This window comes from Haliotis cracherodii, unplaced genomic scaffold (genome assembly GCF_022045235.1).
Source record: "Haliotis cracherodii isolate W230 unplaced genomic scaffold, xgHalCrac1.p SCAF_11, whole genome shotgun sequence".
NCBI lineage: Eukaryota > Metazoa > Mollusca > Gastropoda > Lepetellida > Haliotidae > Haliotis > Haliotis cracherodii.
Window position 1 is genome coordinate 24,828,417 of NW_027266266.1, and position 70,114 is coordinate 24,898,530.

Sequence of the window (70,114 nt, forward strand, 5' to 3'; positions counted from 1 at the left end):
CAATTACTTGGTAATGTGCCCATTTCTGTGATTTAACCAGAGGTTTATGTAGATTTGTGGGAATTGAATGATAATCGACGAGGTAGGCTGACCAATCAGATTGCGGAACACACTGACTATTAGTTTACAGCTCACCTTAACTTTCACAGACACGATATGAAGGTGGAGCGTAAACAGTTCTGGAGAGTGTGTCTAGTAAAGACCACAACGACCGTTTCATTTATTTATCTGTATTCCAAAGATTTTTAACATCATACCTTATACAGAAGCCTATTGGCCGCTAACTTTTAATGCTCCGCGTCGTCGCTATTGTCTTGTCTGATATGCATACAATCTATACAACTCAGCAGCGATAAAAACTAACAGTTTTAGTCCACTAGTACTTATAAAGGTAACATATAGCAAAGCCCTTTAAAAGGGCAAAATTTCTACTGGTTCACTGTAACAATTTGGTCCCAGTGTGGCAAGGGCTATCCAACTAGTGCCAACGTTGCTCAGTGTGAACTCATTGTGAACCGCCCAACAAGCACTCTCCTACCCAGAGTAGTACCCACAGGCCAGCACTATGTGACGATTCTCACATCTTACACAGTCTATTCAAGATATTGCGAATGCTTTTCATCCGTTTTATTTTTGACAGGTTTTCCCATTTACAGAAACAAATGTCATAGAATGGTTAACTTTCATTAGGAAAATATCCTAAAACGTGAAAATCTACTTGCATAGTTTGCTCTTGTTTACATTGGTTGTATGGCTCCACGTGCTGTCATCGAAGCCCTACGGAGAGCTAGTGATACGGTCACTTTGATGTATAAATATATACTGTCATGCAACTCACTGTCGCAGATGTAGTAGCATGTCTATTTAATCATGCATAACAATATATAAAGCGCCCACAAATACTTTCATTAGTACGTTCTATTCTGTTTCTGAAAAAAGCGCGTTTGTTTGTTCACGTAATATGCAAATTAGCCTGTGGCACCGTTTGATGATTTGTAATATCAATATAGATGTCATTTACCTGCACGATCCATTTGGTCTCCAACATTCGAACGGAAGTCCAAATATAAAAAAACCCGACTACTCCCGTGTTGTACCGATTTGCCCTGACATATAACAAAGATTTCACAAATATATGTATTAAACATTTTTACATAAAATATTACAAAAATATTTTTTTACAACTTTTAGATAATCTATCTATTAGATGGTGGATTAATATCAGTGCATGCTTGAAGTTATGTAATTTGAAATACTTTATTACTACTGGCGCTTAACTGTGGCATGCTTGCCTTAGAGGTGACTATGCTTGGCGTAAAAGGCGACTAACGGGATCGGGTTGTCAGGCTCGCTGACTTGGTTGATGCATGTCATTGGTCCCAATTGCGTGGATCGATGCTCATGCTCCCAATCACTGGATTGTCTGTCCGTCACATAGCTGGAATTTTTGCTGAGTGCGGCGTAAAACACAAACCAGCCAACCAACTTAACTGTGGAGTGTGCCCAACAAGCTGCAACGTCACGTGATAATATGACAGTCTCGCGAGAGTTATGACGTCGCCATGACGACACTTCTTTACTGATATCGCCATTGTTGTGATAATCATATTGCTGTCATATTACTACTATTTTTCTGCTTTTTGCCTCGTATTGTGCTCTCCTTCGTCTGTGTACACTATGAGCGCCTACGCCCAAGGTATGTCATTACTTCTGAATGAGTAAGTTTGACTTTTTTCCTTCTTTTATGACTTATTTACTCAATTGAGTCTGAAGTAGGCCTAGATCTAGCCGATGGAAAAAAGAAGAAACTTTCAGAACATACTGCCATCAAAGATGATCACTTGTCCAGTGTTAAAATCCTTTTCACGTTAATTGAGGCCGATGTTTTCAACACTTTGAATCTGTTAATAAACACATTTGTGTTTTATTATTTTATCTAGCGATATCTGCTCGACTTCAGGCTCATGTAGTCGTTCTCGACCTGGGTACCATCGATTTTATGGGGCCCGATTAGGGGATACCAAAAGAGATACGCTGGATACAAAAATATATTAACAATACATTCTTGGTACAATCCGATAGTTCAAATTGTGCACATACCGATGGTACCCAGGTCGAGAACAGTCTCACCAGTGTCCCTAACGCCACTGTCAGAGCTGATGGTGTGAGGCTGAAAACGTTTTTGGAGGCGAATGTACCATCGGTCCTTGATTACCCTCACATCACATAGTTTTGGATTCACTGATTCTTTCTTGTTTGTAATGTGATTTAAACATCCCACAAGAGGAATTTGTCATTTCTTAAACTCTTAGTGATTCGTTTTCTTGTCCAAAATGTAGGTTATTTGCCTCTTTGTCTTATTAACAGTTTCTTTACTAGGCCCTTTTCAGTAGACTACTGCAGTTTACCTTCCATTTGCACTGATGAGGTTTTCTGTAAATGTTAGCCAGCAGGCATAGGTCAGCTATTAGTAGCCCTATACATATTGTTTACATGTCATTAATAAGTGAGGTAGTGTTGGTTTCCAAGGCTGTTTCTCCAAATCGGATGTTGGTTTCTACTATGGTTTATAGAGCTGTTCAATACGTAGACACAACAATCAAATACCAATGATGATACAATTCATTAATAGCCCAATATCAGCATACTGAGTTGAATTGTGATTGAAATGTGTACTCTCTGAGGAATAAGAAATAATTTTTCTACCTATTTAGCTTTAACTTCTAGACTGACTACACTGTTCCCTATACACATACTCTTAAATACAAGAACTTTGCTGTACAAAAACACTTCATGTACTTGTGTTCGCTTGTTATATATATATATATATATATATAAACAAACACTTTCAGTTAAGATAATAACATTTCTATCACTGCTTTGTGAACACACACAGCCTTAGACTAGTCCTACAGTCCTTGCCACACTTCCCAATAGGTATCTTAATGACAGTAGAAATTTGCCCTTTTAAGGGTTTTGCTATATGTATTCATTATGAATACTGTAGTGGACTAAAACTGTTAGTTTCTATTGATGACGTGCCAGTACTTTTAGTTCAGTCTACACCAATACACATTATATTTCTGATTTTAGCAATACCTGTTGCAAGCAATCACTTTATATACCTATGTATTCACATGTCATATATCTTTAACAATATTTTTGCAACTCTACATGTCCCATAGCAGTTTACCTAATAATATAGTGATGTATATATCTGCCAAAAATTTGTGTATTTTATGTTGTTCCACCACCTCATCATTGACAGAGTAGCTTGTATCTTCCACAATCTTTGTATCCTGTGTGTGTTAAGACTTCATCCAGTGATGTAATCATCGTCCTTCACTTTTTAGAGTGTAATATTATTTGACTATGATGACAATGGATCAACAGAATAACTGTAAACATTCTAAAACTCGTTTGTGTACTGTACAGTTGATCCTGTCTTGTTTATCCATACTTAAGACTCCCATTTCTTCTTACTTGACAGCTGTTGACCTCGTGATCAGGTTCCCCTTGAACTTTGACATCTAGGCCCCTCCTCGCCAAGTAGGTGTCTTAGGAATTAGGAATAACTAATTTACAAGTTGTTCTAAAACTGAAATTGTGTCTTGTATTTGATTAGTGTATGGGCTTAACCATATAATCTAAATCAACACATCAACACATATCCTATTGAATTGCAATCTAATATATATGTGCAATAATAACCACTCATCTTTCATGAGTATTCCTCAATATGTCCATTTCCAACATATACCCTCCCCTTTCTCTACTTCCATCTTCTGTCACTCTCTACATGTCCTCTCCCTCCCTGTCAGCGTCGTCCTGGGAGGTACATGACCATCCTTGACCCGCTGTCTGAGCTGCCCACCCCTCCCACCTCCCTCCCTGCCCCTCTCTCTACCCCCGTCCTCCGTGATGCCCCTCACTTCGTCGAAATCAACCTCGATGATGACGACACCCCGACCCAGTCCCCAGTTCAAGTCTTCCTGTCACGTGTGTCTGGACTCTTGAGGAGAGTGTTCCGTGTCAAGATGGACGCTTAGAGTGGCATCTTGCTATCCCTTGGATGATATGTCATATAATAATTCATTACTTTGAATCATAAACACAAGATTAATTGTGCTTTTGGCTTTTTTGGACCTTTCGGACGGTTTTTTTTACTTTTCGGTCCTTTTTATTTCTTTTCGGACCTTTCGGACATTTTGTGTGCTTTGGTGTGTTTATTCTTTTCAGAAATACACGCTATTTGTCTTATACGTTTAAAAACGTATGTTTAAACATTTTGGCTCTTTCGGTTTTAATGCTTTAAGTCTTACAGTATACTTAAATCGATTACCGATCAGTATTAATTATTAAAGATTGCATTAATTTTCCAGCTTCTTTGTTTTGTCTTTTGTTACAAAGCATGCGACTTTTGTTTCTTTAATCAGACATGCTTGAAAAACATTAAAGCAATTAGTGGTATGTCGAACATATTTGATTACAGAGCAAGGTCAACATTCACAATACTATCATCTTCTACCCTATAACACAGACTTACAATACTTGTAATACAGATCAGATAGTACATACAGTCTCAGGAGTCAGTACTAATCTCCGCTGAGGTAGTCATATGATCCAAATTCAATCCCAGATTATGTCAGTCCTAGTACTGCTGAATAATGGATTGGATTAAAAGCGTACAGCAGAGACAATCATGACATAGAGACCATCCCTATGGAGCCAACCTCCTTTTCAAGTGTTATGGCAGAGGTAGTAAGTTGGGTTTAACGCTGCTTTGAATAGTAGTTAAGTCATATCCCTGCTGTCAGCTTCATGTAAGGCGCAAGTCCAAAGTGACGCAGGTTACAGACGTTTGTTGAACCCCACTACCAACGGTATGGTGCTGACAGAGCACGGGTACAAAACAAAGGAGAAACCAAGATTCGAAGATGATGATGAAACCCGATCTATCCCATTTACATACCCCGCCCCTCCTCCACAGCAAGTCTCTACGATCAAGTCAGTTCAGTATATCATCTTAAAATCCCGGAGGTCTGTTCAGAGTACACCAGACAAGCATTATAAAATTTTACTATGGCAATAATCAGACTTTAGAAAACTGCCAGTGTCTGTTCACACGCTGACTACTCAAAATTGTATCACAGTTAAGGTTATTCAAAATGTTCCGTGTGTTGACAGGTTGACGATCTGAAGGTTGCCTCTCCACTCGCTAGTGATGTATCACTGAGCAGCCTTCGTCTCCATCTGTATCGCGCCTGTTATAAACGCGTATCAGTGAAACGTAATAAAATTCTTCTGTGAATGTTAACCTGTTCAGTGGTTCTTTTTTAAAGCTCTGTTAAAAATGCTTTGGTGTAATTATGATTCGAGTGAGTGAGTGAATTGGGTCTAACGATGCGTTTGTCAGCTTAGTGTGGAATGCAGGTCTTGGGCGCTTATAGTATCAGTTAAACCCACGTGCTCGGGTATGGTACTGACAAACCAAGAAACGTACTCTTGGCGAATCTGGGATCGAACACGGCAAATGTGCCCAACATCTGGACGTGTTGTATCCTTGGTGAGTGTTTTGTAACTAATTACCAGTGGAAAGAAGGTACCTAGCATTCCTCCCTACTCCTTAGTGATACCTTATACATGATGGTTGGTTGGTTTGTTGTTTTGCGCCGCAATATTCCAGCTATATGACGGCGGTCTGTAAATAATCGAGTCTGAACCAGTGATTGATACCATGAGCCTCGATCCACGCAATTGGGATCGATGACATGCTTCAACGAAGTCAGCGAGACTGACCACCCGATCCCAAGCATAGTCGCCTTTTACGACAATAATGGGTTGCTGAAGACCTATTCTACCCTGGATCTTCACGGGTCTTAAACATGATAGAGCAGTTGTGATGGTTATAAAGTATCTTTCTTTAACCAGTGTTTATTTTTAGGGGTATTTGTTCAGAATATGTCCCACGTTGTTTTAAAACCCGAGGACGTTATTATTTTAAAGGGCACACATTTTCTTTTTCAACCCCATTGTCATTCTCAAATACAGCTATGTTTTAAACAACATTCAAAATAGCCGTCCAATCAAATTACAGTCATGAATGAGGCTATTTATTACACTTAAATGGAGATAAAAGAAAATAGTGATGCTGAGTATAGAAATCTGGCGTTAAACAGCTATTCGTTTTGTACTACACTCTTGAGTAGGTCATTCATAAAAGGGAGAGAAGACATTTGTGCCATGTACCCACTATTTATCACCAATATTCTACGAGACGAATAAAGACAAGCTACATCTGTTAACACCATCTTACAGTCTCCCCAAGGAAAGTAACTCTCATCGGTACGTCTTCTTCGGTAAAAGTCAACGGAATTATCTCCCCTAGACCTTTCCCTAAATTGCTTACCGAAACTGTTGAAATACAACTGTAAAAAAGAGTCAGAATAACTTTACATCAGTTGTAACGAAACTTCTCGCCACATCACCCCCTGTTCTTCGAAAGTGAGTACCACTCGATGAAAACACATTTTAAACTGAAACATGTTTTTACAAAAACAAAACAATGTTTTTAGCGAAGAAAAGATGAGTCAATGTACTATGATTCAAATTTTATACTGTAATAATATCGTGTTGTAATTAACACCGTGCACAGCGCCGTTGCAACGCATTCTGTGTCTCCATTATGTGTGGTGAAATCGAAACTAAGGTATTTGTTTGTTTTTCTTCCAAATAAAGGCTGTTAACATTAATTAAATTACCTTGCACGTATTTGAACCAAAACTGTAACCATGGTAATAGAACAACACCCATGACACGTGTGTTTACATGAAACAGTTACGGATTACCGTTTAATATAGCTGGAACCCGAGAAATGGGATGTAATAGTACAACAAATACATTCCCGTGAATATTCATATAATGGGAACACAAGGATGAAGTTCCTAAACTAAATGGAACTGTGAGACTCAGTAACAAGCATAGCCTTATACTGGTATACCTTGTCAGTTTGTGATATTCATGTTCAGAATTTCAACTTGACCATACAGGGTGTTAATACCTTTAGTACTTCAGCATAAGAGCATATACCAATTTAAAACTCCGTCACTTGCAAGGATGAACATTATCTGTCTGTCGTTACACTGACAATCAACTTCAGCCCAAAATCAACATGATAATGATCAACTAACATTGAATTGAACATTGAACAAAACAGTTATCTAGTGGTTATCAAATCTGAAAATACCACAATGCATGTAGTAAACATGATAATACAATCTGCAGAACAATAATAAACTCAGCGCCTCTGACTCTTTGTATCTGTCGGTATCTTTCAGTGAGTCTCTTCAACTAGTTTTGACACGTTGGGTGACATCATTGAAACAGACCCAACATGTTGGATTCACGACCCTAACCATCTCACAGTATAGTACCACATTTTGTTACAGTACTTTTTCCTGAGAATCCTCACAATGGTGTGGGTACTGAGTGAGTGAGTATGGTTTTACTCACTCATTAGCAATATTGCAGTAATATCACGGCGGGGGACACCAGAAATGGGCTTCACACATTCACACATTGTACATTGTACCCATGTCGGAATTCGAACCCGGGTCTTCAGCGTGACGAGCGAACCTTTTAACCACTAGGCTACCCGACCGCCCCTGGTTACCCTGAGACAAGTCTGGCACAGTGTCTTGATCTTCAGTTTCAGCAGACTTGTCACTGGTAGAGGGGACTTGATCAGCCACCTCATCCCCATCAAGTACAGATGGCTCAATGTTGTCAGTATTTGCAGGAGGTGTAGGGTCGTCAGGCTCCACTCTCCCAGATAGCCATGTTTAAGTCTGTTGATATGCACCTTGTTGTGGACTCACCTAACACATCACAACAGATAGTTATAGATAGTTCTAACTCATGAGGTTCCACTTTCTCAGATATCCAAGTTCAAGTCTGTTGATGGACCCTGTTGTGAAAGAGATGGCCATCAAACTTTCTACTTAGATTAACATATACTTCTCCACAGATTCTCCACAATGTAGCAGGGACCTGCCCAAGGCCTCAGAAGCTTTCGCGTCTGACCTGTTACCAGCACAGAACGACATGAGCAGCTATATAGCTGTACCTCCAACTGAAAATATCGATTTGTGCTAAGTCATCTTTGATTTCTCTGTCACATCAACTTTTCGATCCATGCATGACACTTCCATGGCTTCAAGGAGTGGAACAATATGTGTAGCAGCACTTTTAGGAATTTCATCGTTTGCGAGGTCAAATTCTGAACTATCTAGGAAGTGAGGTGAGGTGAAAAGGGTTTAACGTTGCGTCAAATATTATTGCACCTACATAGCGACGTAAATGCACTTGTTTGTGTGTGTGCGCGCGCGCGCGTTTGTGTGTGTTCGATTGTACAGGACCAGACTAATGCCGATTTTAAAGGGCTTGCCCACTAAGATACCATGCCGCAGTTTTATCATGATTACCCCACTCAGACAGACTATACTGACTCCGAGCCTGCCAGTCCTTATCTTAGCCCCTTAATGCCGAGCGCCAGACATGGTAACAACAATTACTATATTTTAACGTATTTGGTATGACGTAGCCAGGGATCGAACCCCGGACCTTCCGCTCTCAGACGCCTTTCCACTATACCACGGAGACGGTCTCCTGTAAGTATCTAAGCATGTCGAAGTGTTGCAAGAACACTGAATACATGGGATGTATTTCTCCCAGTCAGTGTAACCTCGTCAACATATTTCCACACTGAAGCTGTAAGTGTAGACATCATACGTTCACACTGGCCATTACATGATGGGTGATAGTGTGTAGTCTGGGCTGCCTTGATTTTAGAATGTGGCATGTCTCTTTTACGATATTACCCAAGCAAATCAATCACTCAGCATCCCCACAAGAAGACAAACTGTTCCATTAAACATGATGAATGATGAACACTCCCTATTGACAGGCTTCCGTCTTTTACCTGCGAATATGGCCCAGTGCGGTGTTAAACAACACAAAAACTAACTATCAATATCCATTACCAACTATATATAGTAGGATAAGTGAGTGGGTGAGTATGGTTTAAAGCCGCTTTTAGCAATATTCCAGCAATATCACGTCAGGGGGACACCAGAATTGTGGCGGATCGAACCCGGGTCTTCAGTTTAACGAGCGAACGCTTTAACCACTAGGCTACACCACCGCCCCAGGATAACTGAGCTAAAATTCATGAATGAATGACAGCCAACTTCATCTCGAGTTTGGGACCGACCATTAAATATTTTGTTTTCAGACCAGGGTGCCGTTGTTCAATGCGATCTCAGCCTCTTACATGGCGGCTGAGTGTTATTACCGTTCTGAAAAGTGTATCCAATGAAGTCCAAAAGGACCGTTTCGACTATTTGTTTTGCTGTGTTCCAACTTTTAAACATTCAAACATCATAACTTAAACCTTTTTCAAGCTGTCACGTCACGTGATACTACGACAGTCTCGCAAGATTTATGACGTCGCCATGACGACACTTCACTACTGATATCGCCATTGTTGTGATCATCATATTTCTATCATCTTGCTAATATTTTGCTGCTGTTTGCCTCGTGTTTTGCTCATCTTCGTCTGACAATACCATGAACTCCTACGCCCAAGGTATGCCTTTACTTCTGAATGAGTTAATTTGGCTTTTTTTCCCCTTTCTTTTATGACTTATTTACTTAATTGGATCTGAAGTAAGCCTAGATCTAGCTGATGGAAAAAGAAGAAAGTTCCAGAAAAAAATGCCATCAAAGATGATCACTTGTCCAGTGTTCAGATCTTTTCCGCGTTAATTGAGGCCAATTTTTCAGCCCTTTGGATCTAAACACATTCGGGTTTTTTTTAAATTTTATCTAGCGATATCTACTCGACTTCAGGCTAATGGAGGCGTTCTCGACACGGATACCATCGATTTTATGGGGACTGATGAGGGGATACCAAAAGAGATACGCTGGATCCAAAACATTTAACAATATATTCAGGGTACATTTCGATAGATCTAATTGTACCCCAGGCACATGTCGATGGTACCCAGGTCGAGAACATTCTCATCACTTAGGCCACTGTCAGAGCTGATGGTGTGAGGCTAAAAACGTTTTAGGAGGCGAATGTTCCATTGGTCCTTGATTACCCTCACATCACATTTAAGTTTGGGATTCACTGATTCTTACTTGTTTTTGTGTAATTAAATATGGGAAATCAGCGGTAGAAACTAACAGTTTCAGTCCACTAGTCCTTATAATGAAAACATATAGCAAAATTCCTAAAAATGGCAAATTTCTACTAGTCCTTATGATACCTTTACTATTGGGCAGTTGGCAAGGACAACAGGACTAGTGCCAATTTCTAACGCTGGAAATCACACAAGAAGAATTTGTCATTTCTTAAACTCTTAGTGATTCGTTTTCCTGTCCAAAATGTAGGTTATTTGCCTCTTTGTCTTATTAGCAGTGTCTTTACTAGGCCATTTTCAGTAGTCTACTGCAGTTTACCTTCAATTTGCACAAATGAGGTTTTCTGTAAGTGTTAGCCAGCAGGCATAGGTCAGCTATTAGTAGCCCTATATACATATAGTTTATACGTCATTAATAAGTGAGGTAGTGTTGGTTTCCAAGGCTGTTTCTAATAAACGGATATTGGTTTCTTCTATGGTTTATAGAGCTGTTCAACACATAGATACAACAAACAAATACCAATGAGTATACAATTCATTGATAGCCTAATATCAGCATACTGAGTTGAATTGTGATTGAAATAAGAATAAGAATAAGAAATCATTTTTCTACCTTTTAACTCCTAGACTGACTACACTGTTACCTATACACGTACTCTTAAATACAAGAACTTTGGTGTACAAAAACACTTCATGTACATGTGTTCGCTTGTTTTATATATCTAAACAAACACTTTGAGTTAAGATAATTTCATTTACATCACTGCTTTATGAACACACACAGCCTTAGACAAGTCCTATAGTCCTTGCCCCACTGCCCAATAGGTAAGGACAGTAGAAATTTGCCCTTTTTAAGGGTTTTGCTATGTGTATTCAGTATAATGACTATTATAGTGGACTAAAACTATCGCTGACATGGCCAGTACTTTTAGTTCAGTCTACACCAATACACCAATACACATTATATTTCTGATATAACCCTAAAAAATGCCATATTTCTACTAGTCCTTATGATACCTTAAGTATTGTGCAGTTTGGCAAGGACTATAGGACTAGTGCCAATGTCTAACGCTGACATATATCTTTAACAATGTTTTTGCAACTCTACATGTCCCATAGCAGTTTACCTAATAATATAGTGATGTATATATCTGCCAAAAATTTGTGTATTTTATGTTGTTCCACCACCTCATCATTGACAGAGTAGCTTGTATCTTCCACAATCTGTGTATCCTGTGAGTGTTAAGACTTCATCCAGTGATGTAATCATCGTCCTTCACTTTTTAGAGTGTAATATTATTTGACTATGATGACAATGGATCAACAGAAAAACTGTAAACATTCTAAAACTCGTTTGTGTACTGTACAGTTGATCCTGTCTTGTTTATCCCTATTTAAGACTCCCATTCCTTCTTACTTGACAGCTGTTGACCTCGTGATCAGGTTCCCCTTGAACTTTGACATCTGGGCCCCTCCTCGCCAAGTGGGTGTCTTAGGAATTATTAATTTACTAGTTGTTCTAAAACTGAAACTATGTCTTGTATTTGATGAGTGTATGGACTTTTCTATATGATCTTTAACTAACACACATACTATTGACTTGCAAACTAATGTACATGTGGAGTAATAAACACACATCTTTATCACTAACGTTCTCCTGACATTATGCATCATGAGTATCCCTTAAATTCAATCCATTTCCATCATCTACCTTCACCTTTCTCTACTTTCTACTTAAATCTTCTGTCACTCTCCACATGTCCTTCTCTCCCTCCCTGTCAGCATCGTCCTGGGAGATACATGACCATCCTTGACCCCTTGTCTGAGCTGCCCACCCTTCCCACCTCTCTCCCTGCCCCTCTCTCTACCCCCGTCCTCAGTGATGCCCCTCACTTCGTCGATATCAACCTCCATGATGACGACACCCCGACCCAGTCCCCAGTTCGAGTCTTCCTGTCACGTGTGTCTGGATTCTTGAGGAGAGTGTTCCGTGTCAAGATGGACGCTTAGAGTGACATCTTGCTACCTCTTGGACCATGTGTCATATAATGATTAATTACATTCAATCATAAATACCAGATATATTGTGCTTTTGGCAATTTTGGACCTTTCGGACGTTTTTCTACTTTTCGTACCTTTCAAACACTTTGTGCTTTTGGTTGTTTTTTTCCCCCAGAAATGTACGCTATTTGTATTATACGTTTAAAGACGTATATTTTGATTTACACATTTTGGCACTTTCGGACAAGGTTTTAACTTCTATTTTATTTGATTAAATCGATTACCAATCAATATCAACTATTAAAGATTGTCTTTAGTTTTTAGCTCTTTTGTTTTGTCTTTTGTTAAATAACACACGATCTTGAAAATCAATCAAGCCACGCGTGGTATGTGCAGAAACCTGAATCGGTGCAAAGTCATGGTTAAAACGACTGGTTAAAATTACTGTGGCGTCTGTGCCATGTACCCGAACTAGGGCGCTATTTATCTTCAATATTGCACGGGGAGAATCAAGACAACTACATTGTTCGACACCATCGTTTATTCTCCCCAAGGGAAGCAACTCTCATCGGTACAACATCTTCGGTAAAGGCCAACGGGATTATCTCCCTTAAAAATACAACTATAACCGTCAGATACGGAACAAAGTTACAGCAATTGACCTCTCCGTCGAATTTTATTGACAGCTGACTTGACCAATCAGCGAGTCGCTCTGACAGTCTGCGCACGCATACTTTGACTGTAGTCACTTCCTTAGACAAACAAGCTTGTCTAAGTTGGGCCGGCGCGCTTTACGCAATCGTTCTATCGGCCAACATATCCAGAAAAAATGGTAAAGAGGTGCAGTCACGGTCTGTGCAATAGTGATGACAGGTATCCTGAACGACTTGAAGGCGGTGTCAAGTTCATACCGTTTCCAAAACCGAAGACTGACTACGAGAAGTGCCTACGGTGGATAAAACTTTGTGGGCGACCGCATAATCAGCTCAATCCGTCAAACATCAACTGCAATAGATATGTTTGCACAAAGGTACATTTCCCGTACATTTAATCAATTTTATAGTTGGATACGTCATTTTGTTTGGCAGCGATCAGTTTTCCTATTACCATTGGCCAAGTAGTGAATATAAATTAGCTGGGTTGGTAATCGTCGAACAGATGTATAAAGATCTATGTATATAAAGATTTCACAAACTTATTGAAAACTTTTGAATTCATTGTGTTTATATACATTATACATCGGTTTATCCACATAATAGAGGTTTTTATGTTAAATTTGATTTTCAGCACTTCGTCAACAATTTTCCATGTGAGCAACATCCAGACCCATTACCTGCCAATCACTTTGACAAGGCTGGACTGACTAGGAAGCCCCCTACAAAAAGAAAGCCCACTGATGATGGAACTCAGAGGTTTGTGTACACTGTAAGAAGCCATTGATTGGTTTTTTACAATTTGTTTATCAATTTACATGATCAAATACTTTGTAAAATTTCTACAGTTGATTCAGTTGTTCCATCTTGTTCACATAAGTTCGTAAATAAGATTTTCTGATCTTGTAATGAATACTGCCCAGGGGAAATGTATGTTGTTAATTTGGATGAAATAAAAATAAATGAGTTCTGCATGGAACAAACAATAAATAGGGTAGGTAGGTATGGCTTTTGTTCTTTAAATTGTTTGTTCATTTAATAAAAGTTTGATAACGAGATTGGCTAATGTGAAAATTCAGTGTTAGCCAAAAAGTTGGAGAGATTAGAAGGTAATACAGGTTGAGATAGCACATGAGGAAATTTATTAGATGTGTTGAGTGTCTCATTAACACCCAGTATGATGTGAAATTGTTTGATAAGGTAATGTATGCATCCAGTCAGCACCTATATGGGTCACACTTTATCCTCTTTTGCTATTAAACATTGTTATATGACACTCATGCACATTATACTGTATGAACTCAAATAACAGACACACAAATATTTGATATTGGTTTAATTTTATCTTCTCAAACAACAATCAATAGTAACTTTGTAAAAGTTTATAGTTTCAAATATTATTGCAGATTGGAGCCAACAGAAAAGATAGCTAAATCTGACAACCCATCTTTACCTTCTGCCACTGCTGTTCATACAAGTTCAAACGTGACAACAGATTGTCAGACTGACTCATGCTGTAAGTGTACACACATTCTGAGAACTTGGCAAACACAGTACTGGTTTAACATGCTGAAAGTAAAAAGCACTCAATTCATCCAACATTTGTTGCATAAACACAGGAAGAGGAAAAATTCTTTGTATGAACAGGTCTTTTTTTGTGAAAACAACAAAGTCACAAAAGGCAGCACCTGAAATCATGAGTTGTCCTTGAACTTGATAAAAATATTCATGATTATGGGGAGCTTTCTTGATTGAAATTATCCCATCTGTATTTTGCAAGCAGAACTTTGGCAATAAACAGCAGGCATCACTGATGGACATGTCTCGGGCTGAGTATGGACATTTTACTTCTATGATGCCTGTAATACCATCTTCACACACCTTCCCATCTGGTGTAGCTCCTAGAAATGGAAACTTTCTGTTCACTACAAGACCACAATCATGAACATGATTACCTGACTGCTTAATGTATTTTTCAATAGCTTGTCTTTCATTACTTTTGCCATAGCTGGTTGCAGCAGATGTGAAAGCCTTTTCATTTATGATATTGTTGATGAACTTTTCTGTGATGGTTTTTCTTTTGAGTATGATCCCAAATGTGGATGCTGTCAGCCTGTGTTTCCTGGCTTGAAACCACATCTGACTGTTGGTCTGGTCCCTTGTTAGTTGCTCTAACTGTTCACATTGCTCCTGTTTCATATCCTCGATGTGGTACTCTGCTCCAAGGGTCACTGTGGCGGCCTGGGGAAAAGCTAGATTGCCACATCTAGTGCCAACAGATTTTATTGGCTCAGTCTCAAAAAACTTTGCCTGAAATAAAAAGCAAACTGACATGAGATCAAATTAACAATGTTTATTTGTCATTACATTATAACATCAATTTGTATTTGGCAGAATTGATTTCCTTTTACTTTTAAATGTTTCAGGGATCGACCCAATGGATATGATAGCACTTATTGCAGAGAATGAGAGCCTGAAGAGAGATCTGTCAACATGCAGTTTGGAGCTTATAGATGTCATGAGAAAGCTGAAAGATACTGAAGAGGAATGTGAACATCTAAAAAAGCAAAAAACATTTACTTTTTCGATTGATGTTATATTGGAAGATGCTAAGCTTATTAAGTACTACACAGGCTTTAACAAAGAAACCTTCATTGCCATATATAGGTATTTAGTTCCAGATCCTCAATCATGTCCTCTTAGGTATCTTGGGAAAGGAAAATTGTCCAAAATTAGGAAACTTTCCCTTGAAAATCAGTTGTTTTTGACGCTTTGCAAACTGAGGAATAATTTTCACTTGCAGGATTTGGCTTTTAGATTTGCAATTACTCAGCAAGTTGCAGGGGTTATCTTCAATTCCTGGATAAATTACATGTTTCTCAGGTTTGGTGAGGTAAGCATCTGGCCCCACAGAGATGTCTTGTATGAAAGGATGCCAGAGGACTATAGGAAAGATTTTCCAAGTACATTTCCTATTGTTGACTGCACAGAAATTAGAATTCAAAAACCATCTTCACTAAATACCCAAACTCAAACGTACAGCAATTACAAGTCCACTAACACATTGAAGGCATTAGTGGCTGTAGATCCGAGAGGCTCAGTTATTTTTATTTCTATGCTGTTCTCAGGGGCAATGTCAGACAAAGAAATATTTAAGCAGTCAGGTTTTCAGTCAACACTGATTGATCTTATTGAGATTGGTTATCTGGAGGAGGGAGATGGAATTATGGCAGATAAGGGGTTTGATATTGAAGCAGAAGTAGAGAAAACAGGGCTTCGACTGAATATACCACCATTTGCTAAGTCTGGTGTACAGATGAGCCAAAAAGATGTCACCTTCACTCAGAAGATTGCTGGGCACAGAGTACATGTCGAAAGAGCTATACGCAGAATCAAAAGTTTCAAGATTCTCAGTGGCCGCATTCAGCTATCAATGTTGTCTTCAATTGATCAAATTTGGTATGTTTGCTCTTTTCTGACAAATTTCATGCCTCCTTGTATCAGAAAGAAGTAAATTGAGACACAGTACATGTAGTTGTTTTTGCAACACTGCAAAATTCTTTTTAGACCTATCATGTTATCAGGCTAAATTTGTGTTTGTACTGCATACCAAGGTTCTGCTGTCACATGTTTGTTAGCATTGTTTGAGCTTGGGCCAAAGGTCAGATTCACAGGTAGCAATGTAAAATTACATCATTTACATAATAATAACAGTACCATATTAAATTCAAACATAATCATGATAATACTTTTGTCAAAACTGAACCACTTGAACTATAATTTTATGTGACCTGTCACCTATTCAATTACATGAAGTGATTTTAATCCAAACTTCCTTTCGCCCAAACACATGAAGTAATCTTAATTCCAGCTTTTCTTTGCTAGATAGGATATTGTCCCTGATTTGACCTGAGCTTATAAACATGTAGCTTTAGCCCTATTTACCATGTCTTACTGTTACTATAGTGTTAAAACATGACAGTGTACAATGGGACCTTGATAATGGTCACACCATGTGAAAAACATCCTCCAGTAATAATGATATAGAGTAAAATTACTGTACAAAATTCTGAATTGCTGTATAAGGAGTTTCACTATAATAGCATCCTCAATATCTATGGTGGCTACCCCTTAACAAACATGTTAAGGTTGGATATATCCAGTCATTTCCCATTGAGTTACAACATGCTTGGCAGGTAAAGGCTGTGGTCAAATTCTAACAAACACTAAAACCATTGCTAAACTTACATGCGTTGACAAGCCACTGCCAACAGGGACTGGTCCCACATGAGCGTGCACAGTTTTAGAGGGGTTGCAGACGAGGTATCCAATGGGAAGGTGTTTTAGGCCTTGAAGATGTTCAACATCTGCTTCCTCGACCCGTACATTTCTGTAAAATGTAATTGTCTATCTCACTTTCTTAATCCAGAGAACTTATTGTGAAAACGTGAAAGCTCACTTCCTTGTTGAAGTTTATCCTGTTGATGAATTCAAATGTGTCTTGTTGAAATGTAATACATTTAAGAGTGATAAACATGATAATTATGGCATCTATTTCCATTGAACATGATGATTATCATTTAGTTTATATCAATGTATATTTAGTTATGTTAATGTTTATGATACATGTGATACCAGTGAACTTTATGTATACATTTGTTTGCTTTGAGTGAAATAAGGAAAGCATAATTCATGAAATAAATCAGTATAAATCAAGTACCTGCATTCTGTCAATGTATTAGTAACTGGTTTCTTTTTCCTGTCTGGTTTGGGGTTGACAAAAACTAAATGTGGTACATCGCCTGCTTCAACTTTGGTACACCGAGGTTTGCTCCACTGTTCTGGAAGTGATGTACTGGACAGCTTTGATGGAACCTCAGTGAAACCCATCAACTGCCATTGCTGCAGTGCTATGATGAATCCAATGACATGGGAACATGATCCACTAGCTCTGAAAAATTTAGTGAAATTCAAAATTGATGCTAAATCAAATTGCAAGTTTTTATAATCCATACAAATAAAACATTAAAAAGTTCGTTGCATATTTGACAAATATATCAGATGTTAATATTGATCTTTTTTTAACAGGTGATAAGGTGTTTTTGGTATGGAGTCCAGTACTGTAAATTAACACACAATAACTTTTCTTTCGTCAGGAGATTTGAGTGAAATGTCTTTACATAAATTTATTATCATGATCATTACCTCTGGATGTAACTATTATCCTGTTAGCCTCAGTATATTGAACGAATGTATCACGAAATTAGGGAACATGATACGTTTGTATCAACAATAAATATTACGGGATAATGCATCTTGTCAACAGTAATGAGACAAACCTGGTTGTCAACGGTCAACTTACCCTGCTTGACATGAACAATAGGCATAGGAAATTTCTTCAGGCTTGATGTCAACATGAACAGCATGGGGCGGCTCGTTTTTCTTCATACTGCGATAGCACTTGGCACTACTGACGATGGTGTCATTCTCTCCGTAAGTCATGCTTACTGAATGGAAGTACCCCTCACTAAAAAACTTAAACCCTTGCTGTTTACTTTTCATTGAAAATGACACCTGTTTCATAAAAGAAGTCGACAAATCAACCTGTAAATCCGCCAACGAAGCTCTCCGAGTTTGACAAGAGGCAGCCATGTTGTTTATAAGTTTGTCTAAGGAAGTGGCGGAAAGGTCGTGACCTCTTTGAAGGCGTGGCTTAAGGTGCCATACGGAGAGGTCAATTGTAACCAAACTACTCGCCACATCAACCTTATCTTTTCAAAGTGAGACCACTTGAACAAAACACATTTTGAAACATTTTTATATGAACGGGACGGACAGCACCTATTCCTATTCCTGGCGGGGAACAAAAACAACGAAACAAATGGTCTTATTATTTAAATCTTACACTGTAATAATACCGTTTTATAAACACAAAACACTAAAACACTATGGCAATACATTGTGTGGCTCCAGAATATGTAGTGAAATGAAACTAACAGATGCAAGACTGTTTTCTTCAAAATAAATGCTACGAACATTCATCATAAATACCTTGCACACATTTGAAGCTAAATTATAACCACCGTAATAAAACAACACCCGTGACACATGTGCTTACCTGACGTTAATGTTTTGTTGCTACCAGAGAAATATGATGCATTATCTTTAAAGTACAACAGATACATTCCCCTGAATATCCTTAAAATGGACACACAAGGATGAAGTTCCTCAACAAAATGGAACTGTTACATTTAGAAACAAGTACTAGTACTTATACTGGTAAACCTACAGTCAGTTTATGACATTCATACAATTGTATCAACCTGCAAGTTGAACTTGAAACAAGAGAACTGACACGCGACAACAAAATTGTTACTTAAATCTGAAAATACCAAAATACAAGTAGTAACCATGATAATACAATCTACAGAACAATTAATAAAATCAGAGTCTTGGATTGAATATGTCCATATCTTTGAGTGAGTGTCTTCACCCATTTGTTGTTTGTTTATTTGTTGTTTAACGCAACACTCTGCAATATTCCAACTATATACGACGGCGGTTTGTAAATAATGGAGTCTGGACCTGACAATCCAGTGATGGATATCATGAGCATCAACCAAGTCAACGAGCCAGACAACCGACAACAAGCATATTCATCTTACGTCAAGCATAGGTTGCTGAAGACCTATTCTCACCGTGATATTTACGAGTTTCAACTAGTTTTTGACACAATTGGATGAGGAAGAGACTATATGGATGTCAACTACTTCATTATGAGGATCACAACGTTTCGGAGTATATGCTTTCTCCTTCATCAGGTGTAGCAGCAGTTGAACCAGTTTACGGTACACCATCATATCATCGGTAATCAAGGTCAACTGGATTATCTCCCCTTAATTATTAACATAAATAATGAAATACGACTATAACCATCAGAACAAAGTTGCGTCAATTATGACTAGGGCTGGGGCGAGATCAAATTTACTACCCGGGTACCCACCCCCCTGTTACCCGGCCCTACCCCGGTATCTGCTGTAGGTCTCAAGAGATTGGTCCAAATGTCCGATTGGGAATAGTTTGACCGTATTTAGATACTCGTATAAAAGGAACTTGTCATGCACACACTGAAGTTGACGGAAGTTTTATCTTTATTCAAACACATAAAGTCAGAAGGAATGCGTGGCTAGTCAGAAGGAAATGTGAACATTTGTGACTAGTAGTGTTACCATTGTGTTCTAGATAATTTTGCCATTAAACAATATATCACGTGACTAACCAAGGGTCCGGGTAGTCCTGTGAGTACCCGGTTCCTACACAGTACCCACCCGACCTGAGTACGCGAGTTACCCGTCCCAGCCCTAACTATGTCTAAACTTCTCCTCGCCCCATTACCCAAACAGTAACAGGCTCCTTACTTCTTTGGTGTAGACACAAAATGCACTATACCTTCTTCGTGTGCATAATTAATATCCAGAAAGTTGAATAGTCTTGCAATTTGTGCCAGCAAAGTAGTAAAACTGAAAAAAAACATACATTACTGAATAGCAAAAGGCACAGGTTCAGTATTTGTTTGGTGAGTATACAAAGTTTTATCTTAATGTCACCATTTATCAATGTTTATGATTAATGTTCTGGAAAAGAACTCTACCATGAACAAAGTCATGAATAGAAAATGGCACTTTCCTGCTCTGTTTGCCGGGGCTGACTACTGTTGTGCTAACAATTACTTTGGAAGGTGCCCATTGCTGTTATTTAACCAGTTCACTTTTCCTTCACTTCCAAAGCCTCTATGTGAAGGTCGATAGTTTACAGTTCTGAAGAGTGTGTCCAGTCAAGTCCACAACGACCGTTTCAATTATTTATTTTCCTGTATTCCAAAGATTGTTAACATCATATCTTATACAGAAGCCTATTGCCTGCTGGATTTTGATGCTCTGCGTCGTCGCTATTGTCTTGTCTGATATGCATACAATCTATACAACTCAGCAGCGAGAGAAACTAACAGTTTTAGTCAACTAGTCCTTATAATGGTAACATATAGCAAAGCCCTTTAAAAGTGCAAATTTCTACTTGTAATAATGATACTTTAACAACTGGGTCCCAGTCTGGCAAGGACTAACCTACTAGAGCCAATGTCTAACGCTGCTCAGTGTGAACTCACTCGTTTTTAACCACCCAACAACTGAAAACATTACTGGGATCCTGACTTGCGTAGAGCATAAAGAAAACCAGTCAAGCTGTCACGTCACGTGATACTATGACCGTCTCGCGAGATTGATGACGTCGCCATGACGACACTTCACTACTGATATCGCCATTGCTGTGATCATCATACTGCTATCATCTTGCTACTATTTTGCTGCCATTTGCCTCGTATTTCGCTCATCTTCGTCTGCTTACGACATGAGCTCCTATGCCCAAGGTATGTCATTACTTCTACATTAGTAAGTTTGGCTTTTTTTTCTTTCTTTAATGACTTATTTACTTACTTGACTCTGAAGTAGGCCTAGATCTAGCCGATGGAAAAGAAGAAACTTCCAGAACAAACTGCCATGAAAGATGATCACTTGTCCAGTGTTCAAATCTTTTCCACGTTAATTGAGGCCAATTTTTCTGCCTTTTCCACAAACACATTCGTGTTTTAGTATATAAGTGAAGTTTCTGTAAATGTTTTCCAGCAGGCATGGTCAAATATTAGTAGCCATATATGAATATAGGTTACCTGTCATTAATAGTTGAGGTAGTGTTGGTTGCCAGGCTGTTTCTGCTAATAGGATGTTGGACTTCTACAATTGTTTATAGAACTGTTCAATACGTAAACACAAACGTATTGTAAATTATTTGTAGCCTTGAACTTCAGTCCTCTCCCAACTGCCCAATAGTTAAGGCATTATAAAAGAAAGAAATTTGCCATTTTTAAAGTTTTGTTATATGTTATCATTATAAGGACTAGTGAATAGGGCTGGGACGAGTCCAAATTTATTACCCGGGTACCCATCCCCCTATTACTCGATTGTCGGTACAGATTGTCCGATTGGGAATAGTTTGCCCTGCCAAAATGTATTTAGATACACATTAAAAACGATCTGGTCAACACCGAAGTTGACTGACGTTTTATCTTTATTCAAACATATGAAAGTCCCCAGAAGGAATGCGTGCATAGTCCGAAAGAAATGCGAACATTAGTGACTTGTAGTGTAACCATAGAGTTCTAACCACTGAGCTTTTTATCATTAAACAATATATGACGTGACTAACCACGGGTCTGGGTAGTCCTGTGGGTACCCGGGTCCAACTCAGCACCCACCCGACCCGAGTTACCGTCCCAGCCCTACTAGTGGACTACAATGTTTCTACCTGCCTTAGATATAGTTTACATGCCATTAATCAGTGAGTTGGTGTTTGGTTTCCAATGATGTTTCCAATCCAGTTTATTGTCGGTCTCTACAATGGTTTATTGAATTGTTCAACAGGTATTCACAACAATCAAATACCAATGATCATACAGTTCAGTAGTAGCTCAATATCAACATACTGTGTAAAATTGTGACTGAAATGTGTACTCTCCGAAGAATAAGAAATCACTTTTCTAAACTTTAACTCCAACACTGACAACATCATCGGTAATGTTCAATTACTATTTGATACAAGGACTTTCCACTGGTCTGTATCCTGTAACATTGGGGATAAAGCACATTGTCTTGCAGTTGCAGTGACTCACTGACAATGGTGTACAAAAAATAGGACATGTACTTATGTTCGTTCGTGCCATAATCTAAAAAACACTTGACAGTTGAAGAAAGGAAATATAATCCAGGTCACTGCTTTTTTAACACATACCTTTTCTCCAGTCTACACCAATACAAATATATTTCTACTTTTAGCCCAACCTGTAGTAAGTAGTTCATTCATATGTTTATGTTATCACATATCGTAAATATTCTCTTACATCTCTAAATGTCCCAAAGCTGTTTACCTAATAATACAATGATTGTGTATTGTGTACCAAAGGTTTGTGTATTTTTATGTTATTCTATCTAATAATTGGCAGTGTAACTTGTATTTACCACAATCTGTATATCCTAGCTGTTTTGCAAAAAAATACTAAGTAATCATCACCTTCACATTTTAGTGTGTAATACATTTACTCCAATGACTATGGATCAACAGAATAACTGTAAACATTTTTTTTAAATTTGTTCATATACTGTTCAATTGATTCTGTCTTTAAGACTCTCATTCCTTCTTACTTGACAGCTGTTGACCTCGTGATCAGGTTCCCCTTGAACTTTGACATCTGGGCCCCTCCTCGCCAAGTGGGTGTCTTAGGAATCAGTTGTTGTAAAATTGAAATTGGTTCTTGTATTTCTGACTATTTCATGAGTGTATGGACTATATAATCTATATGTAAATAGTATCTATATAATCTTCAACTAAGACACATAATATTGACTTGCAAACTAATGTAAATGTGGAGTAATAACCACACATCTTTGTCACTAACGTTCTCCTGACATTATGCATGAGTATCCCTTAAATTCAATCAATTTCCAGCATCTACCCTCATCTTTCTCTACTTGCTACTTTAATCTTCTGTCACTCTCTACATGTCCTTCTCTCCCTCCCTGTCAGCATCGTCCTGGGAGATACATGACCATCCTTGACCCCCTGTCAGAGCTGCCCACCCCTCCCACCTCTCTCCCTGCCCCTCTCTCTACCCCTGTCCTCAGTGATGTCCCTCACTTCGTCGAAATCAACCTCGATGATGACGACACCCCGACCCAGTCCCCAGTTCGAGTCTTCCTGTCACGTGTGTCTGGATTCTTGAAGAGAGTGTTCCGTGTCAAGATGGACGCTTAGAGTGACATCTTGCTACCTCTTGGACGATTTGTCAAATAATAATTAATTATATTGAATCATAAATACAAGATGTTTTGTGCTTTTGGCAATTTTGGACACTTTGGAACATTTTTTTTTACTTTTCGTACCTTTCGGACATTTTGTGCTTTTGGCTTTTTTCAAGTACACATTCAGGCCCTTTCGAGTGTTCCGTGTCAAGATGGACGCTTGGAGTGACATCTTACTAATTCTTGGACGCTGTGTCATATAATAATTAATTACATTCAATCATAAATACAAGATATTTTGTGCTTTTGGCAGTTTTTCTACTTTTTGGACCTTTCGGACACTTTTCACGCTTTTGGTTGTTTTTTTCCCCAGAAATATACGCTATTTGTATTATACATTTAAAGACGTAAAGTTTGATTTACACATTTAGGCACTTTCGGACAAGGTATTAACGTCTATTTTATTTGATTAAATCGTTACAAATCAATATTAACTATTAAAGATTGTCTTTGGCTTTTAGCCCCTTTGCTTTGTCTTTTGTTAAATAGCACACGATCTTGAAAATCAATCAAGCAACGCGTGGTATGTGCAGAAACTGCATATAACGTTTATAGCATCATATATTGTTCGTGTGGACTCATCACAACAGATAGTGACAGATTCTGACTCGATTCTTTGCATCTCTCTCAACATATTTGCTACAGCATATAACATAGACTTACAATACTAAGAGTGCCAGGTGCCCTGTTGGTACGCGGGATTCGGGGTCTATTTACAGGGTATTCAGCAGTGTGGTACGCGGGACGCAAATAAAATCGTTTTTGATACGCAGATTCAAAATCTCTAAAATAAAAGGTGTAGGTTACAAAATCCTTTACATATCATATTTTTTTTCTGCGATTGAAGTTTAATTGCACCCTTTTCTCAATGCTTTTGAGTGTTGCAGTAAGTAGTATTCGGGATTCAGAGGTGAGCAATTGCACCCTCAATACTTGTACCACTTAGATCAATTTGTGCATACAGTCCCTGGAGTCTGTACTGAACTCCGCTAACGAAGTCACATGACTCAAATTAGATCCCAGATTAGTTCTGTCCTACTACTGCTGAACACTGGATTTGATTAAAATGGTACATAAATGACAATCATACTTTAGAGACCGTAGTGAGTAAGTTTGGTTTGACGCAGGTTACGGGCGGATACCACTAGCTCGGGTAGAGTGCTGACAGAGCAGGGGTCAATACTAAGGAGAATCCAAGATTCGAACCCACGATCATTTGGTCCTGGTACAGTGACCGACGCAACTGCACAGATACCAAACATCCCTTGGCCACCCTGCCCCTTTGCATATTCGAAATAATGCTAGAGTAGCTGGTCCTATGTCCTAGAGTTCCTTGATGTCCTATGTAGCTGTACTAAAGAGGAGGCGCATTCATCGACTATTGGCACGAGTTTATAGAAATCTTCCGGCCATATCACGACGATGGACATCAAGTCACTAGCTTCAAATGTAGTCTGTCTTTGAATATACGAAAGTGTGTGAATGAGTGAATGTTCTTCAGTAATATTTCAGCTATATCAAAGAAGTCTGTAAAGTAATCGAGTCTGGACCAGGGAAACCAGTGGTTGACTGCATTAGCAACGACCCACACGGTCGAAGCACGGTCGAGTGGGGAGATTATTCCTCCCAGCAATCTCCAAATGGGGTTAGTAACTCAGGTTCCCCGTTTTATTTCTACACGATTCCATTTCAATCGCCACTGAATTGGCAGCCAAAGTTGAGACCAGTTGTTATGTTACGATATGCAAATTCGTGTAAAACGTCATAACATGTTAGGTGTATCAATATTGGATCAGACACGTGCCCTGTGTCAAACGCTGCGTTAAATAGATAATATTGATAATGTCGCTGATTCATTTCCAGTGTGCTCAGAGAGATCGGATGACCTCGAGTTGATATACAACAGGTGAAACACCGATTACAGATAAAGAATTTCGTCAAAAAATACTGTGTCAAATGTTGTTGGCTCATTATTGTATCACAGTAAACTTTGTTCATATATTTTTGCCGTCTGTTCACAGGAAGATCCGAAGCCAACCCCTCCACTCGCTAGTGGTGTATCACTGAGAAGCCTTCGTCCCCATCTGATGTGTATCGCGCCTGTTATAAACACGTATCAGTGAAACGTTTAATAAAATTCTGCTGTGAATGTTAATCTGTTGTGTGCTTCTTTGTAGCTATGTTCAAATTCTTATGGTGTTATTATCACTTGAGTGAGTGGGTGAATTGGGTCTTAAGCTGCGTTTGCAAAGTGTGGAATGCAGGTCTTGAGCGCAAACAGTTTAAGTGAAACCCACGGGATTCGAACCCATGGTCATAGGATTCTTACACGCCAAAGGCGACGAACATTTGGACGTGTTGTATCCTTGGTGAATGTAAGTAAATACCAGTGGAAAGAAGGTACCTAACATTCTTTAACCAGTGATAATATAGGATTATTTTGTCAGAACATCCATCACAGCAAGTGTTCTAAAACCCGAGGACATTATTTGTTTTCAGGACACAGAATGTCAGAAAAATAATAAAAACAGTCCTTTCATATTGGAATACACTCTTCGATAAGTTAATCAGACTCGTCATTCATATAAGAGACAACTTAAATCAGTGGAAAGTCAAGGTGAAACAAATTGGTTAAAGTTGCTGTGGCGTCTGTGCCATGTACCCGTATAAGGGCGCTATTTATCTCTAATATTGCACGAGGAGAATCAAGACAACTACATTGTTCGACACCATCGATTATTCTCCCCAAGGGAAGTAACTCTCATCGGTACACCATCTTCGGTAAAGGCCAACGGGATTATCTCCCTTAAAAATACAACTATAACCGTCATATACGGAACAAAGTTACAGCAATTGTAACCAAACTACTCGCCACATCAACCTTATCTTTTCAAAGTGAGACCACTCGAACAAAACACATTTTGAAACATTTTTATATGAACGGGACGGACAGCATCTATTCCTATTCGTGGCAGGGAATAAAATCAACTAAACAAATTATCATTTTATTTAAATTTTACACTGTAATAATACCGTGTTATAAACACAAAACACTAAAACATTATGGCAATACATTGTGTGGCTCCAGAATATGTAGTGAAATGAAAACTAACAGAAGCAAGACTGTTTTCTTCAAAATAAATGCTACGAACATTCATCATAAATACCTTGCACACATTTGATGCTAAATAATAACCACCGTAATAAAACAACACCCGTGGCACATGTGCTTACCTGACGTTAATGTTTTGTTGCTACCAGAGAAATATGATGCATTATCATTAAAGTACAACAAATACATTCCCGTGAATATCCTTAAAATGGACACACAAGGATGAAGTTCCTCAACAAAATGGAACTGTTACATTTAGAAACAAGTACTAGTACTTATACTGGTAAACCTACAGTCCGTTTCTGACATTCATACAATTGTATCAACCTGCAAGTTGAACTTGAAACAAGAGAACTGACACGCGACAACAAAATTGTTACTTAAATCTGAAAATACCATAATACATGTAGTAACCATGATAATACAGTCTACAGAACAATTAATAAAATCAGAGTCTTGGATTGAATATGTCCATATCTTTGAGTGAGTGTCTTCACCCATTTGTTGTTTGTTTATTTGTTGTTTAACGCAACACTCTGCAATATTCCAACTATATACGACGGCGGTTTGTAAATAATCGAGTCTGGACCAGACAATCCAGTGATGGATATCATGAGCATCAACCAAGTCAACGAGCCTGACAACCGACAACAAGCATATTCATCTTACGTCAAGCATAGGTTGCTGAAGACCTATTCTCACCGGGATATTTACGAGTTTCAACTAGTTTTTGACACAATTGGGTGAGGAAGAGAATATATGGATTTCAACTACTTTATTATGAGGATCACAACGTTTCGGAGTATATACTTTCTCCTTCATCAGGTGTAGCAGCAGTTGAACCAGTTTATGGTACACCATCATAACATCGGTAATCAAGGTCAACTGGATTATCTCCCCTTAATTATTAACATAAATAATGAAATACGACTATAACCATCAGAACAAAGTTGCATCAATTATGACTAGGGCTGGGGCGAGATCAAATTTACTACCCGGGTACCCACCCCCCTGTTACCCGGCCCTACCCCGGTATCTGCTGTAGGTCTCAAGAGATTGGTCCAAATGTCCGATTGGGAATAGTTTGACCGTATTTAGATACTCGTATAAAAGGAACTTGTCATGCACACACTGAAGTTGATGGAAGTTTTATCTTTATTCAAACACATAAAGTCAGAAGGAATGCGTGGCTAGTCAGAAAGAAATGTGAACATTTGTGACTAGTAGTGTTACCATGGTGTTCTAGATAATTTTGCCATTAAACAATATATCACGTGACTAACCAAGGGTCCGGGTAGTCCTGTGAGTACCTGGTTCCTATACAGTACCCACCCGACCTGAGTACGCGAGTTACCCGTCCCAGCCCTAACTATGACTTAACTTCTCCTCGCCCCGTTACCCAAACAGTAACAGGCTCCTTACTTCTTTGGTGTAGACACAAAATGCACTATACCTTCTTCGTGTGCATAATTAATGTCCAGAAAGTTGAATAGTCTTGCAATTTGTGCCACCAAAGTAGTAAAACTGAAAAAAAACATACATTACTGAATAGCAAAAGGCACAGGTTCAGTATTTGTTTGGTGAGTATACAAAGTTTTATCTTAATGTCACCATTTATCAATGGTTTATGATTAATGTTCTGGAAAAGAACTCTACCATGAACAAAGTCATGAATAGAAAATGGCACTTTCCTGCTCTGTTTGCCGGGGCTGACTACTGTTGTGCTAACAATTACTTGGGAAGGAGTCCATTGCTGTTATTTAACCAGTTCACATCTCCTTCACTTTCAAAGCCTATACATGAAGGTCGAGAGTTATCAGTTCTGAAGAGTGTGTCCAGTCAAGTGCACAACGTCCGTTTCAATTATTTATTTTCCTGTATTCCAAAGATTTGTAACATCATATCTTATACAGGAGCCTATTGGCTGCTGGATTTTGATGCTCTGCGTCGTCGCTATTGTCTTGTCTGATATGCATACAATCTATACAACTCAGCAGCGAGAGAAAATAACAGTTTTAGTCAACTAGTCCTTATAATGGTAACATATAGCAAAGACCTTTAAAAGGACAAATTTCTACTTGTAATAATGATACTTTAACAACTGGGTCCCAGTCTTGCAAGGACTAACCTACTGTCTAACCCAATGTCTAACGTTGCTCAGTGTGAACTCACTCGTTTTGAACCACCCAACAACTGAAAACTGGGATCCTGACCTGCGTAGAGCAAAAAGAAAACCAGTCAAGCTGTCACGTCACGTGATACTATGACCGTCTCGCGAGATTTATGACGTCGCCATGACGACACTTCACTACTGATATCGCCATTGCTGTGATCATCATACTGCTATCATCTTGCTGCTATTTGGCTGCCATTTGCCTCGTATTTCGCTCATCTTCGTCTGCTTACGACATGAGCTCCTACGCCCAAGGTATGTCATTACTTCTACATTAGTAAGTTTGGCTTTTTTTCTTTCTTTAATGACTTATTTACTTAATTGACTCTGAAGCAGGCCTAGATCTAGCCGATGGAAAAGAAGAAACTTCCAGAACATACTGCCATGAAAGATGATCACTTGTCCAGTGTTCAGATCTTTTCCACGTTAATTGAGGCCAATTTTTCTGCCTTTTCAACAAACACATTCGTGTTTTAGTATATAAGTGAGGTTTCTGTAAATGTTTTCCAGCAGGCATGGTCAAATATTAGTAGCCATATATGAATATAGGTTACCTGTCATTAATAGTTGAGGTAGTGTTGGTTGCCAGGCCGTTTCTGCAAATAGGATGTTGGACTTCTACAATTGTTTATAGAACTGTTCAATACGTAAACACAAACCTATTGTAAACTATTTGTAGCCTTGAACTTCAGTCCTCTCCCAACTGCCCAATAGTTAAGGCACCATTAAAGAAAGAAATTTGCCATTTTTAAAGTTTTGTTATATGTTATCATTATAAGGACTAGTGAATAGGGCTGGGACGATTCCAAATTTACTACCCGGGTACCCATCCCCCTATTACTCGATTGTCGGTACAGATTGTCCGATTGGGAATAGTTTGCCCTGCCAAAATGTATTTAGATACACATTTAAAACGATCTGGTCAACACCGAAGTTGACTGACGTTTTATCTTTATTCAAACATATGAAAGTCAGAAGGAATGCGTGCATAGTCCGAAAGAAATGCGAACATTAGTGACTTGTAGTGTAACAATAGAGTTCTAACCACTGAGCTTTTTATCATTAAACAATATATGACGTGACTAACCACGGGTCTGGGTAGTCCTGTGGGTACCCGGGTCCAACTCAGCACCCACCCGATCCGAGTTACCGTCCCAGCCCTACTAGTGGACTACAATGTTTCTACCTGCCTTAAATATAGTTTACATGCCATTAATCAGTGAGTTGGTGTTTGGTTTCCAATGATGTTTCCAATCCAGTTTATTGTCGGTCTCTACAATGGTTTATTGAATTGTTCAATGGGTATTCACAAAATTCAAATACCAATGATCATACAGTTCAGTAGTAGCTCAATATCAACATACTGTGTAAAATTGTGACTGAAATGTGTACTCTCCGAAGAATAAGAAATCACTTTTCTAAACTTTAACTCCAACACTGACAACATCATCGGTAATGTTCAATTACTATTTGATACAAGGACTTTCCACTGGTCTGTATCCTGTAACATTGGTGATGAAGCACATTGTCTTCCAGTTGCAGTGACTGACTGACAATGGTGTACAAAAAACAGGACATGTACTTATGTTCGTTTGAGCTGTTATCTAAAAAAACACTTGACAGTTGAAGAAAGGAAATAAAATCCTGGTCACTGCTTTCTGAACACATGCAACTCGTACCTTTTCTCCAGTCTACACCAATACAAATATATTTCTACTTTTAGCCCAACCTGTAGTAAGCAGTTCCTTCATATGTTCATGTTATCACATATCGTAGATATTCTCTTACATCTCTTAATGTCCCAAAGCTGTTTACCTAATAATACAATGATTGTGTATTGTGTACCAAAGGTTTGTGTATTTTTATGTTATTCTATCTAATAATTGGCAGTGTAACTTGTATTTACCACAATCTGTATATCCTAGCTGTTTTGCAAAAAAATACTAAGTAATCACCACCTTCACATTTTAGTGTGTAATACATTTACTCCAATGACAATGGATGAACAGAATAACTGTAAACATTTTTTAAAATTTGTTCATATACTGTTCAATTGATTCTGTCTTGTTTATCCCTATTTAAGACTCTCATTCCTTCTTACTTGACAGCTGTTGACCTCGTGATCAGGTTCCCCTTGAACTTTGACATCTGGGCCCCTCCTCGCCAAGTGGGTGTCCTTTAGGAATCAGTACTTTGCTAGAGTTGTTGTAAAATTGAAATTGGTTCTTGTATTTCTGACTATTTCATGAGTGTATGGACTATATAATCTATATATAAAAATTATCTATATAATCTTCAACTAACACACATAATATTGACTTGCAAACTAATGTAAATGTGGAGTAATAACCACACATCTTTGTCAATAACGTTATCCTGACATTATGCATGAGCATCCCTTAAATTCAATCAATTTCCAGCATCTACTCTCATCTTTCTCTACTTGCTATTTAAATCTTCTGTCACTCTCTACATGTCCTTCTCTCCCTCCCTGTCAGCATCGTCCTGGGAGATACATGACCATCCTTGACCCCCTGTCAGAGCTGCCCACCCCTCCCACCTCTCTCCCTGCCCCTCTCTCTACCCCCGTCCTCAGTGATGCTCCTCACTTCGTCGAAATCAACCTCGATGATGACGACACCCCTACCCAGTCCCCAGTTCGAGTCATCCTGTCACGTGTGTCTGGATTCTTGAGGAGAGTGTTCCGTGTCAAGGTGGACGCTTAGAGTGACATCTTGCTACCTCTTGGACGATGTGTCATATGATAATTAATTATATTGAATCATAAATACAAGATATTTTGTGCTTTTGGCAGTTTTGGACACTTTGGAACATTTTTTTTACTTTTCGTACCTTTCGGACATTTTGTGCTTTTGGCTTTTTTCAATTACACATTCAGGCCCTTTTGAGTGTTCCCTGTCAAGATGGACGCTTGGAGTGACATCTTACTAATTCTTGGATGCTGTGTCATATAATAATTAATTACATTCAATCATAAATACAAGATATTTTGTGCTTTTGGCAGTTTTTCTACTTTTCGGACCTTTCGGACATTTTTCAGGCTTTTGGTTGTTTTTTTTCCCAGAAATATACGCTATTTGTATTATACGTTTAAAGACGTAAAGTTTGATTTACACATTTAGGCACTTTTGGACAAGGTATTAACGTCTATTTTATTTGATTAAATCGATTACCAATCAATATTAACTATTAAAGATTGTCTTTAGTTTTTAGCCCCTTTACTTTGTCTTTTGTTAAATAACACACGATCTTGAAAATCAATCAAGCAACGCGTGGTATGTGCAGAAACTGCATATAACGTTTATAGCATCATATATTGTTCGTGTGGACTCATCACAACAGATAGTGATAGATTCTGACTCGATTCTTTGCATCTCTCTCAACATATTTGCTACAGCATATAACATAGACTTACAATACTAAGAGTGCCAGGTGCCCTCTTGGTACGCGGGTTTCGGGTTCTATGTAAAGGGTATTCAGCAGTGTGGTACGCAGGACGCAAATAAAATCGTATTTGATACGCAGATTCAACATCTCTAAAATAAAAGGTGTAGGTTACAAAATCCTTTACATATCATATTTTTTTCTGTGATTAGTTCTTTAATTGCACCCTTTTCTCAATGCTTTTGACTGTTGCGGTAAGTAGTATTCGAGATTCAGGGGTGAGCAATTGCACCCTCAATACTTGTACCACTAAGATCAATTTGTGCATACAGTCCTTGGAGTCTGTACTGAACTCCGCTAACGAAGTCACATGACTCAAATTAGATCCCAGATTAGTTCTGTCCTACTACTGCTGAACACTGGATTTGATTAAAATGGTACATAAATGACAATCATAATTTAGAGACCGTAGTGAGTAAGTTTGGTTAAATGCGGCTTTGACGCAGGTTACAGGCGGATACCACTAGCACGGGTAGAGTGCTGACAGAGCAGGGGTCAATACCAAGGAGAATCCAAGATTCGAACCCACGATCATTTGGTCCTGGTACAGTGACCGACGCAAATGCACAGATACCAAACATCCCTTGGCCACCCTGCCCCTTTGCATATTCGAAATAATGCTAGAGTAGCTGTTTCTAAGTCTTAGAGTTCCTTGATTTCCTATGTAGCTGTACTAAAGAGGAGGCGCATTCATCGACTATTAGGATGAGTTTATAGAAATCTTCCGGCCATATCACGACGATGGACATCAAGTCACTAGCTTCAAATGTAGTCTGTCTTTGAATATACGAAAGTGTGTGAGTGAGTGAATGTTCTTCAGTAATATTTCAGCTATATCAAAGAAGTCTGTAAAGTAATCGAGTCTGGACCAGGGAAACCAGTGGTTGACTGCATTAGCAACGACCCACACGGTCGAAGCACGGTCGAGTGGGGGGGATTATTCTACCCAGCAATCTCCAAGTGGGGTTAGTAACTCAGGTTCCCAGTTTTATTTCTACACGATTCCATTTGAATTGCCACTGAATTGGCAGCCAAAGTTGAGACCAGTTTTTATGTTACGATATGCAAATTCGTGTAAAACGTCACAACATGTCAGTTAGTGTATCAATATTGGATCAGATATGTGTCCTGTGTCAAACGCTGCGTTAAATAGATAATATTGATAATGTCGCTGATTCATTTCCAGTGTGTTCAGAGAGATCGGATGACCTCGAGTTGATATACAACAGGCGAAACACCGATTACAGATAAAGAATTTCGTCAAAAAATACTGTGTCAAATGTTGTCGGCTCACTATTGTATCACAGTTAACTTTGTTCATATATTTTTGCCGTCTGTTCACAGGAAGATCCGAAGCCAACCCCTCCACTCGCTAGTGGTGTATCACTGAGAAGCCTTCGTCCCCATCTGATGTGTATCGCGCCTGTTATAAACACGTATCAGTGAAACGTTTAATAAAATTCTGCTGTGAATGTTAATCTGTTGTGTGCTTCTTTGTAGCTCTGTTCAAATTCTTATGGTGTTATTATCACTTGAGTGAGTGGGTGAATTGGGTCTTAAGCTGCGTTTGCAAAGTGTGGAATGCAGGTCTTGGGCGCTAACAGTTTAAGTGAAACCCACGGGATTCGAACCCATGGTCATAGGATTCTTACACGCCAAAGGCGACGAATATTTGGACGTGTTGTATCCTTGTTGAATGTAAGTAAATACCAGTGGAAAGAAGGTACCTAACATTCTTTAACCAGTGATAATATAGGATTATTTTGTCAGAACATCCATCACAGCAAGTGTTCTAAAACCCGAGGACATTATTTGTTTTCAGGACACAGAATGTCAGAAAAATAATAAAAACAGTCCTTTCATATTGGAATACACTCTTCGATAAGTTAATCAGACTCGTCATTCATATAAGAGACAACTTAAATCGGTGGAAAGTCATGGTGAAACAAACTGGTTAAAGTTGCTGAGGCGTCTGTGTCATGTACCCGTATTAGGACGCTTTTTATCTCTAATATTGCACGAGGAGAATCAAGACAACTACATTGTTCGACACCATCGATTATTCTCCCCAAGGGAAGTAACTCTCATCGGTACACCATCTTCGGTAAAGGCCAACGGGATTATCTCCCTTAAAAATACAACTATCAAGCTCCTTCCCAGCGCGTGACACCTTCGTTACACTCTCAGTAACATCGCTGCCACCAGTGTGGGCGCGGCCATTACAGGAATCTTGAAATTTGCCCTCTAACCCCAAATGTACTCAATATATATATATTTGTGGTGTCTTTGTGTCGAGTCAAGTGATTTATTTTGTAAAATTGTTCGTAAGAAATTGCTGTGGTATTGCGCATGAAACATATCGACATTTGTCAGATGCAAAATTGGTTCGAGATGTCATATGAAATCAATGTTTGTTAATAGCTATATTGAAAAAAATTAACTATGAAAAATGTTAACAGTGGATATCGAGCAAAAAACACAAAACAGAAACCACATTTGTATAAAATTTATACCCCTTGTCATGGACTATTTTGTTTACGTAGATTTTTTCTATTTACCAATGTTGTGAACAAAATATATTACTACGCTGTCACGAATTCGTCTGCTATGGACGCCTTGAGTATTTTCTATTTTGGCAATAGTCATGACAAATTTAAACCAAAACAGCTAGAAGCATTAGAGAAAATTGCCAATTTTTCAAAAGATAAAAGAGACCTTATTGTTAATTTACCTGTTGGCTATGGTAAAAGTATTTTGTACCATTTAGCACCGTACATACTTGCCGGTATTGTAATCGTTGTCAGTCCTCTGAACATTATCCAAAATGATCAGCTTCTTCATCTGCAGAAACTCAACATACCGGCTTGCCGAATTGACGTTGAGGGCAAGGTGACTGTCTATTGTGAATGTCTTTTGTGATAGATATTGGCTAAATGAACTAGCGATTGGTGAAGTAATTATTCTACGAAGAACCTGCCTCCGCCTCCGGTCCCGCCCACGGTCCCGCCCACGGCCCCGCCCCCAACCTCCTACCAATATCTAATAAAATCAATTTAACAAAAATACAACGAAGTAATCATCGGATTTAATTGGTTAAAAAAAGTTCTAATAAGTGATGTTGAGGTTAAAAAACCTGTACATTTCCCATTGTCTGGTTAAAATATATTGACAAACTGTAAGTTCACATACTTCTGAAGTCTTCAATATGTTTGATGGAACATGTAAATTATCATTAAAAATATTATGAAGCTAGGCAAGCGGTGTTGGGACTTTGGAATGTGATAATACAGAAAGTGTAAGGTTGCATGAATTAGTATTTATAATGTTTTATCTGTAGTGGTGATATATATTAAGACAGCAAATTTTATGTTGGTATATTTAAAAAAATATTTATGTCATAAGTATAATGGGGTGAGTTTTTCCCATTACAGTCATTTATTGTAGAAAACGTCTGTTAAGAGTGTTTTAGGTTGTGTTTTTTATTACAAGTGGCTTACTGTGTAATTTTGTCTGTTTGAAGTGACATGACAGTATGATATTATGATGTACATGCATAACCTACAATATTTAAATATCCTAACCTTCTTGATTTCCAAACCATAAAAACTCACATGCCCAAAATACATATATTCATTTTACTTCTATTTGTAAATGTTTGTGTCCATTTGTCTTCTTATGAATCATATTTTTTTTCTCACTTTTCTGTTTTTGTATTTCTTCCTTTGGATGTTTTTGCAGAAAAACTAGCTTATTACAATGCCTAACATGAGATATTGTAACCGAAAATTATAACAATCTTGCTTAAGTTAATCTATAGAAATATTTCCAGGTGTACACTGTTGATGGAGACAGTTGTATGGCTGATGTCTTGACATCAAAGTTTAACATCATCATGTGTCATCCAGAGGGACTGTTAAACGTGATGAATGAGTTGAGAGACACTGAATTCTGTTCCAAAGAAATCAAGGCAGTCTTCATTGATGAGTGTCATATTGTTGAAGAATGGTAAGAAACAATGATATGTTTGATTAAATATTTATCAACTCTAAGTAATAGCAAGATAACCAAACAACATGTTAATGTCAAAATATAATATGCATAATAATGTACTTTAAACACATTTATTCTCATTGTAATGAAGTTACAATTAAAATACTCATAAAGTAATAAGAGTCTGTCCTAGTACATGAACCCTAATTTTACCTGCTTTATTAATTTGACTTTTGAGTGTGTGTTCTCTGTCTTTTGCCATAAAGGGACAGCATAAAAAGTTAACATAATTAATCTTCTAATACAGGGGTAAAGAATTCAGGAAAGGATATCATTCCCTGAAGAATTTGCCAGCCGTATTCACCAATGCCATGTTCATTGGTTTGAGTGGAACTTTGACTGTTTTACAACTGGCAAGACTTCCTTCAGTTCTTGGAATGGTTGATCCTGCAATAATCCAGGATGTGCCGGATCGCCCAAACATCTACTTATCCAAAATATGCAAGGATAGTATTTATGAGTGTGGAGATGTTGTTGGAGTATTTGAAAACATTTATGTACCAGAAATTGACAAATTGTATGCCAATCCTGATCTGTACCCAGTTACCCTCATGTTTCTGCCTATGAAATACATGAGTGAAGCAGTTCGCTACATAACCAAAATGTTTGGTAAACAAACAATTCATGCATCCAGGTATTCATGTTTATATTCTACTCAAGACAAGGAAATTACTGATGTAACATTAGAAGAATTAAAGAAACCAGACCCCAGAATTAGACTAATATTAGCAACATCTAGTGCTGGTATGGGTTTTGACCCTGTGAACATAACAAGAGTCATTCACTGTTGCCCACCCAGATGCATTTCCAGATATCTTCAGGAAATCGGCAGAGCTGGGCGGAGAAATCAGCAAGCAGAAGCCCTTTTGTATTTTGATAACAATGACATCAAAGCCAATCTGCCAGGCATACAACTGGATATCATAGAATACTGCAAAACAACATCATGTATGAGAACCCTTTTGTTGAATGTGTTTGGATTTGAAAAAAATGACAAAAGTCCAAAAGGATGTATGTGCTGCGTTAATTGTCGCTTCTGTTGTAAATGTAGCTCATGCTGTAAATAATCTGAAGAAAACTGATGTGCTCAACATTTCTGCAACTCTCAAATATAGTTACACACCATTATTATTGCAATGTGATATATCTTTGACCTCCTAAATAATAATAATATAGCCATGTTAATATATGTATGGCTGAAAAAGAACCAAGCAAACACAAAGATATTGGATCAATGTGGGTCCAGTGTTGGAAGATAGCGTTGTACTCGTCCGGACTGATGCCGATTTATAGTGATAGCTCACTGAGATACCATGCCGCAGTTTAACATGAATACCCCACTCAGACACAGTATACTGACTCCGAGCCGACCAGTCCTTGTTTTAGCCCCTTAATGCCGAGCGCCAGACAGGGTAACAACAAGTACCATCTTTTAACGTTTAACTCATGCTGCTTAACTCATTGTGCTTTAATATTTGCTAACACCAAGTTCGTGTTTTATTTAGTCATTGTAGAATGGAGATAAACATACTGTGTTTTCAATGTCGAGATGCGCATTGGGTTCCACTTCAATTTAGCGCCATAATTTACAGGTAACCTAGCTCTACATTGAAAACATAGTATGTCTCCTAAATATAGAGTACATTTTAACATTAATAATTCCTCACTACCAAGAGATATGTACAATTTGTACACTGAAATCACAGCTTAAAATTTTTCCAATTATTTCTGTGAAATATTGACATATTCTTCAAGATGACAACTTTATGATATAAAATGTGATATTGATATTTGCAGTAATCCTCTAGTTCCAAGAAAGCCTTTCCATTAAGGCTCAGATGAATAAAATAGTATTCACTTCTTCTATTGGTTGTTCACTGCTGTTAGGCCATAGGTTTTGTTACATGTCTTTCATTGTTACATACAAACATATTTATGACTTATAATTAATTCTTTATACATTTCAAGTGACTTGTCTCGTGCAATTGCATTTTTTACAGGCTAAGTTATACATTAGATCATTATTTTTAGAAGCCATTAATAGGATAAATTTATGAAGATATTTCCAATGCTTGAAATGGGTGTACTTTTTTTAAATAGAAAACAACCTACTACATACAAGCAAAAAGTGAAATTCATCTTCTGTTTTAGACTGACAACTTTTGACAAGGACTGGTAAGATTTTCAAGTTGTCAGTCCTGTGGTCTGGGGGAAATTTAATTGAAGTCTGCAACACTGTTAACACTGTCTTAAATATACCTTTGACACCTAGTTTTGGCAAACGTTTTCAAACTTTTCCTCTATCTACATAGGTGAAAGTCACACATAACTATCATCAGCCATCAGTATAACATTTTTGTCACACTAAATACACAGGTGAAAGTCACTCATCACTATCATCCAGGATTAGTATAACCAGCGTTAGAAATTGGCACTAGTCCTGTAGTCCTTGCCAAACTGCCCAATACTTAAGGTATCATCACTGAGGTATCATTAGGACGGTTAGAAAATTTCCATTTTTAAGGATTTTGCTATATCCTTATCATTATAAGGACTAGTGGACTAAACATGTTTGTTTCTACCACTGATAACATTTTTGTCACACTAAATACACAGTATAATATTTTGAGAATAACTATGTAGTAGCACCTTGTTGTCAGGGTAGTAAACACAACAAACGGCTACAGGGTGTGAGCTGATGGATGTTTATTTTCTCAGAAGAGAGAGGCGAATAAATATGCTGTGAAACAATGTATAAATAATAAGACATACTGCACAAAAGACATAGAACAATGACATTGTTATAATATACATAATGGCCTTAAATCTAATGGACATTCAATGATATAACTTAAAATAGCGAGAAATAGCGAGAAACCTATGTTACTCATGTAGTAAGTAACCTGCAGAAAGATACAGTAATATATACTCAACAACAAAAGTTCCTGTGACACCAATATTTTAGTGTATTTTTCAAACAAGTAAAGTTTGGTTTTCAATATTGTAGTACATATATGGAATCAAGTCACAAAACCGCAACTGCTACAGAAAAGCATGCATTTCATGCAAAAGTTGACTTTTATGCAATCCCCATGGACGGATTCGCGTGTACCGACGTCGAGGTGAACGTTACGTTAATCATTGTGTCATGGAAGAAGATCGTTTCGAGGGCGGCATGAGGTATGAGAATTACTGCATGAGGTATGAGAATTACTATGAGTTTATTTAGGGTTTAGTTTTACTTAGTTAATGTTCAGGTTAAGATGATAATAGCCTAGAAAAAAACAACTATTTATCAATTAAAGAAACTTCTTTATAATCATGATAATACTTTATCATATAAAATAATCATAACCAGAATACACTGATTTGTGAATTCAATACACAACCTGACTAGCAATAAACCTAGCACAACCTATTTCTAACTGTAAGATTTAGAAATACACAAATACATATAAAGTATCACAGAAGAAATATACTACAACTAACCTTCAAATCCATGAAATTAACACGTCCATTGGCTCCATGAATTAAATTCTGAATGTTTTGTTTGTTTGTTGTTTAACGCCGCACTCAGCAATATTCCAGCTATATGACGATGGTCTGTAAAGTAATCGAGTCTGGACCATACAATCCAGTGATTGACATCATGAGCATTGATCCACGCAATTGGGATCGATGACATGGATCAATCAAGTCAGCGAGCCTGACCACCCGATCCCGTTAGTCGCCTTTTACGACAAGCATAGTCGCCTTTAATAAAACTATGGCTAAAATAGAATTATAACATAAGTTGTATATACAAATTATCACTCTGCCACAACTACACAGGTGGAAGTTCATCATCACTATCGCCATCATCAGCAGCAGCAACCGAATCACTGGTATCATCAGACTGATTACATCTGTCATCCATGTCAATATGATCACCTTTCATCAATCTGAACACAATATCTTGGACTCTGATGAAAAGACTAGATTTTGTGAACTTTCTGAAAGGGGATGATACAATGCCCTTAAACCCATGACACTTTCTTCCTGCACAATGATGAAATGGCCTCAATTCATTAAGTGATTTTTGAATTGACTCTATCTGAGAAATACAAATCCTTTTGGAATGTCTGGTTGACTGTCGTTTGACTCCAAGAGATATCCTCAGGTTGTCACAAACTTTGAATATTGCACTTGCTGCACCTGTTGCTGTTATCATGGCGTTTTTGGTCTTGTTGGCACCAAGTTGTTTGATGAGCGCCTTCTGATTCTTTATGCTGTGTTCCTGCACTAGGTCAGCCTCAACACAATTTGAAATTCCTCCCTTGGTGTTAATGAAAGCTGTGTCAAGGACAAGTTCTTTCATCATTGGAGAGAGCAAGTAGCAGACTTTAATGAGAAAGTCAATATTCTCCACAAAATATTTACTCTGTGAAGAATGGGCAAAAAAGAATGGAATGTTCATCTTGGCATTATGGATAAGTCTATCACTGTCTCCCTCTTTGGCTGTGTCATCAAGCTCCATTAAATGGAGAGCCCAGTGGGATAGTTGCTGGCAATAACTGTAGACTTCATCAGGTTCAAACTGAGACTTTTCTTCCACCACTGTACCATCAGCATTTACATGAAAAATCAAATACATTCTTTCACAAGAATCCTTGAACGTTAAATCAAGGTATCCATAGTGGACAAGGAAAGCTCTTAAAACTGCCTCTGACGCTGTGGTTTTCTCTTCCAAAGACAGGTTGAAAACATCAACAGGAATATTCTTCAAAGCTGTCTTGTTGTCATCAGTGATACCAAAGTATTCACGTGCCTGTTCCACAATAACAGCTTTTCCAACATGAACAAGTAGGTCATGATGAGACTGAAAATTCCTCTTAACATTTCCATTAACATTTGTCATGTTAAACTTGGCTTTGTAGAAGTATAGTGTCCCTGGCTGTCTAATTGACCTTGGGCTGAACAAAGCCTTGTATGCCTTCTGTGAAAAAAAATATACAGTGTCAGTGTATTATATACACATAGTGTGATGGCACTGTTACATAACTCACGAGCAGTCAAAAGTTTTAACACTTGACTTTCCGTATTAGAATCCTGACATTGATGTGAAATACAAGTTGTTACTAGTATATCATAAGGAAATATATTTTTTCTTTGCCCTCATAAAATGTTTCTGTTGGCTATCTAAATATTTTCGTTTTCATAAATATGTTTAAATGAAATACAAAGGCACATGACATGAAATTGTGACAATATTGATAATTTGATTGGTATAATGTGAACAAATGATGTTGCAAGGTCGAGTCCAGTCAAGTAAAGATGAAATACCTCCAAAAAGTCCTGCTTGTTGTGCCACCATTCAATAACAAATGGTCCAAGATCATCAAATCTTTTGGCAGGTGTAGGAGAAAGTGCTCTGAGACTCTTGGCACCCTCAAGCCTTACCCTGGTGAGCTGATCCCCACCGACTGGAACATGAAGTTCCCTTAGCGCTGATTGGTCACCTGTATAACGAGAAAATAATTTGAATATAATATTTATTAGTTAGATAATCATTTCAAATTGTTATTGTTTCTAAAAGTAGATTCATCTAATTCCACAATGATAACCTGTTGTGACTACTGTTATGATACTACACAAATCCCATGAAGATCCATGGTAGAATAGGTCTTCAGCCACACGATTATTGACAGACCACCATCATATAGCTGAAATATTGCTGAGTGCGATGTTAAACAAAAAAAAAACAAAAAAAACACATACAAATTTTAACAAACAAATATGTGCAACTTTTACTTAAATAAATCTATTTTTAATATCCATTAATTAGTGTCATAACACTCATATCAGATTACATTTACGTTGGGTACTGATGCATTCAATTGAAAACTACTCTAAAGTGCAATAAAGTGTTTCAGGAAAAGATGATTTTATTTACAATTAAGAGCAATATGAAACATGTAAATGAAGTTGTAATCATCACCATGTGCACTTGTAAAGAGTTCTGTCAACTGATCCTCATAGCTATCAAGAATCTTCACACATTCTTCATACTTGGCTTCATTGCTGAATAACAGTGGCATGGGATGTACCTCTGTCTTCATGGATGCTGTTTTACTGTGGCTGTGTGGAATGTGTGTTGGGATGTTAAGCCATGATAGTGCTGGAATATCCTGAAATAATGGATTGAAACACAATGAATAACAGCTAACAGATGAAACAGATAACAGTTACAGCTGGCATGAAATCAATAACAATTTCTCTCACATCAAAGCATTTGAATTCAAACCCTTACAAAATATGTCAAACCTAAACAACTTCCTAATCCACAGCTAAACAAAAGGATCTATAAAACTTTATGTTTCATTCATTTAGATATTAGTAAATCTGATCTGAGCATGCCAGATATTAATAACATATATTATATGATTCTTAACCTTCAGTATTCTGCCAATGAGAACAATATAAGCTGAGGATAACTTGTTCAAAGTGTCTTCATTCGGGAGGACATCAGATGCGTTGATGCATGTAGATGATGGAGGGGGTGGTGAAGTGCTCAAGTTAATGTCAGCAAACTTGGAGAAAATGATGTTTGATGCAAACATGTGAAGATCCGTGTTGTCATTTTTAGTTGATCCTACTTTAGATGACCTGATATAGACATCCAAATTGTCTCCAGTGATCTATAAGAAATGAATCATATCACATTCATCATGTTCAAATACTGCATTAATTCAGTCATACAACATTAAAATGATAACTAATGGAACACATAGAAGACTTATTTCAATGTAACAGTGCTAAATAATAAATTAACTTGTTGTGTTCTTTGCATTGAGTAATTACCTTGATCAATGGATTACATTGTAATGATCGAACAATGTTAAGCTTTGTTTGAGTCACTGCCTGGGCCATCATTCGGAGTTTGGTAGTTGGGGATTGGCACAATCCGATGTTGCTCAGTAGTACCATACTCTGTAAATAACGTCATAGAATGTGCACCGGAAAGCCTGGATTAGACATACAATGACTGAAAAAGAAGCATAGTCATATTTCAATTTAACACAGAAATTTAATTTATCAACATAATTAAAATGGGACAGTATAAAAATTTATAAAAATGGGTGGACATAATTTCTTAATCAATTTTAGCATTAAACATCAGACAAAATACAGGTTCTGATGGGCTAACACATATATTTAAAATGTATATTTTTTTTAAAAGAATATTGTTTCCAAATAGACATGTGTCCATGACCATTGTAAACTGGTAATGTGTATATGCCATGTACATATATATATATATATATTAATTACAACTTTCTATCCTCAAAATCATTACTATCAATAACAAATGCTTTATAGTACTGTACCTGATCTTCTAAATGTCCTCTTATGAGAATGCATCCCACCATCTTATGCCATGCTGTTAGATGGATGTTTCGCATACGCATCAGTATGGAGTATGATGACGTTATTGCAGCCACTTTATTGAGTGGAATTTCACCATCCATACATCCAGTTACAGTGGACATTACAGCCAACAAGAATGGTGCCCTAGTAAAAGAGTATGAAACTAGCAAATTATGAACTATATTTTGATGCCTTCTATGTTCTCAGAATAAGGGCTGTTTCTTCAGTACAATAAAAGCAGGATTACTTAGCAAATGAACAACACAGTGATCTTGCAATATATTTTTGGTAAACATAGTCAAAGGTACATAATTCATTCTAGAGGGATTTTAGTGTAACCAAATAAGCTCCTCTTCACATAACACTGTTATCACCTGACATGCATAAGTATTCAAATAAAATAACCACTACATATAAAAGACTACAAGAAAGACATTATAACCCATTAAATAGAGGTCACTTGTTCTTTCACTTTCAGGTAAGCTAAAAAATGATGAAGAAAAGGCAAATTAGTGTAGCTGACAAGGTAAAAACATCACACCATAAAAAGAAACATGTCATTTCAGTTTATGTGAGCTAAAAGTTGAGGGATTCAACCAATGTTTTGGTAACTTTAGTACTCAAGCTTATATTAAAACTAGTATTATATTACTCATATAACAATCATGATAAAAGTTTTATTACAATTAAAACATGACATTTTTCCCCCAAATATTACCTCATATTGTAAATTCACTCATCAAATTAGATTACCTTTCTTTCATCTCCTGAAATACCTGACCTATAAAGTCATGGCTATCTGTAAGATTCTGCAGACTTGACTGCTCCCTGAGAACCGATGGAGATGATAATGATGATAGCTCTTGACAGTCTGACTGTAGCTGCTGTATCACTCTCTCGTTTATTTTATTTCTTGAACTGGGGTGGGACAAAAGTAAGGTCACAACTTGCTCCAAGTCCTCAGATGCAACTGCTTCCATTAGTCCATGTAAATATGTCTGCTGTGGCTGTTTCCCAACTTCAGCAAATGACTCTAAACAGCGAAAAATACTGGTACCATTGTTGTATTTTTCCCATATATCAGAATCCATTACTCATCTGATAGAAATACTAAAAATATATATATATATATTTCAGTTTACACTTTTGATAAATGTAGATGGCTTCTGTAGTTATTTAAATGAAAGAAGACATTAACTTTCTCCTATCAAATAACATTTTTATCTCTTCAAAACATAAAAGTAGAATTGGTCCTATTAGATACTTAATTTCATGTATGTACCATGAGTTGAAAATGTAGATGGTAGCTTTTGTTTTGGTGGCAAATCCAAACAATAGTTGTGTTCACCAACTGCAGCCTTTGGTTTTTCATCGGGTTCAGTCCCTAAAACAAAGTAAAATAATGTGAGCATGTTCAGAAATAGACAACAATATCAGATAAGCAATCATCAGGACAAGCATGAGTACAATAGGTGCAAAGGAAATATTGTATTACGCATAAATCATATGTGAAACACATTTTTCCAATAATTTATTATATAGCTTATTTCATTTCAACACATTTACAAACATTATTATTTACTCAAAGTATTCTCTTTTACTCTAATAGTATTATGTGTAATATACCACAAGCCACTTACCAGTAGAACAGATTTTGGTACACGGTGAGGCTGCATAAATGTGTTCAGCTTCTTTTTGCACAGAAACAGATGATGCTATATTCAAAAATAAGAAAATACATATTAGGCCAATGAAAATTTATGTATTTTAAAGATATGACAAAGGAAAACTAATTCTTAAATAATCTACAGCTAAATCACATTACTTCCTTATACAACCAAAGTTCCTTTCAAATTTCATATTCACAGTAGAATACAGTACAAATGTAGTATCAGTATCTCTAACTCTGTATGTATCTATCATCTGTGAAAAAAGGGAGAAATAGGCCATACCATCTGATTCTTCATTATGGGAAGCAGGTGAACTTCTCTTGTTTTCTGTGTAACTTGTGGCATTCTTTTTGCACGTGGAAAGGTCAATGTTTAACTCTGTGAATGTAAATGATACTGCCAATCATTTAAATGTAGGAGCTGACACTGCCTAGTTACAAATTGTCTGGTAATACACAATTCTGGTAAACCATCATCAATCACGACACACATATATTTTTTCAATATAAAGGGCCCAATGACCAAAACTACAAATATTGGTATTACATAACTATTAATCCAGTGTTAGGTCATTTTAACTGCACCAATGTAACATAACTAGTAATTATTTTTTATACAGAGTACAAATATGTACATTATGAAAAACAGATGCATCTATGTACCTAGCTTCCTTCAATGTACACTTTGAGAAGAGCTGACATAACTTACTTAAGAAGTTTCTTATATTAAAACATATCAATCATTATTTAAGGAAAGGTGTCCCTTTAACATAAAAATTTAAACACAAAAAATAACATTTTTATTTTGCACTAAAGTAATTTTTGTTGTTGGAAAACATACAACATTAATAATAATAAGGATATTAACACAAGAATATATTATTACATCACAAAGTAAGAATACACGCAGTGAATAAGTATTCTCGATGTGTTTGCCTTTGACCGGAATCGAACCGAGTCTAAAGATTACTCTTTCAGACTACCATTCAAAAGCTTCATTACATCTAATTTCAATGTTAAAATATGTACACTTTGTTATTATGCAAATCAAAGGGTTAACCCATCATCAGCGTCAGAAACTGACACAAATCCTTCAGTCCTTGCCAAACTGCCCAATTGTTAAGGTATCATAACGACTAGTAGAAATTTGCCATTTATAAATGTTAATAAACTTGCAGAAATAGTATATGTGTGAACATTCCACACTTTCTAAAAACATAAATGTATGAAAATATAAAAGGGCACTCACTGTAAATGACGATGAAAGCAATACCAGTCGGTCTTGCTTCAGACATCAGAGGATGTTGAGCTCCAGCAATGCAATAATATGTTTTGCAAATATTTTAGCTTCTACCTCATGCTTAGTTAAAATTCTTTGCAACAGATGAATCACAATTCCAAATGTGTGCTTGAGGTTTCAAGGTTGATTTATCAAATGTGACATATGCAATAAAGCAAGAAAATCTATTTAAGGGTCCCAAAAGATCTCGTAACAGCACTTAGTTTAACCATGAATAAAATAAATAAATATTATTATTATCATTATTACGTATTATGTCTAATAAACAGACTAGTCTACTCATTTCCGGTTAGAATGATAGTGACAACAAACAGCAGTAAACAACTCAAGATAAGGAACATCGGATGGGCTGTTGAGAAGGAGGTTAGGGGCATGAAAAAAAGTTTCATATTTTCTCATGTACGGGAACGCTCACCTGAAATATCCTCAACCTCGCATGCAATTGATTGCCGCTTGCTGTCAGGTGTGGAACAATCCGTCAATAGTGAATGCCTTTTGATTTTGTTATCTCTGCAAATATATTTCTTCACGCTGGTTTGCAATCCATCCTTAAATTTCATAAAGTTATTTATTTTTATGAAACAGTTTCTACACAAACCAGCTTCGTGGTGATGCAGCAAAGAAACTGTCTCGGCATCCAACAGGACACACAGTTTTGAAAGAATATTATCCTCGACACACTTCCTGCCTGACAATTTAAAAGAAATGGAATTACCTGATGACAAACAAACAAAACAATTAATAGGGTATAATTTCGTCTGCTCTATCACGGCCATTCGCGTAAACATAAGGTCACCTAACTGTAGTTCGATAGGTCACGATTAGGCCCTAGCTCCATGCATGGCTGTAGTCGCCTTACACAGTGTGAAGTTTTGACTGGTGGCAGCGATAGTATAGAGAGCTCCGGGAACGGACTATCGCTGTGAGGAGCTTGTACAACTATAACCGTCATATACGGAACAAAGTTACAGCAATTGTAACCAAACTACTCGCCACATCAACCTTATCTTTTCAAAGTGAGACCACTCGAACAAAACACATTTTGAAACATTTTTATATGAACGGGACGGACAGCATCTATTCCTATTCGTGGCGGGGAATAAAATCAACTAAACAAATGATCATTTTATTTAAATTTTACACTGTAATAATACCGTGTTATAAACACAAAACACTAAAACATTATGGCAATACATTGTGTGGCTCCAGAATATGTAGTGAAATGAAAACTAACAGAAGCAAGACTGTTTTCTTCAAAATAAATGCTACGAACATTCATCATAAATACCTTGCACACATTTGATGCTAAATAATAACCACCGTAATAAAACAACACCCGTGGCACATGTGCTTACCTGACGTTAATGTTTTGTTGCTACCAGAGAAATATGATGCATTATCATTAAAGTACAACAAATACATTCCCGTGAATATCCTTAAAATGGACACACAAGGATGAAGTTCCTCAACAAAATGGAACTGTTACATTTAGAAACAAGTACTAGTACTTATACTGGTAAACCTACAGTCCGTTTCTGACATTCATACAATTGTATCAACCTGCAAGTTGAACTTGAAACAAGAGAACTGACACGCGACAACAAAATTGTTACTTAAATCTGAAAATACCATAATACATGTAGTAACCATGATAATACAGTCTACAGAACAATTAATAAAATCAGAGTCTTGGATTGAATATGTCCATATCTTTGAGTGAGTGTCTTCACCCATTTGTTGTTTGTTTATTTGTTGTTTAACACAACACTCTGCAATATTCCAACTATATACGACGGCGGTTTGTAAATAATCGAGTCTGGACCAGACAATCCAGTGATGGATATCATGAGCATCAACCAAGTCAACGAGCCTGACAACCGACAACAAGCATATTCATCTTACGTCAAGCATAGGTTGCTGAAGACCTATTCTCACCGGGATATTTACGAGTTTCAACTAGTGTTTGACACAATTGGGTGAGGAAGAGAATATATGGATTTCAACTACTTTATTATGAGGATCACAACGTTTCGGAGTATATACTTTCTCCTTCATCAGGTGTAGCAGCAGTTGAACCAGTTCACGGTACACCATCATATCATCGGTAATCAAGGTCAACTGGATTATCTCCCCTTAATTATTAACATAAATAATGAAATAAGACTATAACCATCAGAACAAAGCATCAATTATGACTAGGGCTGGGGCGAGATCAAATTTACTACCCGGGTACCCACCCCCCTGTTACCCGGCCCTACCCCGGTATCTGCTGTAGGTCTCAAGAGATTGGTCCAAATGTCCGATTGGGAATAGTTTGACCGTATTTAGATACCCGTATAAAAGGAACTTGTCATGCACACACTGAAGTTGATGGAAGTTTTATCTTTATTCAAACACATAAAGTCAGAAGGAATGCGTGGCTAGTCAGAAAGAAATGTGAACATTTGTGACTAGTAGTGTTACCATGGTGTTCTAGATAATTTTGCCATTAAACAATATATCACGTGACTAACCAAGGGTCCGGGTAGTCCTGTGAGTACCCGGTTCCTACACAGTACCCACCCGACCCGAGTACCCGAGTTACCCGTCCCAGCCCTAACTATGACTTAACTTCTCCTCGCCCCGTTACCCAAACAGTAACAGGCTCCTTACTTCTTTGGTGTAGACACAAAATGCACTATACCTTCTTCGTGTGCATAATTAATGTCCAGAAAGTTGAATAGTCTTGCAATTTGTGCCACCAAAGTAGTAAAACTGAAAAAAAACATACATTACTGAATAGCAAAAGGCACAGGTTCAGTATTTGTCTGGTGAGTATACAAAGTTTTATCTTCATGTCACCATTTATCAATGGTTTATGATTAATGTTCTGGAAAAGAACTCTACCATGAACAAAGTCATGAATAGAAAATGGCACTTTCCTGCTCTGTTTGCCGGGGCTGACTACTGTTGTGCTAACAATTACTTGGGAAGGTGTCCATTGCTGTTATTTAACCAGTTCACTTCTCCTTCACTGTCAAAGCCTATACATGAAGGTCGAGAGTTATCAGTTCTGAAGAGTGTGTCCAGTCAAGTGCACAACGACCGTTTCAATTATTTATTTTCCTGTATTCCAAAGATTTGTAACATCATATCTTATACAGGAGCCTATTGGCTGCTGGATTTTGATGCTCTGCGTCGTCGCTATTGTCTTGTCTGATATGCATACAATCTATACAACTCAGCAGCGAGAGAAAATAACAGTTTTAGTCAACTAGTCCTTATAATGGTAACATATAGCAAAGCCCTTTAAAAGTGCAAATTTCTACTTGTAATAATGATACTTTAACAACTGGGTCCCAGTCTGGCGAGGACTAACCTACTAGATCCAATGTCTAACGCTGCTCAGTGTGGACTCCCTCGTTTTTAACCACCCAACAACTGAAAACATTACTGGGATCCTGACTTGCGTGGAGCATAAAGAAAACCAGTCAAGCTGTCACGTGATACTATGACCGTCTCGCGAGATTTATGACGTCGCCATGACGACACTTCACTACTGATATCGCCATTGCTGTGATCATCATACTGCTATCATCTTGCTACTATTTTGCTGCCATTTGCCTCGTATTTCGCTCATCTTCGTCTGCTTACGACATGAGCTCCTACGCCCAAGGTATGTCATTACTTCTACATTAGTAAGTTTGGTTTGTTTGTTTTTCTTTAATGACTTATTGACTTAACTGACTCTGAAGTAGGCCTAGATCTAGTCGATGGAAAAGAAGAAACTTCCAGAACAAACTGCCATGAAAGATGATCACTTGTCCAGTGTTCAGATCTTTTCCACGTTAATTGAGGCCAATTTTTCAGCCTTTTCCACAAACACATTCGTGTTTTAGTATATAAGTGAGGTTTCTGTAAATGTTTTCCAGCAGGCATGGTCAAATATTAGTAGCCATATATGGATATAGGTTACCTGTCATTAATAGTTGAGGTAGTGTTGGTTGCCAAGGCTGTTTCTGCTAATAGGATGTTGGACTTCTACAATTGTTTATAGAACTGTTCAATACGTAAACACAAACCTATTGTAAACTATTTGTAGCCTTGAACTTCAGTCCTCTCCCAACTGCCCAATAGTTAAGGCATCATAAAAGAAAGAAATTTGCCATTTTTAAAGTTTTGCTTTTTGTTATCATTATAAGGACTAGGGAATAGGGCTGGGACGATTCCAAATTTACTATCCGGGTACCCATCCCCCTATTACTCGATTGTCGGTACAGATTGTCCGATTGGGAATAGTTTGCCCTGCCAAAATGTATTTAGATACACATTTAAAACGATCTGGTCAACTCCGAAGTTGACTGACGTTTTATCTTTATTCAAACATATGAAAGTCAGAAGGAATGTGTGCATAGTCCGAAAGAAATGCGAACATTAGTGACTTGTAGTGTAACCATAGAGTTCTAACCACTGAGCTTTTTATCATTAAACAATATATGACGTGACTAACCACGGGTCTGGTTAGTCCTGTGGGTACCTGGGTCCAACTCAGCACCCACCCGATCCGAGTTACCGTCCCAGCCCTACTAGTGGACTACAATGTTTCTACCTGCCTTAGATATAGTTTACATGCCATTAATCACTGAGTTGGTGTTTGGTTTCCAATGATGTTTCCAATCCAGTTTATTGTCGGTCTCTACAATGGTTTATTGAATTGTTCAACAGGTATTCACAACAATCAAATACCAATGATCATACAGTTCAGTAGTAGCTCCATATCAACATACTGTGTAAAATTGTGACTGAAATGTGTACTCTCCGAAGAATAAGAAATCACTTTTCTAAACTTCTAATGTTCAATTACTATTAAATACAAGGACTTTCCACTGGTCTGTATCCTGTAACATTGGGGATAAAGCACATTGTCTTGCAGTTGCAGTGACTGACTGACAATGGTGTACAAAAAACAGGACATATACTTATGTTCGTTTGTGCTATTATCTAAAAAAACACTTGACAGTTGAAGAAAGGAAATAAAATCCTGGTCACTGCTTTTTTAACACATGCAACTCGTACCTTTTCTCCAGTCTACACCAATACAAATATATTTCTACTTTTAGCCCAACCTGTAGTAAGCAGTTCCTTCATATGTTCATGTTATCACATATCGTAAATATTCTCTTACATCTCTTAATGTCCCAAAGCTGTTTACCTAATAATACAATGATTGTGTATTGTGTACCAAAGGTTTGTGTATTTTTTTGTTAATGGCATCTAATAATTGGCAGTGTAACTTGTATTTACCACAATCTGTATATCCTAGCTGTTTTGCAAAAAAATACTAAGTAATCATCACCTTCACATTTTAGTGTGTAATACATTTACCCCAATGACTGTGGATGAACAGAATAACTGTTAACATTTTTTTAAATTTGTTCATATACTGTTCAATTGATTCTGTCTTGTTTATCCCTATTTAAGACTCTCATACCTTCTTACTTGACAGCTGTTGACCTCGTGATCAGGTTCCCCTTGAACTTTGACATCTGGGCCCCTCTTCGCCAAGTGGGTGTCTTAGGAATCAGTACTTTGCTAGAGTTGTTGTAAAATTGAAATTGGTTCTTGTATTTCTGACTATTTCATGAGTGTATGGACTATATAATCTATATATAAAAATTATCTATATAATCTTCAACTAAGACACATAATATTGACTTGCAAACTAATGTAAATGTGGAGTAATAACCACACATCTTTGTCACTAACGTACTCCTGACATTATGCATGAGCATCCCTTAAATTCAATCAATTTCCAGCATCTACCCTCATCTTTCTCTACTTGCTACTTAAATCTTCTGTCACTCTCTACATGTCCTTCTCTCCCTCCCTGTCAGCATCGTCCTGGGAGATACATGACCATCCTTGACCCCCTGTCAGAGCTGCCCACCCCTCTCACCTCTTTCCCTGCCCCTCTCTCTACCCCCGTCCTCAGTGATGCCACTCACTTCGTCGAAATCAACCTCGATGATGACGACACCCCTACCCAGTCCCCAGTTCGAGTCATCCTGTCACGTGTGTCCGGATTCTTGAGGAGAGTGTTCCGTGTCAAGATGGACGCTTAGAGTGACATCTTGCTACCTCTTGGACGATGTGTCATATAATAATTATTTATATTAAAACATAAATACAAGATATTTTGTGCGTTTGGCAGTTTTGGACACTTTGGAACTTTTTTTTAACTTTTTGTACCTTTCGGACATTTTGTGCTTTTGGCTTTTTTCAATTACACATTTTGGCCCTTTCGAGTGTTCCGTGTCAAGATGGACGCTTGGAGTGACATCTTACTAATTCTTGGACGCTGTGTCATATAATAATTAATTACATTCAATCATAAATACAAGATATTTTGTGCTTTTGGCAGTTTTTCTACTTTTCGGACCCTTCGGACACTTTTTATGCTTTTGGTTGTTTTTTTCCCCAGAAATATACGCTATTTGTATTATACGTTGAAAGACGTATAGTTTGATTTACACATTTAGGCACTTTTGGACAAGGTATTAACGTCTATTTTATTTGATTAAATCGATTACCAATCAATATTAACTATTAAAGATTGTCTTTAGTTTTTAGCCCCTTTGCTTTGTCTTTTGTTAAATAACACACGATCTTGAAAATCAATCAAGCAACGCGTGGTATGTGCAGAAACTGCATATAACGTTTATAGCATCATATATTGTTCGTGTGGACTCATCACAACAGATAGTGACAGATTCTAACTCGATTCTTTGCATCTCTCTCAACATATTTGCTACAGCATATAACATAGACTTACAATACTAAGAGTGCCAGGTGCCCTGTTGGTACGCGGGATTCGGGTTCTATTTAAAGGGTATTCAGCAGTGTGGTACGCGGGACGCAAATAAAATCGTATTTGATACGCAGATTCAACATCTCTAAAATAAAAGGTGTAGGTTACAAAATCCTTTACATATCATATTTTTTTCTGTGATAAGTTCTTTAATTGCACCCTTTTCTCAATGCTTTTGACTGTTGCGGTAAGTAGTATTCGAGATTCAGGGGTGAGCAATTGCACCCTCAATACTTGTACCACTAAGATCAATTTGTGCATACAGTCCCTGGAGTCTGTACTGAACTCCGCTAACGAAGTCACATGACTCAAATTAGATCCCAGATTAGTTCTGTCCTACTACTGCTGAACACTGGATTTGATTAAAATGGTACATAAATGACAATCATACTTTAGAGACCGTAGTGAGTAAGTTTGGTTAAATGCGGCTTTGACGCAGGTTACAGGCGGATACCACTAGCACGGGTAGAGTGCTGACAGAGCAGGGGTCAATACTAAGGAGAATCCAAGATTCGAACCCACGATCATTTGGTCCTGGTACAGTGACCGACGCAACTGCACAGATACCAAACATCCCTTGGCCACCCTGCCCCTTTGCATATTCGAAATAATGCTAGAGTAGCTGGTCCTATGTCCTAGAGTTCCTTGATTTCCTATGTAGCTGTACTAAAGAGGAGGCGCATTCATCGACTATTGGTACGAGTTTATAGAAATCTTCCGGCCATATCACGACGATGGACATCAAGTCACTAGCTTATACTGTAGTCTGCCTTTGAATATACGAAAGTGTGTGAGTGAGTGTATGTTCTTCAGTAATATTTCAGCTATATCAAAGAAGTCTGTAAAGTAATCGAGTCTGGACCAGGGAAACCAGTGGTTGACTGCATTAGCAACGACCCACACGGTCGAAGCACGGTCGAGTGGGGGGGATTATTCTACCCAGCAATCTCCAAGTGGGGTTAGTAACTCAGGTTCCCAGTTTTATTTCTACACGATTCCATTTGAATCGCCACTGAATTGGCAGCCAAAGTTGAGACCAGTTTTTATGTTACGATATGCAAATTCGTGTAAAACGTCACAACATGTCAGTTAGTGTATCAATATTGGATCAGATATGTGTCCTGTGTCAAACGCTACGTTAAATAGATAATATTGATAATGTCGCTGATTCATTTCCAGTGTGCTCAGAGAGATCGGATGACCTCGAGTTGATATACAACAGGCGAAACACCGATTACAGATAAAGAATTTCGTCAAAAAATACTGTGTCAAATGTTGTTGGCTCATTATTGTATCACAGTAAACTTTGTTCATATATTTTTGCCGTCTGTTCACAGGAAGATCCGAAGCCAACCCCTCCACTCGCTAGTGGTGTATCACTGAGAAGCCTTCGTCCCCATCTGATGTGTATCGCGCCTGTTATAAACACGTATCAGTGAAACGTTTAATAAAATTCTGCTGTGAATGTTAATCTGTTGTGTACTTCTTTGTAGCTCTGTTCAAATTCTTATGGTGTTATTATCACTTGAGTGAGTGGGTGAATTGGGTCTAAAGCTGCGTTTGCAAAGTGTGGAATGCAGGTCTTGAGCGCATACAGTTTAAGTGAAACCCACGGGATTCGAACCCATGGTCATAGGATTCTTACACGCCAAAGGCGACGAACATTTGGACGTGTTGTATCCTTGGTGAATGTAACTAAATACCAGTGGAAAGAAGGTACCTAACATTCTTTAACCAGTGATTATATAGGATTATTTTGTCAGAACATCCAGCACAGCAAGTGTTCTAAAAGTAAAACCCGAGGACATTATTTGTTTTCAGGACACAGAATGTCAGAAAAATAATAAAAACAGTCCTTTCATTTTGGACTACACTCTTCGGTAAGTTAATCAGACTCGTCATTCATATAAGAGACCACTTAAATCGGTGGAAAGTCACGGTGAAACAAACTGGTTAAAGTTACTGTGGCGTCTGTGCCATGTACCCGTATAAGGGCGCTATTTATCATCAATATTGCACGGGGAGAATCAAGAAGAACTACCCTGTTCGACACCATCGTTTATTCTCCCCAAGGGAAGTAACTCTCATCGGTACACCATCTTCGGTAAAGGCCAACGGGATTATCTCCCTTAAAAAATACAACTATAACCGTCAGATACGGATCAAAGTTACAGCAATTCTAACCAAACTACTCGCCACATCAACCTTATCTTTTTAAAGTGAACAAAACGCACTTTGAAACATTTTTGTATGAACGGGACGGACAGCACCTATTCCTATTCGTGGCGGGGAATAAAAACAACTAAGAAAATGGTCTTATTATTGAAATTTTACACTGTAATAATACCGTGTTATAGTATTGTCCACGGCGCCGTCACAAAACACTAAAACATTATGGCAATGCATTGTGTGGCTCCAGAATATGTAGTGACATGAAAGCTAACAGATGCAAGACTGTTTTCTTCAAAATAAATGCTACGAACATTCATCATAAATACCTTGCACACATTTGATGCTAAATAATAACCACCGTAATAAAACAACACCCGTGGCACATGTGCTTACCTGACGTTAATGTTTTGTTGCTACCAGAGAAATATGATGCATTATCATTAAAGTTCAACAAATACATTCCCGTGAATATCCTTAAAATTGGCACACAAGGATGAAGTTCCTCAACAAAATGGAAATGTTATGTTTAGAAACAAGTACTAGTACTTATACTGGTAAACCTACAGTCCGTTTCTGACATACATACAATTGTATCAACCTGCAAGTTGAACTTGAAACAAGAGAACTGACATGCGACAACAAAATTGTTACGTAAATCTGAAAATACCATAATACATGTGTTACACTTGCCGGGAAGCAAGGTGAGATGCAGCCACGAACCTGTGGGGAAGAATAACGCAAAGATAATAGCTGATGTTCACTCGGTGCTTTACTGTCAAAAATGGCGAGTCTCATGAAGGCAAAGCCCATTCAACATATGTATCACCAAACGGTTACACAAATAATTGGTTACATGTTGATAACATCGTGTAGTGTGTACTACAATCTATATACTTTCATTGCTTGTTGTCTAGGGGTATATTTACTTAATGAAAGTACAAACAACTCTGCACCAAGAGCACATGGCAATTACCGAATGGCACTATAAAGAACTACCAAGTAACTACAATTCAATTGGAACAACCACTGTGTATTACAGAACAAGATAATCCAGAAATGCCTGGCATATTAATGATCATCAAGACACTGAATATGCATCTTTGTAATGCTTAACTGCTGTTGTTACATACAAGGTAACAATACTGATTCAGTCTTATGCAGTTACTTTAATATTCCAATGTCAACTTGATTATTGATTATCTTGTTTGTATAAAAAGTAATATTTAAACAACACTTTTGTGCTTAACAATAAATTTCAAAACTAAAACAATTAACAGATTCTGACAGGAGATGACCCATTTCACACAGGCTGTTATTGTTTATCATGACGATGAGATACCACTTCCAGAAATTCCCTGCAATTATCGCTAGTTGCATGAACATTTAAGCTTATTCCTTGGTATACTACTGTCATTAAATATAATTCCAAATACAGAACAACTTCCTTCCTACACATGCCAAAAACAGTTAAAAGAGATGAAAACACTCGGAGCAATTGTTTACACATGGGCACAGCCATCTTGAAACTCTCAGCGCCCTTAGCGGAAGGAAGATAACTCTTACTGGCATAACATGCCGACTAATATAAACCATTGAATGTGGAACTTAGATGAATTGATTGACTTATTAACTACTAATCATACTCCTGGGAAACATAAAAAATATCTAACATTCCTATTTAATAATAGTATTTGATGGCTTAGAATATACACAATTTACATCAACTTGACTGGTCACGTTACCCGTGAGGCCGGTGCAGTCTGACCCTGAACTTGCCTAGCTAATTCTAGCGCTTTCACAATTTGTACAAACCTATCACCTACATATATAGAACCTTGGACTTATAATAAATGTTTATGTATGTATATTGATGTGGTAATTACCTGTGGGGAAGAATAACGCAAAGATAATAGCTGATGTTCACTCGGTGCTTTACTGTCAAAAATGGCGAGTCTCATGAAGGCAAAGATGAGAACCCCTTAGTTGAAATACCATATAAGGACGTGCTTACATAGAGTTGCTTCCCCTCTGACCACGGTTGACACGATAAAGAATGCCATAGCTGCAGTAACTGAGTGACGAACTATTAGATTTTGTGGGCCCCCCTTTTTAAATGCAACATTAAAATAAAGCAATTTACCACATGTTACACTCTCCCCGGGAAAACAAATGTCGACTCGACATTTAACTATCATGAACAACCAGTGACTAAAAGTCAAACAAGATGCATTCAATCTAATACAAGATTCTTAAATAACTCCTGAAACCACATGTACAACCTTTCAATGTCTTCTACAAGACACAATATAGCACTTCCTAGGGAACATTAATAATGTTCTGACGCTATTCGGAAAGTTACTTTGAAGATCAAGTCTTCACTCTATACACACTGTACAGAAAATCAGATAAGTGTAGAAACATGGATGGCCAGTCCATATTAATCACAACTCTGCCTGGGCTAAACCCAGAGTGCATTGTAGCTTATTTCAATGCTGTACACACTGCTAGCTAATTATTCTAGTTGATTCATCCCTCCACATCTCTTCTTCAATCAGTCAGATGAGATACACAACAATACTAGGTACTAATAAATCAATACTTGGAATTGTACTTTTATCTCAGTCACATCACAAGGCAGTATCAACTAGGTAAAATTCCTTATCACATGAAAATTCCTTTGGCACATGGCACTTCGTAAATACTAGAAACATACAGGAGATCGGTGAATAGTTCTTCATCAAATAGTTCTTCATCAAAGAGTTCAATCATACTTCTTTCACACTAGTAGTATGTTACTGGAACGAGGTAACAATACACAGGAGCCATCATAGTTACCATTTCTGGGAAATAAGACCATGCTTTCACTACATTAGCTGAGTAAGAGGGTTGACCTAACAAGTCATACTGGAATCGTGCTGGTGGACGACGCTGTCGATGTGAGGAATGATAACTGACTGGTGAGGTCTGCACCTCATTAATTGGAGTTTTGGGTACGCACTCATCAATAGCAGTCTCTGACTGTGTAATGTCTTCATCTGTCACTAACTGATCTCCATTATCAGAGCCAAAATGCTGGTTGTCGTCAGCCTCTACTGGTTGATTGTCATCTGTGGAGTAACTGTCCACTCTGTCAAGGGAACCATTATTCTCCATTTCTGGGGGAACTGTTTCATCACCCACTGTGCCGTCATGATCACCCCCAGTGCCGTCATGATCACCCCCAGTGTTGTTGATCTCGTGCAAAAGATGTGTACTAAATACAGGTTCATATTCGTCGACCGAGTCACTGTCAGATATTTGATCGGTTTCATTTGAAATGTCAGCTATCCGCTGTCTGTTTGCCCTTGGTTGTTTTCTGTTTCTCAGATTCAAATTTTGGGGCTGTAGAGGAAGACTATTGCAGGGCATCAACATGTTTCGATGAAGTGTTCGAAGCTTACCTGGTCCTTGGAGAGGCTTAACCTCATATACTGGGGTGTCGTCACCTACCCTCTTAACAACTTGGTAGATGCGCTCTTCCCAGTAGGACCGCAGTTTACCTGGACCACCCCTTTCTGCATAATTCCGCACCAAAACTCTGTCACCAGGCTCAAGAACAGCACTCACTCCACGACGGTCATGTGCCCTCCTTGCTTTCTCAGACTTCTGTTGTGTTCTCTCTGACGCATTTCTGTAGGCTTCCGCCATGCACTCCCTCCATCTCTTAACGTAATTTTGCTTGTCAGCCTCAGAAACAGTTTTCACCAGTCTTAAACATCAAGTCGATGGGCAGATGCGGGTGTCTCCCAAAGAGCAAGTAAAAAGGTGAGTAGCCTGTTGAGTCATGTACTGTGCAATTATAAGAGTGGACAACTTTGTTTAGATGACTTTTCCAGTCAGCCTTATGGTCACTGGACAGTGTCCTCAACATTGAGAGTAGAGTGCGGTTAAATCTCTCTACTTGTCCGTTTCCCTCTGGGTGATAGGGAGTGGTTCGGAATCTGGCAATGCCTGTACTCTTCTGGAGTTGATGGAAAAGTTTATTCTCAAACTCCCGCCCTTGATCGTGATGCAAACGGGTAGGAAACCCAAATTTCAGGAAGAAATCATTGAACAGTCTGTCAGCAGCAGTTCTTCCAGACTTGTTGGTGGTTGCATATGCTTGCGCATAACGGGTATAATGGTCCATTACAACAAGTATATATTCATAACCGCCATGTGATTTTTCAAGATGAAGGAAGTCAATGGAAATAAGTTCAAAAGGTGAAGTTGTTATAATAGGCTTCAAGGGAGCCTCTGGTGGCTCTCCTCTCCTCTCAAACCGCATGGGTTTACGGTTTTTCTTGAGATAGTTTCTTACCCGTTTTATGCCAACATCCTGCTCTTGAGCTTTCTTCAACTCCTCGGGGTCTATTGAACTCACGACTGGAATTACCTTTCCCAGCTCCTGTTCTACTTCTCTTGCACTAGTTCCAAAGGCTGTAGCCCACTCATGGTCAGCAACAAATGAGGCAAAAGTTGACTTGCACACTGTCTCCAAACTGTTAGGGGATATCTCCTCTGTATTACCTTTCACAACTTGATTGATGTCCAGTGGCATGCGCGACAATCCATCAGCATCTTTATTGGCTGGCCCTGGTTTGTAGTGAATGGTGAAGTTGAATTCCGCCAACTCTGACACCCATCTGTGCCTTGTGCTGTCCAATCTTGCAGATGACAGTTTATAAGTCAAAGGATTGTTATCCGTAAAGACCTTGAATGAGGGAGCATAGTAAAGGTAGTCTCTAAACTTATCTGTTATGGCCCATTTTAAGGCGAGAAACTCCAACTTCCCTGAATGAAGATGGTCATTCTTTTCTGCAGGGCTCAATGTCCTTGATCCATATGCAATGACAGATTTTTGACCCCCATGTTCTTGGTAAAGAATGGCACCAAGACCCTCTTGAGATGCATCCACATGAAGAATAAATGGCTGATTATAATCTGGATAGGTCATAATATCAGCCACAAGGAAGTCAACCAGTTCATCCACTGTGGTCCGATGTATCTCCTCCCACTGAACATGCTGGTTACTTGCAGCCTGACCTTGTAGAACTCCTTTCCTTCTCGATTGTTTTCCCTTTGATCCCTTTGTGTCTGCCTTTAGGAGATCATACACTGGTTTCGCCCGCCGTGAAAAATCTGGAATGTATTTTCTGTAGAACCCTATGAATCCCAGTAGCTGTCTCACCTCCCCTACTGTACAGGGTTTCCTATTCTTCAGTTCAAGCACAGCTTGTCTATCAGCTGGATCCATCCTGTACCCAGCAGCAGAAACCAAGTGGCCAAGATATCTGACCTCCCACTTAAAAAGTTCGCACTTGCGTGGTTTCAACTTTATACCCTTTGACGCCAGTCTATGTAATACTGTTGTATTAGGTGTTCAACATGGTCATTAAAATTTTCACTAAACACCAAAACATCGTCTAAATAAGGCAGACATATTTCGTCTCTCAGTCCTTCCAGACAATCCTCCATGAAGCGCTGGAAGCATCCTGGTGCCTGTGATATACCAAAAGGAATACGATTCCATTGGTACAAACCCCAAGGAGTAATGAATGCTGTCAGATGACGATCCTTTTCTCTTACATAGCCCTGATGATAGGCTTTCCCCTGGTCAAGGAGTGTGAACCACTGTTTCCCTTGCAAAGTATTTAGAGAATCTTGGATTCTTGGAATCGGCTGTCGCTCGACAAAACTTTGACGATTTAGCTGGCGACAATCCACGCATAGTCTCAGGCTGCCATCCTTTTTTCGTACACACACAACTGGACTAGAGTAAGAGGAAGATGATTTAGATACCCATCCCTTTCTAATCAAGTCGGTCACATAATCCTTCACTTCCTTGAGCAGGGGTGGTGGTATTGATATGTAGGTTTTTCTAATGGGTGAGTCATCCTTTGAGTTGATTTCCAATTCTAGAGAAGGAACATCCCCAACATCATCATCAGACTTAGAAAATACCTGACAGTTTTCACGAAGGACCGATCTTACTTTCTCCTGTTGCTGCTCATCGAGATGGTCCAGGTCAACAGGTGGATCCCAAGTTTCATCACTTCCTGGTGCTGCAGATTCAGACTGCTGCTGTTTATCTGTGCTGTCTTCCTTCCGCACAAGTGGTATTACTGACTGAACTGGTTGTACCTCTCCAAGGGAAGTTCTCCTGTGAATGACCATATCACTATTTGTGGGATTATTAACAACAATGTTCACATGTCCCCTTGATGTTCTGGGAAGCTTAACTAAGGTCTCACTAAGTTCCAACCCATCTACTATCGGGAACTCAGGGTAGGGTACAAACAAACCTTCCCCTGTCACCTCACTCACTCTAGCTGTGCACTTCAGAATTACAGTACTTTCCTTTGGCACGTGGATGTTCTTTCTACCTGTCTTGATGGAACAAAGTGGTTGGGATTCTGTTTTTAGCAAACGCACAACCGTTGATGCCCCTGTGGAACTAACACCTGGGATTGTGGATTTCACAACATTAACAGAGTCAGAGTCCTTAACACCTGAAACATACACCTTAATTACATTGTAACCCACTAAAGGCTGTGTCACATCATCTGAATCTGTGACGAGAAAAGGTACAGTTAACACATGATCATCTGTAGGCTTAACCTTAAGATCTAATTCAACAAACCCAGAGTATGGAATTGTGCTATTGCCCAGACCTGATACCTGCAAATCAGTATTAATTAAATCTGAAATTGGTTTAACTGGAACGTTCGGGAAATGGTCCATAAGCCAAGAGTCTCGAGCAAGGCTGACTTGTGCACATGTGTCCCACAACACCTTAGTTTGAGACCCGTTGAGGTAAACATCCATCTCGCATACTTCCCCTACAAGAGAAACCATGGTCTTCTTCTGCTTGGGCGATAGATAACATCCCTTCCCCTTCAGCCTTTCCATGTCATTCCTTGATGAGGTTGGCACCTGTGAGTCCTGAGTTGAACAACCCGAAGCAACTTTCCTGATTGCCTGACAAATGCTTCTGTGTTGCGCCCAATGACTCCTTTGGCAAGCAATGGAACAGTACGTAGCAGTATGACAACCAGAACACATGTTTGACTTTTGTTTCACCTCCTGTGTGCACATCATGCATCTTGGGATCTCTTCCTCTAATGGCTCGGTCACTCCAGGTCCCTTTGCTGAAGTGACCTCTGTCCGTTTCCCTGCTGCTGGTTCTGCAACCAAAGGCGATGTGATTAGCACTTCCACACTTCCAGCAATGTTTGCACATCTCTCCCTCTTTACAGTTTGGACACACTCTGAATCTTGGTTTAGCTGAAGTTGGTGATTGTACTTGTGATGGTCGTGACTTGAGCTTCTCTCATAGAGTAGCAACTTCTGCTCTCAACTGCTCAACCTCAGGAATTTTCTTGTCTGCTTCACCAATGGAACCCTCAACTTTGTTGACCTTGCCACTCTGTCCAGTTTTCTTAGAAGTCGTTTTCTGTTTTCGTTCATTCCCATCAATAATCAACTTCCCTAGTCTCTCGATCAGCTCCTCATTGGACACAACACGATTTTCTGTGAAACAGCGCATCTCAGCATGCACAGTCTCATCTGTGAAGCCAGAATTCAGTGACTGTATGAACATATTCTGTACAAGAGTCTCATTCGCATTTGTGTTTTCTTCTTTACTACCAAACAGGATCTTCTGTTTAAGGTCCAGGGCCCTAAGTAGATAGATTTGGGATTCCTCAGTGGGGCCCTGGGCTAAACGCCCTAATTTGGAGTACAAGTCTGCGACACTACTCTCCTTGAAGTGCGATCTCAGGATTCCCTTCAGTGTATTTAAAGAGATGTCTGCCCTATCATCTAGATAGTGTCATAGTGAACTGGAAGGCTCAACAACCCGTATAACCCCATCCACCACTTCCCTCTCACTGTACCCCTTCTCCAACCCAGTGGTAATCTGCCGTGCTAGACTGGCGTAACTGATCCCTGTTCCTTTGTCTGAGATTTGTCCCCCAACTACCTTGAAGTCTCTTTTCCAAGCTGAGGTTGGTTGTGTTTCATTACTTCCAGATGATGTTACAAAACTTCGGCCAGTAACATCAATAAGTTTCTCAGCTTCCGCTTGAATCCTGTTCCCAACAGCCCTACCATAGTCTTCCTCCTTAACAGCATTTGTGATGAACTCCTCAAGTATGTTAAACAGGTCAGGTGAGGTCAGTTTCTCAGGTTTGCTGATTTGTAGTTGTAGTGTCAGTGCAAGATGACAAAGTTGTTCCTTTGATAGTCGATACAGCAGTCCCTTGGCTCTGTATATGGCCTCATCTGCCATGTTTACCAATTATTTCATCCTGCATACGAGACTCAGGAACTCTAGACATGGACAACGTCAAACATGGCTTCCATCCCTTTCTCCAAAGTTTATGGATCTCTTGCAGTCCCGTTTCACCATCAGCGACCTCGGTAACGTTCTACCCTTGAGTGTAGGACATAGTCATCCCTAGATCCCGGACGAGCCCCCAAAATTGTTACACTTGCCGGGAAGCAAGGTGAGATGCAGCCACGAACCTGTGGGGAAGAATAACGCAAAGATAATAGCTGATGTTCACTCGGTGCTTTACTGTCAAAAATGGCGAGTCTCATGAAGGCAAAGCCCATTCAACATATGTATCACCAAACGGTTACACAAATAATTGGTTACATGTTGATAACATCGTGTAGTGTGTACTACAATCTATATACTTTCATTGCTTGTTGTCTAGGGGTATATTTACTTAATGAAAGTACAAACAACTCTGCACCAAGAGCACATGGCAATTACCGAATGGCACTATAAAGAACTACCAAGTAACTACAATTCAATTGGAACAACCACTGTGTATTACAGAACAAGATAATCCAGAAATGCCTGGCATATTAATGATCATCAAGACACTGAATATGCATCTTTGTAATGCTTAACTGCTGTTGTTACATACAAGGTAACAATACTGATTCAGTCTTATGCAGTTACTTTAATATTCCAATGTCAACTTGATTATTGATTATCTTGTTTGTATAAAAAGTAATATTTAAACAACACTTTTGTGCTTAACAATAAATTTCAAAACTAAAACAATTAACAGATTCTGACAGGAGATGACCCATTTCACACAGGCTGTTATTGTTTATCATGACGATGAGATACCACTTCCAGAAATTCCCTGCAATTATCGCTAGTTGCATGAACATTTAAGCTTATTCCTTGGTATACTACTGTCATTAAATATAATTAGTCTGACCCTGAACTTGCCTAGCTAATTCTAGCGCTTTCACAATTTGTACAAACCTATCACCTACATATATAGAACCTTGGACTTATAATAAATGTTTATGTATGTATATTGATGTGGTAATTACCTGTGGGGAAGAATAACGCAAAGATAATAGCTGATGTTCACTCGGTGCTTTACTGTCAAAAATGGCGAGTCTCATGAAGGCAAAGATGAGAACCCCTTAGTTGAAATACCATATAAGGACGTGCTTACATAGAGTTGCTTCCCCTTTGACCACGGTTGACACGATAAAGAATGCCATAGCTGCAGTAACTGAGTGACGAACTATTAGATTTTGTGGGCCCCCCTTTTTAAATGCAACATTAAAATAAAGCAATTTACCACATGTTACACATGTAGTAACCATGATAATACAATCTACAGAACAATTAATATAATCAGCGTCTTTGACTGAATATGTCCATATCTTTGAGTGAGTGTCTTCACCCATTTGTTGTTTGTTTATTTGTTGTTTAACGCAACACTCTGCAATATTCCAACTATTTACGACGGCGGTTTGTAAATAATCGAGTCTGGACCAGACAATCCAGTGATGGATATCATGAGCATCAACCAAGTCAACGAGCCTGACAACCGATCCGTTAGTCGCCTCTTACAACAAGCATATTCATCTTACGTCAAGCATAGGTTGCTGAAGACCTATTCTCACCGGGATATTTACGAGTTTCAACTAGTTTTTGACACAATTGGGTGAGGAAGAGAATATATGGATTTCAACTACTTTATTATGAGGATCACAACGTTTCGGAGTATATACTTTCTCCTTCATCAGGTGTAGCAGCAGTTGAACCAGTTTACGGTACACCATCATATCATCGGTAATCAAGGTCAACTGGATTATCTCCCCTTTATTACTAACACAAATAATGAAATACGACTATAACCATCAGAACAAAGTTGCATCAATTATGACTAGGGCTGGGGCGAGTCCAAATTTACTACCCGGGTACCCACCCCACTGTTACCCTGCCCTACCCCGGTATCCGCTGTAGGTCTCAAGAGATTGGACCAAATGTCCGATTGGGAATAGTTTGACCGTATTTAGATTCTCGTATAAAACGAACTTGTTATGCACACACTGGAGTTGATGGAAGTTTTATCTTTATTCAAACACATAAAGTCAGAAGGAATACGTGGCTAGTCAGAAAGAAATGTGAACATTTGTGACTAGTAGTGTAACCATGGTGTTCTAGATAATTTTGACATTTAACAATATACCACGTAACTAACCACGGGTCCGGGTAGTCCTGTGAGTACAAACTGAAAAAACCCATACATTACTGAATAGCAAAAGGCACAGGTTAAGCATTTGTCTGGTGAGAATACAAAGTTTTATCTAAATGTCACCATATATCAATGGTTTATGATTAGTGTTCTGGAAAAGAACTCTACCTTGAACGAAGTCATGAATAGAAAATGGCACTTTCCTGCTCTGTTTGCCGGGGCTGACTACTGTTGTGCTAACAATTACTTGGGAAGGTGTCCATTGCTGTTATTTAACCAGTTCACTTCTCCTTCACTTTCAAAGCCTATATATGAAGGTCGAGAGTTAACAGTTCTGAAGAGTGAGTCCAGTCAAGTCCACAACGACCGTTTCAATTATTTATTTTCCTGTATTCCAAAGATTTTTAACATCATATCTTATACAGAAGCCTATTGGCTGCTGGATTTTGAGGCTCTGCGTCGTCGCTATTGTCTTGTCTGATATGCATACAATCTATACAACTCAGCAGCGATAAAAACTAACAGTTTTAGTCAACTAGTCCTTATAATGGTAACATATAGCAAAGCCCTTTAAAAGTGCAAATTTCTACTTGTAATAATGATACTTTAACAACTGGGTCCCAGTCTGGCGAGGACTAACCTACTAGAGCCAATGTCTAACGCTGCTCTGTGTGAACTCACTCGTTTTGAACCACCCAACAACTGAAAACATTACTGGGATCCTGACTTGCGTAGAGCAAAAAGAAAACCAGTCAAGCTGTCACGTCACGTTATACTATGACCGTCTCGCGAGATTTATGACGTCGCCATGACGACACTTCACTACTGATATCGCCATTGCTGTGATCATCATACTTCTATCATCTTGCTACTATTTTGCTGCCATTTGCCTCGTATTTCGCTCATCTTCGTCTGCTTACGACATGAGCCCCTACGCCCAAGGTATGTCATTACTTCTACATTAGTAAGTTTGGCTTTTTTTCTTTCTTTAATGACTTATTTACTTAATTGACTCTGAAGTAGGCCTAGATCTAGCCGATGGAAAAGAAGAAACTTCCAAAACAAACTGCCATGAAAGATGATCACTTGTCCAGTGTTCAGATCTTTTCCACGTTAATTGAGGCCAATTTTTCTGCCTTTTCAACAATCACATTCGTGTTTTAGTATATAAGTGAGGTTTCTGTAAATGTTTTCCAGCAGGCATGGTCAAATATTAGTAGCCATATATGGATACAGGTTACCTGTCATTAATAGTTGAGGAAGTGTTGGTTGCCAAGGCTGTTTCTGCTAATAGGATGTTGGACTTCTACAATTGTTTATAGAACTGTTCAATACGTAAACACAAACGTATTGTAAACTATTTGTAGCCTTGAACTTCAGTCCTCTCCCAACTGCCCAATAGTTAAGGCATCATAAAAGAAAGAAATTTGCCATTTTTAAAGTTTTGCTATATGTTATCATTATAAGGACTAGTGAATAGGGCTGGGATGAGTCCAAATTTACTATCCGGGTTTCCATCCCCCTATTACTCGATTGTCGGTACAGATTGTCCGATTGGGAATAGTTTGCCCTGCCAAAATGTATTTAGATACACATTTAAAACGATCTGGTCAACTCCGAAGTTGACTGACGTTTTATCTTTATTCAAACATATTAAAGTCAGAAGGAATGCGTGCATAGTCCGAAAGAAATGCGAACATTAGTGACTTGTAGTGTAACCATAGAGTTCTAACCACTGAGCTTTTTATCATTAAACAATATATGACGTGACTAACCACGGGTCTGGTTAGTCCTGTGGGTACCCGGGTCCAACTCAGCACCCACCCGACCCGAGTTACCGTCCCAGCCCTACTAGTGGACTAAAATGTTTCTACCTGCCTTAGATATAGTTTACATGCCATTAATCAGTGAGTTGGTGTATGGTTTCCAATGCTGTTTCCAATCCAGTTTGATGTTGGTCTCTACAATGGTTTATTGAATTGTTCAATAGGTATTCACAACAATCAAATACCAATGATCATACAGTTCAGTAGTAGCTCATATAAACATACTGTGTAAAATTGTGATTAAAATGTGTACTCTCCGAAGAATAAGAAATCACTTTTCTAAACTTTAACTCCAACACTGACAACATCATCGGTAATGTTCAATTACTATTAAATACAAGGACTTTCCACTGGTCTGTATCCTGTAACATTGGGGATAAAGCACATTGTCTTGCAGTTGCAGTGACTGACTGACAATGGTGTACAAAAAACAGGACATGTACTTATGTTCGTTTGTGCTATTATCTAAAAAAACACTTGACAGTTGAAGAAAGGAAATATAATCCAAGTCACTGCTTTTTTAACACATACCTTTTCTCCAGTCTACACCAATACAAATATATTTCTACTTTTAGCCCAACCTGTAGTAAGCAGTTCCTTCATATGTTTATGTTATCACATATCGTAAATATTCTCTTACATCTCTAAATGTCCCAAAGCTGTTTACCTAATAATACAATGATTGTGTATTGTGTACCAAAGGTTTGTGTATTTTTTGGTTATTGGCATCTAATAATTGGCAGTGTAACTTGTATTTACCACAATCTGTATATCCTAGCTGTTTTGCAAAAAAATACTAAGTAATCATCACCTTCACATTTTAGTGTGTAATACATTTACTCCAATGACTATGGATCAACAGAATAACTGTTAACATTTTTTTTAAATTTGTTCATATACTGTTCAATTGATTCTGTCTTGTTTATCCCTATTTAAGACTCTCATTCCTTCTTACTTGACAGCTGTTGACCTCGTGATCAGGTTCCCCTTGAACTTTGACATCTGGGCCCCTCCTCGCCAAGTGGGTGTCTTAGGAATCAGTACTTTGCTCGAGTTGTTGTAAAATTGAAATTGGTTCTTGTATTTCTGACTATTTCATGAGTGTATGGACTATATAATCTATATATAAAAATTATCTATATAATCTTCAACTAAGACACATAATATTGACTTGCAAACTAATGTAAATGTGGAGTAATAACCACACATCTTTGTCACTAACGTTCTCCTGACATTATGCATGAGCAGCCCTTAAATTCAATCAATTTCCAGCATCTACCCTCATCTTTCTCTACTTGCTACTTAAATCTTCTGTCACTCTCTACATGTCCTTCTCTCCCTCCCTGTCAGCATCGTCCTGGGAGATACATGACCATCCTTGACCCCCTGTCAGAGCTGCCCACCCCTCTCACCTCTTTCCCTGCCCCTCTCTCTACCCCCGTCCTCCGTGATGCTCCTCACTTCGTCGATATCAACCTCGATGATGACGACACCCCTACCCAGTCCCCAGTTCGAGTCATCCTGTCACGTGTGTCCGGATTCTTGAGGAGAGTGTTCCGTGTCAAGATGGACGCTTAGAGTGACATCTTGCTACCTCTTGGACGATGTGTCATATAATAATTAATTATATTAAAACATAAATACAAGATATTTTGTGCGTTTGGCAGTTTTGGACACTTTGGAACTTTTTTTTAACTTTTTGTACCTTTCGGACATTTTGTGCTTTTGGCTTTTTTCAATTACACATTTTGGCCCTTTCGAGTGTTCCGTGTCAAGATGGACGCTT

General features: G+C 38.2%; 6 protein-coding genes and 1 pseudogene across 6 annotated transcripts; 5 read left to right on the forward strand and 2 right to left on the reverse strand.

Annotated features, from left to right (window-relative positions):
• The first annotated feature begins 9,627 nt into the window (after positions 1–9,627).
• Positions 9,628–12,215, forward strand: LOC139455625 (uncharacterized). The gene is made up of 3 exons (XM_071237181.1): positions 9,628–9,646; positions 11,630–11,688; positions 11,988–12,215. The coding sequence occupies exons 1-3, from the start codon at positions 9,628–9,630 to the stop codon at positions 12,213–12,215; spliced, it is 306 nt and encodes a 101-aa protein (XP_071093282.1).
• An 820-nt stretch (positions 12,216–13,035) lies between these two features.
• LOC139456354 (uncharacterized) lies at positions 13,036–15,451 on the forward strand (annotated as a pseudogene).
• LOC139456353 (uncharacterized) lies at positions 14,027–18,594 on the reverse strand. The gene is made up of 4 exons (XM_071238003.1): positions 18,222–18,594; positions 17,580–17,810; positions 17,108–17,249; positions 14,027–15,169 (listed from the first exon to the last, which is right to left on the reverse strand). The coding sequence occupies exons 1-4, from the start codon at positions 18,509–18,511 to the stop codon at positions 14,369–14,371; spliced, it is 1,464 nt and encodes a 487-aa protein (XP_071094104.1). The 5' UTR covers positions 18,512–18,594; the 3' UTR covers positions 14,027–14,368.
• Positions 18,595–21,265: 2,671 nt separating this feature from the next.
• LOC139455626 (uncharacterized) lies at positions 21,266–23,722 on the forward strand. The gene is made up of 3 exons (XM_071237182.1): positions 21,266–21,284; positions 23,120–23,178; positions 23,495–23,722. The coding sequence occupies exons 1-3, from the start codon at positions 21,266–21,268 to the stop codon at positions 23,720–23,722; spliced, it is 306 nt and encodes a 101-aa protein (XP_071093283.1).
• A 5,568-nt stretch (positions 23,723–29,290) lies between these two features.
• On the forward strand, positions 29,291–31,780 carry LOC139455627 (uncharacterized). Its single transcript, XM_071237183.1, has 3 exons — positions 29,291–29,309; positions 31,163–31,221; positions 31,553–31,780. The coding sequence occupies exons 1-3, from the start codon at positions 29,291–29,293 to the stop codon at positions 31,778–31,780; spliced, it is 306 nt and encodes a 101-aa protein (XP_071093284.1).
• An 8,612-nt stretch (positions 31,781–40,392) lies between these two features.
• On the reverse strand, positions 40,393–47,423 carry LOC139455629 (uncharacterized). Its single transcript, XM_071237184.1, has 11 exons — positions 46,895–47,423; positions 45,929–46,024; positions 45,617–45,691; positions 45,259–45,360; positions 44,730–45,009; positions 43,937–44,120; positions 43,410–43,538; positions 43,001–43,246; positions 42,547–42,736; positions 41,892–42,067; positions 40,393–41,544 (listed from the first exon to the last, which is right to left on the reverse strand). The coding sequence occupies exons 1-11, from the start codon at positions 46,938–46,940 to the stop codon at positions 40,393–40,395; spliced, it is 2,676 nt and encodes an 891-aa protein (XP_071093285.1). The 5' UTR covers positions 46,941–47,423.
• A 3,158-nt stretch (positions 47,424–50,581) lies between these two features.
• LOC139455630 (uncharacterized) lies at positions 50,582–53,046 on the forward strand. The gene is made up of 3 exons (XM_071237185.1): positions 50,582–50,600; positions 52,431–52,489; positions 52,819–53,046. The coding sequence occupies exons 1-3, from the start codon at positions 50,582–50,584 to the stop codon at positions 53,044–53,046; spliced, it is 306 nt and encodes a 101-aa protein (XP_071093286.1).
• The last annotated feature ends 17,068 nt before the right edge of the window (positions 53,047–70,114 follow it).

Bases quoted from the DNA above. Each gene is read 5' to 3' on its own strand.
- LOC139455625 (XM_071237181.1), top strand. The intron at 11,689-11,987 runs GTGGGTGTCTTA...CCTCCCTGTCAG, and splicing joins TCTGGGCCCCTCCTCGCCAA to CATCGTCCTGGGAGATACAT.
- LOC139456353 (XM_071238003.1), bottom strand. From the start codon at position 18,511: ATGGCTGCCTCTTGTCAAACTCGGAGAGCTTCGTTGGCGGATTTACAG. The intron at 17,811-18,221 runs GTAAGTTGACCG...TAAATTTTTCAG, and splicing joins TATTGTTCATGTCAAGCAGG to AGCTAGTGGATCATGTTCCC. The intron at 15,170-17,107 runs GTAAGTTTAGCA...TTTTTATTTCAG, and splicing joins GCAGTGGCTTGTCAACGCAT to GCAAAGTTTTTTGAGACTGA.
- LOC139455626 (XM_071237182.1), top strand. The intron at 23,179-23,494 runs GTGGGTGTCTTA...CCTCCCTGTCAG, and splicing joins TCTGGGCCCCTCCTCGCCAA to CATCGTCCTGGGAGATACAT.
- LOC139455627 (XM_071237183.1), top strand. The intron at 31,222-31,552 runs GTGGGTGTCCTT...CCTCCCTGTCAG, and splicing joins TCTGGGCCCCTCCTCGCCAA to CATCGTCCTGGGAGATACAT.
- LOC139455629 (XM_071237184.1), bottom strand. From the start codon at position 46,940: ATGTCTGAAGCAAGACCGACTGGTATTGCTTTCATCGTCATTTACA. The intron at 45,692-45,928 runs GTATGGCCTATT...TTTTGAATATAG, and splicing joins CCATAATGAAGAATCAGATG to CATCATCTGTTTCTGTGCAA. The intron at 45,010-45,258 runs GTACATACATGA...TTCGCTGTTTAG, and splicing joins ATCTACATTTTCAACTCATG to AGTCATTTGCTGAAGTTGGG.
- LOC139455630 (XM_071237185.1), top strand. The intron at 52,490-52,818 runs GTGGGTGTCTTA...CCTCCCTGTCAG, and splicing joins TCTGGGCCCCTCTTCGCCAA to CATCGTCCTGGGAGATACAT.